Here is a 71103-nt window from a genome sequence, read left to right as displayed (position 1 = left end):
TCTGGGTTCCATCTCAAGCATGGAAGCTGAATGCAAGATACTGTGCCTTGGAGCGGGCCCCAGGACAGGCTAGCGAGCCTCCCTGGGCCTTAGATCCTTCCTCTGAAACTGTGTGTCACATACCAGACTCCTGCATGTGACATGAGGTGGCCTGTGTAAAGTATCCATGAGGGCGAGAGACACACGGCAGGAACCCCTGCATGCCAGTGCTCCCTTCTCCCACTCACCTCTGCTTGGCCAGCACCTGGTGGGTCATCTCCTCCAGGAAGTCCTTCATGATACTGCTTTGGGATGAAATTTTAAGCCATGAGGACCCTGACCTCTGACTCTGCCCCTCCAAGCCACAGATGGCATGATGACAGTCTCTGCCTCCAAAGGTCATGGGACTGGGGAGTCAGGACTTAACAGTGCAGCATAGGCCTCGTTGGAAGAAGGGGGATCCATGGCCAACCTCTTGAGTCTGGAAGGTTGTGCGGGAGGTTAGGGGGCTGCTGAGCATGCTGTGCAAAGGCCACAGCATCGCACAAGCAAGTGGGATTTGAAGACGGGCTAAGCTGTAACTAACAACATGGAAGAGAAAAGGATGGGGGAGAGAGTCTCGTTGTGCTTGGCCTTAAATGCTGGGCTGATGGGAATGGGGAGCACGGAGGATGGGGATGCTAGGGAGTGGAGCTCATGGGGTAGGAACGTCCAAGTTGGGGGACAAGGATGGGACACTCTACAGTAGGAGGATAGAGGATGTATACATTAGAGAGAGGGAAGACCAAGGGTGTGCATGCTACAGAGTGATGACCAAGGGTGTGTATACTAGAGAGTGCGGATCAAGGGTGTGTATACTAGAGTGAGGATCTAGGGTGTGTAAACTAGAGTGAGGATCTAGGGTGTGTATACTAGAGTGAGGATCTAGGGTGTGTATACTAGAGTGAGGATCAAGGGTGTGTATGTTAGAGAGTGAGGATCAAGGGTGTGTATACTAGAGTGGGGATCAAGGGTGTGTATGTTAGAGTGAGGATCAAGGGTGTGTATGTTAGAGAGTGAGGATCAAGGGTGTGTATGTTAGAGTGAGGATCAAGGGTGTGCATACTAGAGTGAGGATCAAGGGTGTGTATGTTAGAGAGTGAGGATCAAGGGTGTGTATACTAGAGTGAGGATCAAGGGTGTGTATACTAGAGTGAGGATCAAGGGTGTGTATGTTAGAGAGTGAGGATCAAGGGTGTGCATACTAGAGTGAGGATCTAGGGTGTGTATACTAGAGTGAGGATCAAGGGTGTGTATACTAGAATAAGGATCAAGGGTGTGTATGTTAGAGTGAGGATCAAGGGTGTGCATACTAGAGTGAGGATCAAGGGTGTGTATGTTAGAGAGTGAGGATCAAGGGTGTGCATACTAGAGTGAGGATCAAGGGTGTGTATACTAGAGTGAGGATCAAGGGTGTGTATACTAGAGAGTGAGGATCAAGGGTGTGCATTCTGGAGAGTAGGGATCGGAAGGTGAGTGTGACAATGTAAGACAGGAGAGTTGACGCTGGATGGGTGTGGACGGGCGTGGCTCCCAGGCCCTGGGAGCTGTGGGTGCTGGGCTCTCCTCCACCACTGCATCCTGGTAAGGCCGCCCCACCCTGGTCCTCCCCTCAGGGCTCTGGGAGACCTGGGAGGCAGTCTGTAGGTGGGAGGCCATCTGTAGGTGTGAGGCCGTCTGTAGGTGGGAGGCCGTCTGTAGGTGGGAGGCCGTCTGTAGGTGGGAGGCCGTCTGTAGGTGGGAGGCCGTCTGTAGGTGTGGTGGAAAGAGCCCCGTGGGGGGGGGGGAGCAGGCTGGGTGCCCATTGGGACGGGACTCCCACTGATCGTGGGTTTCAGCTCTATAATGTGCTTCTCATTCACGCTTCCACTCCCCCAGGACATCTGTTTGACATTTGCCTTGTGTGACTGAGAGAGCTCCGCGCTGGCTAAGGTCCTTTTGAACATCTTCGCCTTGAAGTAAGACGCACAAATGTTCAGGCAGTGGCGGGCGGTAGCCTGCTTTCTTCCAGCTCTCCCCACCCCCACTCTCCTTCCACCCGTGGTGCTGTGAAAAGATGGCTCCCTCCACACCCTGGGACCCAAATCAAGATCTCTGGGTCAATCCACAGCAGTCCGCTGGTTTCAGCTGGCGCTTTCCCGTGGGCACGCTGTGACATTAACTTCATATACATATATACAGTCCGTGTTCCTTTTCTTGGGGGTGTCTGTTGACAGGGCTTCCTTTGCCTTTCATTTTCATTTGACCCAATAGCGCCGCATCCACCCCACAGCCTTTCGGGAGGAGACAAATGCGTGTTAAGTCTCAAGGTGGCCAGATGGTGACGATGACTCGTGAAGCCCCATGAACAGAGTCATTGAGGTTGATGTAGGATGTCTTCCTTGACCATTCTCCACCTTAGTTTTTTGAGACAGGGTCTCTCACTGAACCCAGAGCTCACAGATTGTCTGAGCAAGTTTCACCAGGATCCTCCTGCCTCTGCCTCCCCAGAGCTGAGGCTACCGGACTTAAAGAGATGCTTTCCCTCCCTTGGCCACTAGGTGGTGCTAAGAATGTCCTTCCTGCTTCAGAGACTGAGATGCATCCCCACCCTCACCCACAAAACAGAATGCCTTTTGCTCTGATTATAAAGCCGGTGCTGGATGCACGATGAACAGTCAACACCCCACACACATACTATGAAATGAACTGGGCATCGGCCACGTGGTTGCCCCACGCAGATAAACACTGTCACTGTCTGGCACGAGAGTCTTTTGGACTTACCCAGGCATGTCAGGGGCGCACAAGTAAGTGTGTATGGGACTTTTGTCTAAAACACAGCACAGCTTCTACAGTCCATCACATGCCCGTGCTTTTACAGAGACAGATATGAGCCTAGGTTACCACCCCAGGATAGACCCATCCAATGCTCTGTAGTGGGTGTGGCCTGTCTTCCTGGGGTGGGGTAGACCTTGGTCGATCTTGCCCTTGCCTGCTATCAGCAGCAGGGTGTTGGGCACTTTTCATTCATCTGTATAAGGCAGTCCGAGGCTCCTTCATCGTGTTTGGTGTTCTCAAATAATGCTCCAAGATCTGTTCTCCCGAGTGTCACCGCTGGGCCCAAAGACATAAACGTGGTTGTTGATCACAATCACCAAGCGGGTATAGGGGAACTGACTTCGGCCACCAGCTGTAGAAGCCCCCACCCTCACCCCTTACTCCTTGGCTCACTATACAAACCTCTACAGAAAACCTTGCTGCCATGAAAGGGAATTGGGGCGAGCCATGCCCGCCTGCACCTGCGGGGGGGGGGGGGAGGCGTGCCCCCTGCTGGCAGATGCTGCCCACTGCAGCTCAAAGTAGACAAGGGCTTGCGTTTCTCGCTGGTTTCCTCATCTGTCAAATAAAAAGGAAGGTAGACACCCCGTTACCCCCCCCATTACAAGAGTGAATACTACTAAGGACTAGCAGTTTTTCTCACCAGGCTTGAAAGCTCAGATTCCAGGAGCTATCTGGAGGCACCCCCAGCCCCTCCAGAGACAATCCTTCCTCCTGGATGGTCACCCCCACCCTCAAAATGTACTCATTAAAGTCCCATTGTTTTTAGATAGGGTTTATTAAAAAGTCGGGAGATGGCTGGGCGTTGGTGGCACACGCCTTTAATCCCAGCACTTGGGAGGCAGAGGCAAGTGGATCTCTGTGAGTTCGAGGCCAGCCTGGTCTACAGAGTGAGTGCCAGGATAGGCTGCAAATATACACAAAGAAACCTGTGGGGGGAGGGGTGTTGGAGATGTGGTAACCTGAACTTCCCAGATTTGCAGACAGATTTGGGGGTTTGGGGAGATAATGAGAAATCCTTTGCAATGGTTTTTAAAAGGTGGGCTCACAACTTGGCTCTGCCTCCTAGATGATGGTACAGCCAAAGAAAGACCCTCTTCTGAGGGACAGTCCCAGGAAGAATGGAAAGGGTGATGTCCAAATCCCCCTTAATTAAGAGGAATAGGGGTCATTCTTTGGTTCAGTCTATCTGGAACAGCAACAGGTTACCCTGTGTGTGCTCCTGATTCTGCCACCATTCAGTGTGATCTTGGGTAGGTCATACAGCCACCGGGGTCACCCTCCTCCCTAAGGACTGGATTCCTTCAGCTCCCAAATGGCTGGGTTCATGCTGCCCCAGATCCAGATCCCTCCAACCAGGATCCCATCACCATGAAGAAATGGATAGATGGGATGGTTAAACAGGACCACCACCTCCTCCTTCCAAAAACTCCTCTAAGTCCTGGCTGGGTACCTAGCTCCAAAGGGATGGGCACTCTGATATGCAAATTAGCCATAATTCGGATAATGCCGTGACAATAGTTACTCTGAGTGTCTGTGCCAAGCTCAAGGTTAGCATTGGCCACAGGGGTAAGGACAGGAAAGACCCGTGGGTACCACCTGCTTCTACTGTACCACTCCAGACTAGGCATCTTCCCAAGTCTGTGGACTTGAGTGGCAGAAATGGGGTTGGAACATGAGTAACCCTGTGTGTGTCCACATCTGCCCGTCTCCTAATGCAGAGGAACTCAAAGTTAAGAGAACAGTACCAACGGCCTTCAGGAAGTAAGGGACAGAGCTGAGACTCCATCCCAAATCCATCTCACTAAAGCACATCTCCTGGAAGGACAGGGTGTGTGTGTGTGTGTGTGTGTGTGTGTGTGTGTGTGTGTGTGTGTGTGGTGTGTTGGGGGAGGAATACTTTGCTATTAATAATTCCTGAAACTTGGTGAGGTGGTATACACCTGTAATCCCAGCACTCAGAAAACTGAGGCAAAACATTCCAGACCAGCCTGGGTGACAGCATGAGTCAGGGCCAGTTAGGCAGCTAGACCCTCACTCAAAAAGCAAAGCAAACAAGGTAAAACTGGGAACTGGGGCGTAGCTCAGTGGTAGAGTGCTTGCCTAGCATACCCAAAGTCCTGGGTTGTATCCCCAGCACCCCTGCCTCCTGGGGGAGGGAGATCCACCGCTCCCTGAAGCAAGGGAGAACAGCTCAAAGAAAGGAGCCTCCTGGTGGCTCCAGCTCCTCCCACTTTCCAGGAAGAGCCATCACTGCTCCTCTCTGGCAGAGGCCAACTGAGGCTAATTTTAAGGTTTCCTAACACCAGTCCCTCCCAGCTCCCCAGCTCTAGCTTAAAAGGACAAGCACCCGAGCCAAGTCTACTTAGCCCCGCAGCTGGCAGATGCCCTTCTTCTCGGACTCGCCGGCGGCCCACGACTGCATTCTATTTCACATCTCGGGCATGACGGGCCCAGAGACTAACCAGCACCCACAGGGCGGGGCTGTTCAAGACAGCAGCCCTGTTATGAAATAGGGCGCCTCTCTCGGAATCCAGTTCTGCATCCTGTCAAAACGACGTGTGTCTTTCCTTTCCTTCCTCGAGAAGGTGAAATATAAGCCTGGAACAACACTGGATCCCTGTTCCCTCCTGGACAAAATTCAAAACTGGAATCTGATAAATCTGAAATCAGCGCTCATTTCTAATTGGACGTCACGGGCCTGGACGCGGTGCCAGGGCCGGTGGCATTTCACGTCGTATGTTATTGTTGGTGCCGACAGAAGACATGAATCTTTCGGAACATTCAAGAAATGAGTATTTCCATGATTCCGGCAACTGAATACCCACCTATTTTACTTATTACAAAGGAGGCCTCTGTCCCTCCCTTGACACGAAGCAACGACTGCAAAGGCAGACCCTGTGGGACCCTTCGCCCCTGTGCGTGCTGACCACGGACTGTCTCCTACTTCTTGACCTGAAAAGACTCCTACTCACCCACAAAAGCCAGCTTAGGCATGTGCACTCCGGGAATCCTACCCAGCTTCCAAGCCCTGCTTACCCAGAGCTGCTTCTAGGTGACCAGGAGTTAATGGGTTCCCCAACATTCCAGTGCATCTTTTAACTTCACCTGGTCCCTTTGTCACTTTCCCAAACCTCCTGAGACGGGGACAGTAACACCCCATTCCCTTCTAGGTTCTATGCCTAGTACCCAGGAGGGGCCCTGCGAACATTCTTGCTCTGTAAGTAATGACCATTTTTCTCATTAACATAAAGCAATGACTCGGGGCCAGGAATGTTGGCACGTGCCTGTAGTCACAGCATTTTGGAAGACTGTAGATCAGGAGTGAGTGGCAGGTCATGACTGGCTTCTCTCTCAGAGGATTCAGGTTCAATTCCCAGCACCCACAGGGTACTTAACAAGGATCTGCAACTCAAGTTCCAAAGGATATGACACCTCTTCCAGCCACCACAGGTACCATGCACACTTGTGGGCACACAAACATGCACGCAGCCAAAATACCTAGACACATAAAATAATAAAAATAACTTTAAAAATTGGATACAAATTATTTGGGCTGCGTAAAACACAAAATAATGTCTTTTTAAAAATATCATTTGCTTATTTTGTTAGTTTGTCTATTTTATTTCTTTTTGAGGAGGTGGCAGGTATGCCCTGACATCCATGTGGGGGTCAGAGGACTATTTTCAAGCGTCAGTACTCTCCTATCACCATGTGATTCCCAGGGATCAAACTCAGGCCATCTGTCATGGTGACAAGTGTCTCAACACACTGAGCCATCTTCACATTCCAAAACAATGTCTGTTTTGAAAAGCAAATAATGAATCAACTGGCAGACCTTCCACACACCCCTCTCCGGGGGACACCTTCCTGTGACTGGTGCCATTTTTATTATCACAATTGGAGAGGACAAAGCAAATGATCACTAAATGAGCACACACGTTTGCTTTAGTGAAACCCTTCTCCATAAAATATGAAATAAAATTATATCCTACAATTGAGTTATGGAGATAAATATCACTGGGCTGAATACATTCCTCTGTGTGTGTGTGTGTGTATGTGTGTGTGTGTGAGGGAGAGAGAGAGAGAGAGAGAGAGAGAGAGAGAGAGAGAGAGAGAGAGAGAGAGAGAGAGAGAGAGAGATGTCTCAGTCTGTAGTCCAGGTTTGCCTGGAACATACAATATAGCCCAGGCTGGCCTCAAACTCATGCCTCAACTTCCCATGACCATGTGCTGGAATTACAAGTATGCACCATCACACCTGGTTATATAGTCTTTATTAGTATGTACATTTTTCCTTCTGATTTTAACATTTGATTCAAGCACTCCTGCAGGGATGTGCTATGCCATGACTACTGGGCGAGAGGCTTGGGGGCTGCTAAACTTCCCATAAAGCCAAAGACCACCCATGAAACAGTCTCAGAGGACAACAGGCCAACCTTAAGAAATACGTTGTCGCTGGGTGGTGGTGGCGCACGCCTTTAATCCCAGCACTCGGGAGGCAGAGGCAGGCGGATCTCTGTGAGTTCGAGGCCGGGCTGGACCGATAGCCTCCAAAACAATACAGAGAGTCTCGTAAAAACCAAAAAAAAAAAAAAAAAAAAAAAAAAAGAAATACGTTGTCAAGGAAGAATCCAGAACACACAGTTTTAAAGTTTTCATCTGAGTTCCCGCAGTCCCTGGGGGACAGGCTGAACTAGCCAGGATGAATCACCCTTCAGACACCAACAAGACTGTGTAGGACAGAAGGTTGATTCCTACAGTGCGTACCTTCAGGAGAACACTCATGAACAGTCGCAACGGTTTCCTCCTCCTCTGTATCAAAGGAGAGAACAGACTCGTGTTTTGTTCATGTTTAGCTGCTCAGGCAGCCGGCAACACTTCATTATTCACACAAACGAGGAACTCCTATGATGCCATTGCTTGGGTCATGAGCATGAAGCAGAGTGGTCTGCACGAGTGTGTTTGTGTATGTTCACACGACCCCCACACGTGCAGCCCTGTGTCACCTAACGAGGGAGCGCTCTCTGAGAAGCACATCTTTAGGCAAGCTCCTTACCATATGAGCACTGTGGGGTGTGCTTGCACAGACCCAAACAGTGCATGTGGCCCTCCTGATACAACCCAGAGACAGCCAACAAGCGCAAGATGCAGCCGGCTGCCACCAGCATTGACAGCGTAAACATAATGGTTAATCTTGATTGTCAGTTTCATCGCAGGGTTTAAAATCACTATGGAGATAAACTTCTGAGGGCATTGTGGGGGGACTGTCTGGATTGAACTAGTTAAGGAGTTATCCACCCTAACTGCCCTGGCCCCATTCCATGGGCTGGAGTTTTCTACTGAATAAAATGATGAAAGTGAGCTGAACACGAGAGTTGGAGTTTGGGGCTTGGAAAGCTGTGGAATGTTCTAAACAGAACCTAATGCACCATTCTGGTGGGGATTTTGGAGACAAGAATGCTAAGGGGAACATGGACACAGAGGCCTGGTCAAGAGGCTTCAGAGGAGAGCAGAGACTACGGGGAACCGGACTGGAGGCCATTCTTGGGATAATCTGGCAAATAACTTGGATGCATGTTGCCTGCATCCTTCTAATTTGAATGGTGCCCAACACAGGAGTGATTAACTGATTTGCTTAGTGGAGGAAATAGGGTAGCATTCAGATTACAGCATGGCTACTGCTCACAGCCCTCACCCAGATCCACAGTGAGAGAGACCATGGACAAATGCCAAGGAACACTGCAAGCATGGAGTAGAGCTAGCCCAATAGAGAGGCTACGTGTGCTGCAGGCGGTAGATCTGGGGGTGAGGACTACCTTAGCCCTTACAGCCCAAAAGATTCCATCAGAAGCCCTAGATGCTGGACATGGAGCTGTAGCCTCAACGCAGCAATGGTGTCTCAGTTCCAGAGTGCTACTGTTATGAAGTTCACTTGCAAGTTCAGGTTTCCCATTGTGTGTTTGTTTTTCAAGATGGGGTTCTGCGTAACAGTTCTGGCTGTCCTGGAACTCGATTTGTAGACCAGGCTGGCCTCAAACTCACAGAGATCTGCCTGCCTCCCACGCACTGGGATTAAAGGTGTGCACCACTACTGCCCAGATATCCCAAATATTTTTGATCTATGATGGCAGACTTCCACAGATACGGATCAAGCCCGCAGATGCAAAGAGTCAAGTCTACTGCTTATTTCAAAGGCTTTTGGATTCAGTCTGCTCACATTTACTGAGGATATTTTTGCATATACAATTATTAAGTAAAATGGTTACATGCTGTCTTTTTTCAGACAGAGTCTCCCTATGTAGCCCAAAGAGACCTCAAACTCATGATCTTCCTTCCTGCCTCTGCTTCCCAAGTGCTAAGATTTCAGGCATCAAATACGGGAGGAAACATTCAAGACAGACCTCTAGTGTGAGGAGGGGTCCCAGCGAGCCTCCGTGTTGTCCTACTAGTCACCTGACAGCATTGCAATGGCCCACTTGTCAGTTCTGGTTAGGAACCACCACACACAGTAGCCTCTCAAGATGTTTGGCAAACTGTTGAACTGAGAACAATTTGGCAATTGTCCGGAGAGCCAATAAAAATGTTCATTATCTTTGCCCTGTTTTGGCCTCTGCTGGGGCTTTTTCTAAGGACCCTGGCTCCTAGGGAAAGTGGGAAGCCATAATCGACATGAATTCACCATGGAAATTGGAAAATGCTTTACAAATGTTTTCCAGAATCATGTGAGAGATGGACTGAACACGGTTCCTAAGGCCTCCCCTGGAGTGCTCAGTACACGTGGGAACCGCTGAAAGGCACCCACTGGACAGCCACCGGGGCACACAGAGAGGGGCAGGTTTCTCTTCACATCAGGTAGGAGACCACCTCCCGAAGGAAAATGGCTGTAATATAATGCTAACTGTAAAGAACAAAATTAAGAAAAAAGAAAAGAAAGAAAAAGAAAAAGAAGAGGAAGCCATGGAGGGAAGAACAGGATGGCATATTGGAGTCAGAGTAGGTTCACCTTTTTTTTTTTTTTCGAGACAGTCAGAGGTCTCTAGGCACTAGGTCTACATTTCCTACAAATGTCACGTGGGCTCAGGCACGGGATGTTCTGCACTTGTCATTTCAGCCAGCGACACACCAACCTGAAAACTTCAAAGTTTGGGAGCTGGAGGAAAGCTGGCGGTGGGACACCGCGTCTAGCTTCCTGCTGGGCTTCCTCTCCCCTCGCCCCTGCCCCTGGACTGTCCCAACAACTGAAGCAATTGAAGCTGCCATGAGAGAGGGAATTGCGCCCCATCCTACTCCCTGCAGCTACAGCTCAGAGGAGACTATGCTTCAGAACAAGGTATGGTTGCCGCTGGTGGGCTGGGGCAATGGCTCAGCAACTAAGAGGGCTGCTCCTCCAGAGGGCCTGAGTTTGGGTCCTAAAGCACATTTGGGCAGTTCAGGACCGCCTGTAACTCCAGCTCTAGGGGATCTGACGCCCTCTTCTGGCCTCTGCCGGCACTACACACACGGCAGACATTCACACAGAGGCATATACATAAATTTAAAAATTAAGTAAATAAGTACTAGTGTGGTGGCACACACCTGGATCCCAGCACTCTGAAATGGAGGCAGGAGGATTACATAGCAAGTTCCAGACCTGGTGGGAGTGCATAGCAAGACCAGCCCTAAGAACAAAGCAGGAGGCTGTAAAAGTGCTTGCTTTGCAAGCAAGAGGACCTGAGTTCAATCCCCTGAGGCCCACTTAAAAGCCTGTAATCTTCGTTTTGTTTTTTTGGTTTTTTTTTTTTTTTGAGTAGGTGGAGACAGACAGATCCCTGGGGCTTGCTGGCTAGTCAGTCTCGCCTACCGGGCAAGCTACAGTCCAATGAGAGACCCTGTGTCAAAAAGTGGACAGCAACTGAGAAGTCACTGCCAAGGTCATCCTCTGGCCTCCTTGTAAACACACATACACAAGCACACACGGAGCAAAGAGGGGGGAACCCAGGGCTGTTGGTAGAGCAAGATGTGTCTGTCTTTCCTGAAGTCCTGGGTTTGATCCCCAGCATATCAAAAGCTGGGCTTGATGGCCTATGTCTGTAAGCTCAGCCCTTGGACAGTGTAGACAGGGGAAATCAGAAACTCAAGGCCGGCCTTGGTATAAAGAGGATTGAAGGCCTGGAGACCCTTTGAAAAGAAAGGGAGGGAGGGAGGGAGGGAGGGAGGGAGGGAGGGAGGGAGGGAGGGAGGGGAAGAACACATTTCAAGTGGTGGCACATCCTATACTCTCAGAAGGCTGAGGCAGGGGAATCTTGAGTCTAAAAGGCCAGCTTGGAGTACCATAACAAGGCCCTGCCTCAAAATAACAGCAAACAAAAAAATCGGGAAAGAAGGTTTTAAGGTCAGACCAGCATACCATAGGGTGTCAACAGCAGGACTGTAGATTTTGGCTGTGGCTTATTCATCCTTTTTTTTTTTTCAGGATGAATAAAGATGTTTTTTTCCTAATAAGGATGGAGCAAGTTGTATTTTAAGAAGTAGAGGAGGAAGGAAACAGAAAGGGGCACAGCAGCGATTACACAATTAAAAAGTTACAGGATTAAAAAATACCTTTCCATCAAGCAAAGCGAGGCTTTCTCCTGACCACCCTACAAGGAAGCAGCAGAGATGTTCCTCATCTGGGGTTAGAAAAAGGGAAGGACTAAACTCTGGGGCTGCTAATGTTCCCAAAGTACAGTGTAGACACAAGCCTCATCTCAGAGCTCTGAGCATGAAAGCCAGGCTCCCTTCTTTGAGTGGAGACCACTTCATCACGAGGGACTTGTGGGATGGGTCTGTCCTGGACTAGAGGAAGGGCTTCTCTTGGGTCCAGAGTCATCACTGCTCCCCGCTCACTGGTACCTTGAAGACTTCCAGTTCAAGCAGAGCTGACCAGAGGTCCTCTGTTGAATGTGGAACTGGGCCATGGAGAGTCTGGGGAAACACCCACTCACCCTGTGGCTGGGGTACCAGAAGATTGGTCCCTGGGGAAAAAGGGGAAAGATGTGGGGTGTAATGGAGGCTAGAGGCATGGCAGCCTGAGCTGGGCAAAGGCCAGATGTGTTCCCGCCCCACATCCAGAGGGTGCTGCTACTGTGTTGCGCTCTCCTTTTGTTAATGGTGCTACTACAGCCAAAGAATACAAGCTTCAGTTAGCAACATTGGCTGTTCTCGCAGGGGACCTAGGTTCAGTTCCCAGCACCCACATGGCAGCTCACAACCACATGTAACTCCGGTTCCCAGGGAACCGATGCCTCCTTCTAGCCTTGATGGGCAATGCATGCGTGTGGTATATAAAAACTCATACAGGGCCAGGTGTTGGTGGCCCACGCCTTTAATCCCAGCACTCGGGAGGCAGAGGCAGGCGGATCACTGTGAGTTCGAGGCCAGCCTGGGCTACAGAGTGAGTTCCAGGACAGCCTCTAAAGCCACAGAGAAACCCTGTCTCGAAAAACCAAAAAAAAAAAACAAAAACAAAAACAAAAACAAAACAAAACAAAACTCATACAGACACACATACTTACACATAAAAATAAACAGATAAGCAAATATTTTAAATAAAAAAAAGAATATAAGTTAATGATGTGCAAATACATGGGTGCACCTCCTCATATCAACTGTGTGTGTCTATCTGTCTGTCTCTCTCTGCTCCTCTCCGGTGTGTGTGTGTGTGTGTGTGTGTGTGTGTGTGTGTGTACATGCCTTTCAACAGAGTCTCACTCCACACCCCAGGCTCAACTCACAGCAATCCTCTTGCCTCTGTGTCTCATGGCCACTGCAACCACGATTCTGTTTCTTCTAAGACTTATTTTTATTTTGTATCTATGAGTGTTTGCCTGGGTGTATATATTATGTGCATGCAGTACCCATGGAGGCCAAAAGAGGGTGTTGGATCCCCTACAATTGGAACTAGTCATGATTGTGATGTGGATGCTGGGAATGAAACCTGGGTCCTCTGGAAGAGCCACTGGTGCTCATAACCATCTCTGCAGCCCACAACCACGAATCTTAATGCAACAAGCAGCATCCAGGCAGATGAGTGAAATCCGGCAACTGCTCCCTTAATGGACGAAGCAAGGTTGTTTCTGCCAACACTATTCAGAGTCGCTGTGGTCATGGAAGACTCATGAGTGTAGTGAGTAATGGGGGAAGTGTACCATTAACGAAAAGCAGTGAGGACCAGAAAACAAACGTAATGTGTACTCCACAATCTCTATGTAAAACATAAAATTTTACTAAACAACATAAATGAAGACACAGCTGGAGGCCATAAAGAGGCCAAGTGTATCACTGGCCATGGTTCTCCACCCTGTCTGCAATTAGGGGGAAAGGGAAACTCTCTGTCCCCAACTTTGGATTTGACCATATGACCTGTTTCACCCAGTATAAAGTAGGCAGGAGTTCTGAGCCCCAGTCATAGACTTCTGCTTGGCTTTTTGCCTCCTCTATCATTAAAGGATCCAGTATCAAATCGAAATGCAAGGAACAGACCTGAGCCTCAACCTCACTGCAGAGTCAACCCCAGCCGGATCCACCTACAGCCTGGAGCAGAGCTACTCAGTGATGCTGTGATGGGCCTCCTTGATGATGATGCTGGGTTTGGAATCCCCTAGGAGACACACCTCTAGGCATGCTCATGAGGATATTTCCAGAAGTTCTACAGAGGAGGGGAGAACCACCCTGAGTGTGTGCAGCACCAACTCCTGGATTGAAGATGAGAATGAAGATAAAGAGAGAAAAGGAGGAGGCCAGCCAAGCACCAGCATGGCCTCTCTTTGGTTCCTTACTGCAGATTCCATGTGACCAGCTGCTTCAAGTGCCTCCTGCAGTGTCTTCCCCGCCATCATGAATTGGTCCCTCAAGCCATGAGCCAAACAAAACTCTTCCTTCCTTAACTTTCTCTTGCCAGGTGTTTGGTCGCAACTATAGGAAAACCAACCAATACATATACCCAGCCAGTCTGCAGCTGGTATACAAATTTGTGAGCTGTGACACACAGATGCATATTGAACCACTAAGGTTGGGGCTAGTTTGTTACACAGCAAGAGCTAACTGGAAACAATCCTAGGTAGAGACACTCAGGGCACTCCCTACAAATCACTGTTGTAGGAATTTAGCAGAATCACTGTATGGGGTAGATATTAGAATGAACAGCTGTTTTTTAGAAGCACTTGGACCTTGAGGAATCCTTGTGGAAAGCAATGATTGTTTTACTGAAGGAGCATTGTAGAGCCATCCCATGACTTTGATCACAAACGCCTCTGGCACACCTGAGGCTCTTGTATTACTGTGTATTAGAAATGACACATAATAAAAGGACTAGAGTCCTGGGCATGTGGTGATCTCCTTCAGTAAGACATGCAAATATGCCTTTGTATGACTGTTGGGGGTTCAGGCCATCAGAGAGGCTGGGCCTACCTGCTGCCACATAGGCCTTAAAACTTCATCTTGGGAGTGCCTTCTTTCTTCAACCAACCCACACTACATGGTGCATCCCGACAAATTACCCAATAAAGAAGTGTAACTCAAATAAAAACAACAATAGATATTTAATCCTCCGACATTAAAGGAAAATAAATTGTAAAGCAAATTTAGCCACTGAAAGAAACCTTTGGAGGAAGAGAAGGTCTAACCTCAATAATTATTAAGAAGTATCCAGGGGCTGGACAGATGGCTCAATGGTTAAGGGTACTGGCTACTTTTGCAGAGGACCCAGCTTTGATTTCCAGCACCTACATGGTCACAACCATCTGCAACTCCAGTTCCAGGGGATCTGGTGCCTGCTTCTGGCCTCTGTGGACAGATAACATGTGCAAATAAAACACTTTTGACATGTAAAAGCAAATAAATAAAGCAAAAGACTTTACTGAAACTTCAGGAAAGTCACACACCATGGTACTGGAGAAAGAAGAGCCAAACAAAATCAACCACAAGAGAAAGCAGACAGATGGAAAGACAGGGCTGGGGGTGTGGCCCAGAGGCAAAGCACTTGCCTAGTACAAATAGGTCTTGGATTCCATGCCCAAAGGAGGATGAATAAAAGGAGGGAGAAAGGGAGAGAAGGAGAGAGGGAGAGAGGGAGAGAGGGAGGGAGGGAGGGAGGGAGGGAGGGAGGGAGGGAGGGAGGGAGGGAGGGAGGGAGGGAGGGAGGGAGGGATTGAGTTTCTTTCCCTGTCAGGTATAGTAGCCCATGACCAGTGGGAAGGATTAGGAATTCAAAGAGTGTTGGTGTAGGGTGAGCCGGTAGAGGGCTCACCCAGCGTATATGAAGCCCTGTGTTAAACCTCCAGCCCCCACAAAAGCCAGCATGGCAGTACATGCCTGTGATCCCAGGACTTAACAGAGGCAAGAGGATCTGGATGGAGATCAAAGTTATCCTGAGCTACATAAGGCATTCGAAGACATCCTGGGCTACACAGTAAGACCATGACTCAAAATCAGACTGACAAATTTGGGTGTACTCCTAGCACTTGAGCAGCTAACGCAGGAGGATTTCCTGGGAGTTGGAAGCCAGCCCGCAATATCTAGTGTGTTCTAGGCCAAAGTGAAGCCTTATCTCAAAAACAACAAAAAGGGCAGAAAGGGGGTGGGGGATGTCATAACAGAGAGTATAGTACACCTCAGCTCTGTGGTGAGGGTGAGCAACTGTGACTGGAGCCGGAGCCACCATGCAGTACCACCGGTATCAGCTGGGCATGTGGCGCTGAGCCACGCTCTATAATCACATGGCATCCCATGGCACATTCTGGGCTGCCCCAGGGGCAGCCTCTTTTCTGCAGACCCAGTACACAGATGTGGAAACCGAGGCAGGTCAAGAAGTGGCTATGGAGATGCATGTACCGTTCGTGTCCTCACACCAGCTGCTGTCTGGGTTCCTGTCACCATCATCTGAACTGCTGTTGCTGAGATTGTTGGTTCCCTTGCCGGGAGCCCCCGAGGGCAGGGGCTGCCATGGCTCCTCTCTGCCTCCTTCAGCCCCAGCAAAAGGTGAGAGATGTTGGATGAGGGTCGGTGATGCTGAAGAAGCAAGACAATAGGAAGCAGGAACAGGAAGAAATTGAAGGGGGAATGAGAAGGTGAGGATGCTGGGTAGGGGCCTCGGAATGATCTGGAATGGAGGCAGGGAAGGGCTGCACTGAGGAAACAGTGCTGGTCCCACGGGAATGATGTTCGCACACTGCCAGGAGCAAATCCTTACGAGGAGCTGGGCCCAGGCGTCAGGTCAGGCTCACTATCTGTCGCCTGAGTGCATCCTGAGACCCAGAATCTTTGATCCTGCAGGCCTCCTGTAACCCCTGGAGTCAGAGTAGGCCCCGTGCTGGAAGTTCCATCCTGGGCCACTTGTCCGATATCCTAACAGACATCTTACAGCTAGTCAACTTTCAGGGTTGTTCCCATGGGCATGTCCCTGCTGACCTGGGTCCCAGTCTCTTCTCACCCTCATGCCCTGAGTTGAAGGATTGCATGTTCGATTCCTTAGATAAGCCCTACCCCTCTCCCCTAAGCAATCTTCCCCTTCTTCCAGAGCTCTGGATGGTTGAGGAGCAATCTGTGCTGAGCTTGACCCTGCCTTGCAGTGACAAGTTACCATCAGAGTCCGATAGGGTGTGCCTGGTACCAAGCCCTTCATCATGCCTCCTCCGGAATATCCCTACTTTCCCTAATTTATCCATTGTCACCCACACTGAACAGGGAGAGTCCTCCGGCAAGGCCAAGACATCCAGCACGTGATTTGCTTTTGTTTGTTTTGTTTCCTTCAAGAATCAGGCTATGTTCATGTAGCTTTGGCTTCTCACATGCTCTTTCCTGGGTCTAGAAAAAGAAGCCTCCCTGCAATATTCCCCAAATAAAAAATATGGACTGCTAGCAACATCATGTTCTGCCACATCACATTCAATTCATTTGAGGACTCCACTCATCCCTCCCTCTCCAGGGGAAATAACAGGGGGGGGGGTTGCTTTTAGGCTTCCAAGAGCTCTGTAATTTGCCCTAGAGGGAACAAAGGGGCTTGAGTTATCAACTCTGTTTTATACTCGAAGCAAACATATCTCCGAGAGATTAAACGGCTTGCCTGTGTCACTGGGCTAGAGGGGCTTGGAAAACACAGCCAAACTGCCCACTCTGTCTCTAGACACCCAGCTCTCTGTCCTGCCTGCAAAAGCACTTTTACTGCTGTCTGTCGACAGCCGCATAATTCGGACCAAATGCAGACCAACCCCTCAGGACTGAGAAAATAGAGACAGCCTCTACGATTTAACCGAATAGGTTCGAAATGATTGAAAATCACTGGTGTCCACTGAGGATCCAAACAAAAAAGAAAAACAGCCCAGGAGCAATCATCCTGGAAATAGATGCTTCTAGAGAAAATGAGTGTGAAGGGACATAGCCCACCAGATCTCTTGATCTCTGCTCTGAAAACTGGTACTCCTTCTAAAAGAGGATCCGTGCTGTCCTCCTGGATCAGGAGGACCGCAACATCCTTGTAGCCAATCCGCCCTTGATTGAAAAAAAAAAAAAAGACACCCACTCTGTGTGGTCAGCTGCCTGGTAGTCACTCCCATCCCTGGAGGATGCTGGTCAGTATCCAAATGACCCCTCTACTTGGAAGCCCCTCAGCTCTGCAGGGCCTGGAGAGTGTTGCTGATGTGGGAACACTTTTCCCTTAAGCTGGATGAGACAGCAGGCAGCGGGAAGTCAGGAGTGCCAGCGGTACTCCCTCAGAGTTGGCTTTGATTTCTAAAAAGACTGGGTTATCTGGGCAGGCTGGTGGCCTTCAGAGTAGACAAACTGTGCTATAAGGGAAGCAGGCCTTAACTGGCATAAAAATAATAAATAAATAAACATTATGGCAAGGCCCAAGATGTATCCAAGGTTTCTTTTCCACCGAGAGTGAGAAATGATGGAGGGAAACAAAGGATTGCTGTCCAGTCAGAGGAGGTAGTTTTGCAATATCTCTGCTCTCTGCCCTTGAGCTCTGCATCAAGCTAATGGACTAAACAAACTAAATAGCTCAGCTGGTGGAGTGTTTGCCCTGATATGCAGGAAGCCCTGGGTTTAATCTCCAGCGCAGCATAAGTCAAGTGTAATGATGACTGCCTATAAACCCAGAATTCAGGAAGTAGAGGCTGGAGGATTGGGAGTTCAAGGTTCATCCTTAACTGAAGATCAAGTTCAAGGCCAGCCTAAGCAACATGAGCTCCTATCTCAAAAAAATAAGTAGGGAAGGACCAGAACTTGACCCCAATCACAGGTCAAGGACAAAAGGAGGCCTAGATGCATTACACACTGGCTAGCTCTGTGACAGTGTTAGCAATGTAACAGTGTGACAGCATTGTTCAGAAGAGGCCCATGAAGACTCCACTGAACTGTCTGTGATCCACACAAGCTGGGGTGAGCAGTATTGATTCATAAAACTGGAAAAGACACCTGGGAAACCCAGCAGCTGGTGGGTTATGTCCACAAAGATGTTGGTTCCATTGACAGCAAAGGCTATTGAGGACAAGTTGTGGTTCCCAAGACTCAAGGGCTAAAACCTAGAATACTTATATATTTGGTAGTAGGACCTTTAAGAAAGTAAACATACTTCTTTTTATTATTCATTATTATTGTTGTATTGTTATTATTATTATTTTGGTTTTGGAGACAGGGTTTCTCTGACTGCCCTCGAACTTGCTCTGGAGAGCTGGCTGGTCTAGAACTCAAAGATTCATCTGCCTCTGCCTCTCAAGTGCTGGGATTAAAGGCGTACCTCACCACACCCAGCTGACGTTTCATTTTATATTTGCAATGTTGGTGATAAAACCCAGGACTTTAGACATGCTATAGGCAAATGTTCTGCCACTGAGCTACATTCACAGACCTTGGTGTTTAGAAACAGGGTCTCATTATGTAGCTCAGACTTGCCTTCATCTCTCTGTAGCTGTGAACTCATGATCCTCATCCTTCTGCACGCTAGGATTACAGCTGTGTCACTGCACCCTGATGGGACTGCTTTCCTTAAAATATAACAAAGAGAGCCAGGCGGTGGTCGTGCACTCAGGAGGCAGAGGCAGAGGCATCTCAGTGAGGAGGCGGAGAGAGGTGCAGAGGTGGGGGGGGGGGAGCGGGTCCAGAAAGTCAGTGGCTGTGTTGTCTGCATCTGGCACAACTTCCGACACATACTAGGCAACATCTTAATATTTGTCGACTGTATGGAGGTTGCTTTCATACAGTGTTAGACTATGTGCTTAGGACTATTTTTAATGTGCTGATATATTTACCTTGATTAATGATCTGTGTTTGCAAAACCCCAGGTAATTTTCATGTGTTGCTGGCAATTATAGTGTTAGACCTTAACCACCCTATAGGAACCACAAAATGGTCATAATTCTCCCAAGTAGGAGGCTGAAGCTCGAAGGTCATACTGCTTTCTTGACCCCAAGCAGGCATTCTAGCCAGGTACCCTGGCTGGTCGTTGCTAAGGGAAGCAGTCCATAGTACAGGAGTCTGATGGCATGTGGGGTCTGATGGCTGGTCCTCCTTGACTGAAGTCACCTTCCTTCCTGCACAGTGTGACAACAAGGCCAACCTTGGGGCTGGAGTTGCAGCTCAGAGTCAAAGCTCCTTCTAGCATGCACAATGTCCTGGATCCCATCTCCAGCACTGAGAACAATGCCAACCTCACAGAAGTGTATGCTGATTAAACACAACAAAGATGATAAGGCACGCTCAAGACACCACGAGACACAACGGCATGACGTCATCCAAGAAGCTAGTACACAAAACAGAGTGCATGTCCACCATGCCTCATCAGACAGCAGAGGGGAATTCTACATGGACCTGTTTGGGGAAATTGTCCTAAAATCTCAACTGCCAAACCCCCAAATAAATGTAACCTACTTTTCATAGCATCCTTGAGCACAGCAGAAAACATTTCCTATATTTTTAATTTTTTATTTTATTTTTCCTATATAGGGTCTCACTTTATAGTTCATGTTGGCTTGAAAAACTCAACAGTGTAGCCGGGCATTGGTGGCGCACACCTTTAATCCCAGCACTCGGGAAGCAGAGGCAGGCAGATCTCTGTGAGTTCGAGGCCAGCTTGATCTATAGAGCAAGTTCCAGGACAGCCTCCAAAGCCACAGAGAAACCCTGTCTCAAAAAACTCACAGTGTAGCCCAGGCTGATCTTCAGTTCTTATGTGATCTTCCCTGCTCAGCTTTCCTAGTGCTGGGATTACAGGTGTGAGCCACACATGCAACCTATTCTATTTGTGGTTTGTTTTGTTCGTTTGAATCTACAGAAGTAGGCTGGGTGCGTTAGATTAGATCTCTAACTCCAGCGCTTGAGAAGCTGAGGCAGGAAGACTGAGTTTAAGGCCAGCCTGGGCTATATAGTGAGATCCTGTCTTCCCCTCTCCCCTCCAAAAAAGCTACCCAGGCAACATCATCCACACACAATGCTAAGGTATGAAGACCTGAGCTGTCTCCAGAACTTTAAATACAATTTCAAAATGGCTTTCTCTGCTCACCTTTGTACCTGAGGTCAATTACTCCATGGAGGAACTGAGACAAAGGCCAGGTTACATAAAGAATGAAGAGATAGCTGGGTGGTGATGGTGCACACTTTTAATGCCAGCACTTGGGAGGCAGAGGCAGGCAGGTCTCTCTGGGAGTTCAAGGCTAGCCTGGTCTACAGAGGGAATTCCAGCACAGGTTCCAAAGCTACAAAGAAACTCTGTCTCAAAAAATAAAAGGATGAAGACAGCCTCCTCCTCCTCCTGTTTCAGCCCTGAGAATCACTCATGTATTCAGTCAACACCCTGCATCACCCAAGCTCTTCACAGGCTCCACCTGTGACAGGAACCATGCAGGCCGGGATTATGTTTAGGACAAGTGTGGGGAAATCACCACCCACGTGATGTGCGGTCACGCCCACTTCAGTAGAAAGTGATTCTGGTGGCTTCAGATTTAAATATGTATTCCTCAAACACAAAACAATGCTTAGCATGCCTTTTCCCTAATGGCCCAGCCGTCTGGCCTTGGAGATGTCTTTAGATGAAAGGGCCAGCTGGGATTCCAGCTTCACAGGGTACTGAGTCTTCCTGGCAGAGGGGCGTGTGCCTGAAAGACACATTGGGCCTCCCTGTTCTTGAAGCAGTGTGGTTTTCTTTTTCTGGTCCCATAGTGAGCACTTAGAGGAATTTCAAAGGAGGCTTCTCTATACCCCATCTGGAAGGAAACACCCTCTCTTGGCCCAATGAAGTGATGTCGATGATTTGTGTGGAAAAGGGTTAGAGGGGCACTGTGAGTGTCAGGTCCGTGCTACCCCAGGCTATCCACTTGGTGGCATAAGCCTCTGAGCCACATGGCACCTCAGGCCCAGGGGAGAATGCTCTGCCTATGTGTCACTTGCTACCAGGCCAACAGGGATCTGTTTCCACTGTGTTGAGTGTGGCCTGACAGTGACACTACCTTTTTTTTTTTTTTAAGTTTTTTTGAGACAGGGTTTCTCTGTATTGTTTTGGAGGCTATCCTGGAACTTGCTCTATAGACCAGGCTGGCCTCGAACTCACAGAGATCCACCTGCCTCTGCCTCCCAAGTGCTGGGACTATAGGTGTGCGCCACCAACACCCAGCTAGTGACACTACCTTTAGTCACAACTGCAACCTTGAAATTGGACAACACAGGGCTTTTTTTTTAATCGTTTTAAAATATTTCCATCCCAGCCTTCCAGAAGAGAAAAAATTAAACCAAGTTCCCACATACCAGTTCCGCGTCTGGGAGCAAGCCTCCGGCAGCCATGGCCTTTGCTGGGGTCAGCCATGGGTAAGACAACAGCACTGCCCTATGTTATACTGCTGGCAAACCAGTGAGGAAGTGACACGGATGCTCTGAGTGGAGAGAGGCCAAAACTACCCCAGCAATCACAGCTTCTATAAGTCAGCTTCTGGTGTCCTGGGAGCACGAGGAGGTGGTGGGCAGGGCGCAGCTAATGCCATTAGACCTGACTGCTAGACATGGTCAGCAGATGCCAAGGACCTCAAATGAGGGAAACAGAAGTTCCAAGGAAGGGGAGAGTGGGCCAGGGACTCCTAGGACTGTCCCTCACTGAAGCATACTTGCGAACAGATGGAGGTGTCAGGAATCCAAAACTTATGGGTCCACTTCCGGATGCTATAATAAGCTATAATTCACCCCCACTGGTTCTATGGACCACTCGAACTGCAAAGATGAAACTCTTTTATTTTCCCCAGATTTACAACCAAGCCATGAGAAGCAGAGGGCTTCCACTTGGTCACATGACTCTAGGGACAGACACTAGGGTAACGCTTCCCCTCCTCCTTTCCAAACAACCAGATCCACTTCCGCCAGAACGTTCAAGGGTCTCTGCGCTAGCTGCTCAAGGTTTGTTTGGGTTTTACTACCGGAAAAGCTTCAAGGTCATTTCACAAAACTTTGAAATCAAACCGAAACCCACGCAGGGCAAATGCTCCTCTTAGCTCTAAATCCGGGGCCCTGGGGAGAATGAGAGTGTTTGCATCTCACGGGTGCTTCTAAATCCTCTCTGTCCTTGGGTCACGCATAGGCTCCTAAACCAACAACAATTAGAACAAGGGGGCTCTCCATAATCTGCTTAATCGAGCGTTGATCAGCCGGCCAGAGGGTGGTATCAAAGCCAGGGATGCTAACAATGTGTCAGACGCTCAGCTGGGTCCCTTCCTTTATCACTAGCCTCTCCTCAGACCCATTTTGCAGGTGGGGAAGGTGGCTGACAGACAGACAGACATCTTAACCTGCTGTGGGATCCCTTCTGATAGAAACTTGGACGGGGTAGTTTTTAAAATCCAGTGACCACTATTTGGAGAAAGATCTCCCTGTCACTCCTAACTCCTGGCCCTCAACAGCCACCATGTAATGAAGTGGAACGAGAATCTGTCCACTTCTAGCTCACGTACATATATACATACATACATACATGCATGCATACATACATACATATGACATTCTAGCAGGTCACGGAGGCTCAGGCCTCCAGTCCCAGCACTCAACAGGCGAAAGTGGGGCTGCCACAGTTTAAGGCCATCCTGTCCCCAGAAAAGCCTCTGGGTTCAGAGTTCAAATGTCAGTAAAACACATGTGACCCAAGAGTTATAATTAAAATACATGCTCCCTGAAAACTGCTTGGTCTCCTGGAGTTTTCAACGCCCACCCCAACCCCGCCCAATTAGCTACAAAGAATAGCTACACATTCTCAGGAAAAGGATAAAAATCTTTACACCCCCTATTTCTCCCCCTCTCCCTATACTCATTTACCTCTCACCCCTCAACTCCTTCCACCAGGGCCCTCCATGGCCAAAGTGACAGGGATACCTGGAAAACATTACACTATCCCTCATCTTGAGTGATGAAGAAGTATGTGGGACATAGCTGAGGTGCGGGGTGGCCCAAGCCTCCAAATTCCTACCTGCAGTGGTGGTGCAAACCTTTAATCCCAGCACTCGGGAGGCAGAGGCAGGCCAATCTCTGTGAGTTCGAGACCAGCCTGGTCTACAAGAGCTAGCTAGTTCCAGGACAGCCTCCAAAGCCACAGAGAAACCCTACCTCAAAAAACCAAAGTCATCGGGCACGGTGGCATACATTTTTAACCCCAGCAGTATACGCAGGCAGATTGTCTGTAACTTATAGGATAGCCTGGTCTACATAAAGAGTTCCAAGATGTCCAGAGCTACAAAGTAAGACCCTGTCTCCAGTAAACAAAGGGGGGAGGGGTAAGTGTGCCTAGACGTGTGTGAAAGGGCTGGCAGTAGAAAGTGCTAGAGTGTTATCAGGGGAATACTTGCTATTATTGTTCTTTACTGGACTATTTGGCACAGTACATTAATTCTTACGTGCCCCTGAGGTAGCTACATTCATCCCTACAGTCACTTATTATTGGTGAACTTCTGCTCAGGTTAAATCACCAGCCAAAAGAACAGCTTAGGTCGTCAAGGCATCTTGATTTATCAAAACTCAAGGACCCAGAGCTTTGCAGGCCACAGTCCCCTTGGTAACCACTGATGTCAGCTCTATGCTTCCATGTGCTCACTCTGAAATAGGCAGGATGCAGGGGCGTGAGATGAAAACCACTCAGACAAGTCACTGTGCCCACACCTTGCCCACATGTAGGCAAGACTTTCCAACCGTGTGACTCAGAATCCCACTGAAGAAAATCACCAGGTCCCGTACTTGCTGCCCTGTGACCCCACCTGGCCCTGCCTGACACGGCAGCCAGCTATAACAGAGGTTTGATCCCCACAGCTCAAGGGCATGCAGAAGGGAGGGTAGACTATAATTAGGCCAACCTTACTGCCATTTCCCTCTTCACTCCAGACATTTATCTCACTTATTTCCTTCGAGCTGGGCAAGTGCTACAGCATTTCACAAGGAACTTCAGACACTGGGGGAGAGGGGCAGGGTCTCTCACCACCTTGGGTCTGCCCTAAGCCAAGCCAGGGATAGCTGCCTCCAGGTTCTTCACGCACAGGCCTCCTCCTCTTACTGGTGACTTCTCACCAGGTGTTCTTAACGTGAGGACTGACCCTCTCAATTCCCCTCCCCCTATCACTTGTCATATCTCTTTCCAGACCAGAAAAAAATGAAAAGGTTCTTTAAAAGATTCCCGTTTATAGCAAGCTGGAGGACAGGTCAGATGCAAGGACATATGGGAGTTGGTTGTAAAAAAAAAAAAAAAAGAAAGAAAGAAAGAAAGAAAGAAAGAAAGAAAGAAAGAAAGCAAGCAGCAGTCAGGATGGAATGATGCCGTCCTCCGTTAGGATGTGTCCAGTGGATGCCTCTGCAGGCTCATCTCTGTCCAACCACACAGAAGACCCCATCACCCAACGTAACTGTTACCAAGTGGGGTGTATGGCAGCCGATGCCCTGTCACCCTGGAAGTCTAGCATCTAAAGTGAAGGTAAATTAAAAGCCATTTGAGACTCATCTAGAATTGGCTGGCTTCTTTGAATGCTTCTCACAAAGACTGTGGCTATCGGAAATATTTCCAGTGGCGGACAAGATTCACTTGGGTAAAAACCATGTGCCCTTGATTTCTTATGCGCTGTACGATGGAAAACTATGCAAGCCTTCAGAAACTCTTCACTTGAATAATGCTGATATTATGCCCCAGCTCACAGACTTCTTGGAAGATGAAATTAGTCCCGAAATATGAGTTCTGACCTATTATAAAAGCCATGCTAAAATTATTATTATTATTATTATTATTATTATTATTATTATTATGCATCCACACAGTGCATTTTGTTATGCCAGATGCCACTCCGAAATTGCAGCCTGGAAACAGTTGCAACCTGTGCCTATTGTGCAGCTATGGAGGCCAGTATCAGACAGCTCCAACTGATGGAGTCCAGGTATGAACGACAGAGATCTTCCCCTGTAGGTAGATCTGTCCTTCAACCCCTTGTCCTGTTCCCTTTGCATAAAGCACTTACTTAAGGGTGTTTACTTAAAACGCAGTGCTGGGAGTTGGTAGCATGCCTATGATCCGATTCCAGCAGAGGAGGTGAAGGGATGTGTGTCTGGAGCCCAAGGCCAGCCTGAGATCCCAAACTAAAGAAAAATAACTATACTGGAGGTCACTACATATTTTGTGTCATTTCCCTCTGTGTCGCATCAGCTTTAAATCCTACAAACTGAGAAAAGTTGTTCCTGTAAATCACTGTTTTCTTCCTCCACTGTTTCTAGCCACAGTGTCCAGCCCTTAATAGATCTTGCTCCAAATATCCAAAATGGCAAAGGGGGAGATCCAGCCCCCCAAGCTCTGTAGCTAAGGAGTGGGGCTTTGGCTTCCTGCTAGATAAACACACTTAAGGTAGGACCAATTAGGAGATTAACATATTAAAGCCATCTTGTCACAGATGGCAGGCAGAGCGAACTCCCTGTTCCAGGGAGAATGTAAATTTCAAACAACTCGGTAGATCGGGAGTGCTCCTTCCTGAGGGATAGATAATGTTGTGGACTGTTATTACCCACTGAACCACCTCCAAGGGACTCCTCTGGCAGAGAGTTCTACAAAGCCGGTAGACACAGAGACAGGCCTTGTAGAACCTCCCAACCTTCACCGAGACTAGCTAGAAAACTCAAAAGACCTGTGGGGTGGGTGGTTAGTAAGTTCCCTGCCACGCTCCAGCGCACAACTCCCGAAGGCACTCTAGTACAGATGCAGGCACCAAGTCTGTGTCGCAGAAACAAACATTCTAGGCTCACAGGGAGGGAGGGACGGCCAGAAAGAGAGCACCAACACCCACCCAGCTGCCGTTTTAGCGAAGGAATTCGATTCGTGGTTGGCCTTAGGTCTGGGGGGGGGGGCGGGTGAGCGAAGACCCCGCGTGAGGGGCCGGGAGAGGGCTCTGAGGAAGTTTCAGGGAAGGAAAAAATGATGGAAGCGGTGAAGCTTTAGAAACCCCCGAGCTCGCCTCTCCGCAACTCTTCCCGAAGATACCCAACGCGACCAACTCCGACCCTCCCACCCCCACTTCGCTGCGCCTTAAATTGTTTTCCCACGTTGCAACTAAACAGATTTCCTTGCTAGGCCTCAACGGATGGCACTAGGGTACGAAATACAACATGGCCGGTCTACATCGCCATCACTTTATTGTATTGTCACCGTTAACTTAACTATAAATACTACGGTGGGGAACTCGACTCACGCAGGCAGCCCAGGACGGCGGGGCTGAGGTTCTCCCACGCCCATCCCCGGCGGTTCTGGGCCTGTACAATATTTACAGCTAGCTCCTCGTTGCTTTCTCGACCCCCTCCCGCAAGGCAGGGAGTGTGCAAGTAGCATCATCTGTCTGTGCAAGTCCTTGCGGCAGGCAAGCGCCCCGGCCGGCCCGCGGCCGTCAGCTGTCGGAGTCCAAATCGCTTTTACCTTCCTCTTCCCTCTTCTCGGGCGAGGCTTTCGAGGACGCCTTGTTCCACTTCTCGGCGTTTTCTGACTCCTCCGAAGAGGACCGCTTCTGTCGTCTCCATTTGGCTCGGCGGTTCTTAAACCAGACCTGTTGCGCAAGGGAGCAACAAAACGGTGGTGACCAAAATGCCACTGTCCACCAACGCCAGGGCATCCGGGTGGCCCCGCGTGGCCAGAGGGCAGCCTGGCCGTGGAATCTCAGCCTGGTCGCGTGAAATTGCCAGCAATCGATGCTCCCAGGGCCAACAAAAGGAGGGGGAACACCCGCAGTGCTTCCGCATTTCCTCTCCACTTCCTGGGCCTAAAGCTCCTGCCAGCAGCCTCCAGGCCGCGGCCTCTGGGATGCTCTTAGAGTGGCCGCAGCCCCACGGAGGACCGAGCAAACCCCCGCGTGCAGGGCAAAACCGCTAGCCGCTCCCATCCCCCACTGGGCCTACCTCCACCTTCTCCTCCCGGAGGTGCACCTTCCGGGCCAGCTGCTCCCGAGTGCCCACGTCTGGGTACTTCGTCTCCTGGAAGAGGTTCTCCAGAGCTTCGAGCTGCTCGTCGGTGAAGATGGTGCGGTGCCGCCGCTTCCGCCGACAGTGCAGCTGGTTGAGCAGCTGCAGCTCAGTGCGCGACAGCGTGCCCACGTTCATGTAGGGCAACATCTGGTGCGGCACCGGGGACACCAGCACCGAGCCGGGGCCCTCGTAGCCTGTGACAGAGGGAAGGACGCTGGTCAGTCATGCTCCCTTCGCACCGGACGCCAACCCGCTCCCTGACCTCAATCCCTTAAAATTAGAAAAGGTCTTGCAACCGGCGCTAGGTCTTTGGGGGAGCGCAGAAACCAGGGATGCTCGGACGTAGAAGGAGCGTCCTCCCACACACATCCAAAGCCAGTTCAGGCACTTTAGAGTCGTAGTCTCCCGGCGCCCTCACTTAATTTCCGAGCCCGCGCGTGGAATCTCCATGAGACTCCATCCAGGTGGCTCAGTTTAACTCTAACCCAAAGTCTGTAGCAGACATGTGCAAAGTACCTTACCCGGTGACCAAAAAAACAGTAATAAGTAAACGGTAGAGAGGGGAAAGCTTGCAAAGGGAGAAAGTTGGTGCCAGGTGAATAAAGCAAGCAGCACCGCGCGTCCATGCCCGGCAGCCACCGACTGCCACTGTGGGGAAGGCCCACACGCGATCGCGACCCTACCTGGGGGCGTCGGGACGCAGGAGCACTGCTGGGCGCCCAGTGGTGGCACAGCCCCGCAGCAGGCCGGGCCCACGGGCGCCGCCTGCACGTGGAGCTGCCCGTAGAAGTAGCTGTTGTAGCCTAGGCGGGAGCCGCCAACCGTGGTCGGCAGGCCCGCGCCTCCAGGAGCCACAGGACGCGGGTAGAAGGCGCCGTAGTCCGAGGAGGTGCCACCGCCCGCGCCATAGAGCGGATCCCCATGCAGAGCCGGGAAGACCACCGGAGCCGCGGCGCTCGGCGCCACCGGGAGCACCGCGTCCTTGCAGCGCGGCCGGGTGGCCAGGATGTTGTCGATGCTGAACATGCTGGCGGGCATCCCCGAGCCCCGCGCCGGGACCGGGGGGCGGCGGGGACGCGCCGAAGAAGGAGAAGTCTCCAAGTGGTGTTGTTTGGGGTGGGGGTTGGGGGTTGTCCCACTCTCTCCTGCCGCGGACGAGCAAACCGAAAGAGAGCGCGGGCGAGCGCGCAACTTGCGCCCCTCCCCGCCCCCTGCGTCCGCGCTCCCTCCTCCCGTCTTCTCCTCCCCTAGCTGCCGCCTAGCTGAACTCAACCCGCGGGTAGGACACAGCTTCGACCGGCTCAACCTCTTGTTGGTTTTATACTGAGTCGACGTCATCCTGGATTTAGTTCCTGGTAATATGCAGATGACAAACAGAACCAGATTTGGTCCTTTGCTTTTCCTTTGGGTGGTGTGGAATGGGGGGGCGCTTGCAGGGGAGGGGGAAAGCGATGCCAAGAGGAGGGGGGCTACAGAGCCTGAAAAAGAGATTGTGGATTGAGAATTAATGAAATTAACCTAATCTTTTCCATTCGGCAGCCCCGGCGCGGCCCCGGCCTAGCTGGGCGGGCAGCCTAATTGCCCAGGTTAATCTTATTAATACTATTGTCCCGCCGCCGTTAACAGCTCCACCAGCGACCTCTGTGCCCCGACCCTTTTCTCTCTATTATGGGGTGCGATTTCCTCTGCTTGTAGCTCAAATTCATTGTAGCCAATTTTACTTTAGGACTACTTTTTACTCTCTTTCGAAATTTGTTTGCCTTTAGGAAATGAGGGTGTCTGTGTCCTTCCTTAAGACTGAAATTCCACCGCCCGTCTCGCCGCCAACCCCACACCCCCCGTGAACTCTCTGCCTAACATCCCTTGCTCTTTTCCGTCTCATCAAAATCTTTCGTTTTTGCGAAAGCCAAATTTTCTCAGAGCAAAAACGACGAAAGAAGAAACGCGTCGGTCTCCGTAAAAGTTGTCTCTCTTTTTTTTTTTCTCCCCTCTCCCCCAGTCACTCTGGGTCTAAAAACTACCCTGATCCTCCCTAGCTCCTAACACATCAGTTGAAGACCACATTCAACCACTATTTAAAATTCGCTGCCGAAAGGAGCTCTCTGAAGCGATGTTTCCAGAGGTTTCCCGCGTGGGTGCCGGTAGGTTCTGTACCTTTTTGATTATTATTCTGGAAAACGGGGTGTGTTCCCCAAAATGGTTTGGGAGCTTTAATTCAGACGGATTCTACGGGGACTGACAGTCTCCTTCCTCAGCACACTAAGTAGCATTTCCCCTCTTCAAACAGCTAGCTCTCGGAAAGGCCTCTAGTCCTTCCAGGCCCACGCTGGCCTCCGTGGGACCCCAGCGGCCTGGACGAAAGTCGGACCACTGCGGGTGGCAGATATGATATGCGGGATTCTCCGAGAGGCACCGCCAGGCCTCGGGAGGCGCAGACAGACAGATCTGGGCGCAGGAAGCTGGGCGACCTTCAGGAAGGTAGGCGACCATCGGCACAGAACGAAAGCAGAGGCCCGAAGCCGCGTGTTGCGGGTGCCTGCCCCGGAATTGCTGAGTCGTCCATCGACGCGGCTTCGCGTGGGAGCCACTCTCCAACTCTCCAGCCAAGGCCGGAGTGGAGGACCGCCTGCAGGGTCTACCCATTTTGTGGAGATTTCTCTCCCTCTGTCACTGATAAGCCAGGGATGGCTTCAAAGCTGTCTAAAATCGAACAATAAATGCTAAGTGCCCCCCCTGGCACTGGTAGAGACCACCGCCCCCCCCCCCCCGTCTTGTAAATTGTTTTTCCTGAGTTAGAGAACCTTAGCGGTAAATTTGGTCCAGCCTGGACGCAGAACTCAGGCTGTGCGTGGGAGCAGCCACCCAGAGCTAGGAGAGTGCGCTTCGCCTCCTAGGCCTCCGCGCGTGGACCTCGGTGCCCTTCAGCCCACACGCGCATGGCCTGGGACACTTGGCTCTTTGCTTACTTTTGCAAACTGGAGGTGGTGGTAGGGAGTTACAGGACTAGATAGAAGCCGGCTTCAATGGTGGGGGTTTGTTTTTGTTTTTAAGAGAAACAATAAAGTCTCTCAGGAGTGTGACTCTCCTTCGGAAAGGCCAAGCCTACCTAGAAAAGTAAACTTTCCACTTACAGTGACTTTACAGTCACCAGGTTCCAGGACGCACAGGCTGCTCGCTCATCAGCCTTCCCACGTTCCATTCTAAAGTGGGATAAAACTGATGGGCAAGAACGCGAGGCTGCAGTTTCTGCGGTGACTTCGCTGCTTTGTGTTGGTGATTGCGAGGGGGTAAGGCGCGTGCGCGGGCGGCCCTCTAAGGACCTTCACAGGGGTGCCAGGCAGAGACAGGGGGGGCATAGAACACCTGGGGTAGATTCCTGGACCCCTGCAATTTCTGAAAGGCGACTCAGACCCAGACCTGACAGGTATCCATCCACCGATCTGAAAGAACCGCGGAGAGTTTTGAAAAGATTAAGGCAACCCACACCCACCCCTTTGATTCGACTCCAGCTTACTACTTAATGATCAATTTAGCCAGGCATGGATTTCCCTGCGACGCTTGATTCCCTGCAGCTGTGTCAGGGACCCTAGAGGAAAAAGCGCTCCACCTGGATCCAGGGTGTCAGAGCTCAAGACCTAACATTGCCACCTTGCAAACAATCCCTTCTTCGGAGACCTCAGGATTTTAAATATTCTAACCAAATCCAACGTTAATTAAATCCCTTAAAACCTTAGTATTTAATGAGGTTTGCTTCTGTTCTTTTCTTTGGGACAAAGGAGTATGCTGGACCCACCCCTGCCCAAAGCCAAAAGCGGAGCCTGTTCGAGATAAAGAAGTCCCTTAGCTCTTTGCTTGAAGACAGGACTTTCCCAGAAGGGAACAACACCACTGTCCGGGCTTAACCGCCGCGCTCCGGGAGAGCTCACCCGTGGCGTAGCCTCCCTGGTACAATTGTCCCCTCCGCCCAAGGTTGTTCTACTTTGTCCGCGGGGAGGCAGACTGTGAAGGCAGTCAGGGGCCGGGCTCCCTTGCTGTGCTTCCTCTGCAGAAACCATAAAGTGTCCCCAACGCACTAGAAACAATCTTGCCCTGAGTAGCCGGGCGCAATTGAAATAACAAATGCAAGGCACACAAATTGTCCCCCTCCAGTTGCTAAGCGATTGTTTGTCGCCCCGCATGCCCGGCTCAGCATGGGAGGACTACAGCGTCCGGAGACAGCCAGCGAGGCTTCGGTGAGAAATAAGTAAACACGTTGTTGATTTTCTCTATTATCACCCAAACACGATTTCACACAAAGCAATCACCACGCAGAAGTCTATGAAAATGTGTCGGTTGAGGAATCACTCGCCCCGGTAATAGCCCTCATTTTAAAGATATTAAAGACTGGATCAGTGGATTCCACATGCATAAGGTGTATTTGCTGTTAGGCATCTGTCAAAGACCGCTCTTGCGCCACCGTCATTCCGAATTGATTCAGAGCGTAGATTAAATTGCTTTTCTGATTTAAAACATAGAGCTCAAGTTTGGAGTGCGCATCTGGATATCTTCTGAGAGGGCTGTCTCCCCACTATCCTTACACCCCATCGTAGTTTTTCTTTTCCCTGCCCGGGAAAAACGGGCTCCTAGGCCCCATCTTCGGAATATGATGATGATGATGATGATGATGATGATGATGGTTAAATGTATTTTGAGACAGGTTTTTGCTATGTTGTCCTGACTGTCCTAGAACTCACTTTGTAGACCAGGCTGGCCTCAGGGATCCTCCTGTCTCTGCCTCTGGAGTGCATGGGTCACCAACGACCTGCCGGGATTTATTTCTTAACGCTCAATTTCTTGCCTATACATGGGGCAATTTATAATTGGACATTTTGGATAGGGTTTTTAGGTACATGGTTTAGGTAGTAGCTCCTGAGTTATGTGAAAATGCTGATGCATCCTTTTCAGAGTTTTTCAAGGAGGGCACAAGAATAAAGGTAAGAAAATCCCAGAGGCCAACGGAGACCTCCTTCGGTTTCACCAAGCAAATTGGTTTTGCTGTTTGCGTTTGGTTTAAAAAAAGTGTCTCAAAACCAGTTCCCTGTTTCTACTACTCCTTGGAAGATGTCTCAGGGAGCCCCAAGCGATCTTCTTCCCGAGATTGGGACCGTGCAGTTGAGCAAGAAGCTGGGAACCACACTACTGCAGGGCACCACCAGCAAAATGTGGGGTCTGCGGCTTGCGCGATCCTAAGATATTTACTGACTGATTTTTGTTAGAAGCGTTGCAAGTTCAAAATAAAAGTGGCCACTAATCAAAGTGTTAGGAAAGCGCCACTTAATCCTGGGAGAGAAAGGGGTGTCCTCCCAAAATGACGTGTTTCCCAAAGGCCTCGGAAAGAGAAAATAGCATGGGCTTCCCGGGTTGCAGAAATCGGCTTTCAGCTGAGTTATTTACAAAGTTTGTTTCAAAGTGACTGCGCCTTGGCTTTTGTAAATCACAGAATGCAAATGAGGATAATTTGTTCCCAAAGAAACTTTCTCTTGAAATGATTAGCAAAGTCAGTCATTTGAAAATGAGAGCAGCCCCTAGCTAACCCATATCAGCTTCTAACGTTTTCATTCATGTAAACCTCATTAATGAAGATCTTTTATTTAAACGTCAAGGGGATTTGAAATTTAGAGTAAATTATGAAGCTTGTATGTCTAGCCAAGTCATGGGTCAGATGCGTTTGTGAAAAACTGCTAAAAGAGCATATGGTTTTGAATTCTTCTACAATGACTAGTGTTTAAATAAATTGCTTGTACTGCTTAACTTCATGTGTAATTTTGACAGAAATTGGCCTATAGCCTTTTGATATGTAAACATTGCAGCCTTTTATGCGGTATAAAAAAGACACTTGCCTTTTCGGATCAGCTCAGTCAGTCACCCTGTAATTCAGAAAGCTGGCACCTACCATTACGTTCTTGCTGGATTTCAACTTTCAACTGGCAGCCTTGGGGAGGAAAAAAAAATTAAAGAAAAGAAAGAAAGATATTTCAAAAGTAATGTCCATTTGGGATTAAAAGCTGCAGATGAGGTGAGAACACGCCACTTACTATCTGAAAGATGTGGAGAAACCATAGTTATTAAAGAACATTTCTGTCACTCTTCTTTAAGCCAGCCCATCAGAGGGGACACTTAAGCAGGGCTCGGGAATGACTGGTGTGTTATTAAATGCTTGTCTTAGGGCACAGCCAGTCAGTCCAACACAAAAATGGGTGTTAAAAAAATCTAGGTATCATTTCAGGACCTTACCAGCTAAATGGCTCCAATGTCACAGAACCTATTAAAATACAGAAATCAATCTGGGAAGAGAGTCCTCCAAGGCACTAATCTCAGGATGCAAAATGACACATCTGAGGGTGGAGGCTGCTAGTGGAAGCTTCGAATTCCCCTCAGGATACAGGGCAGAGCTCTTTCTGTGACTACTCCGGGGTTTTGAACCACAAGTCTACATGAACCTATTTGTTTCTAATGTATCTCTCCCTCGGAACTGAAGTCTGGAATGTGGATTCCGCTATAGCCAGGAAGAGGGAGACAGAGCAGCTCCCATAGAGCCTGCGAGGGAACTAAGGGCTCTCTGCTCTTGGTCTTGCTTGCATTTTTCTATGTAGTAGGCTTGTTCGGGGTAGCGCTGGCCTTCGGTAGAATTTCAGAAGAAGTGGGGAAGCAGAGAAGTTCAGAGGCCAGGAAGAGCGGTTTCTTTGTGCAAAGGGGGCTGCTCTAGGAAACTGAGACCCCTCTCTAAAAAGACCTTGCTGGCACGAATCTAATTAAGAAAAACTGCTTGGCCAGGGAAGATGGGGGCGGCTCCTTTACCGTTCCCAGGCGTTGCATTCCAATCCAACAACCCAGAAAGCAAAGGACACATTTTAGGACATAAAAAGAAGTTCAAGGCTGTTTTTGTTCTTTGGGCTTTCTGACCATTCTGCATTCCACTCTGTCTAACCTGTCCATCTACTTTCAAACGAATGAAAGTTAAAAAAAACAAAACAAAATAAACAAAACTTTTTTTCTTCTTTTAGCTGTCATTGAAAAGTTCTCAGAAAAACTATTGATTTGCTCATAGAATAGTTCTATAACTTTCAGCTGCTCAACTTGGAGAGAGTTAGCTCCTAAAATTTGTTTGGGATCAGTTAACTGGGAAAAGTTTGTATTTTAGGTAAGAGAAAAGACATCTAATATATTTGAAGTGTACCTTGTGAGGTTACCCCCCGCGCCCCTCTATGTCTCTCCAGGGTTTCTCTGTGTAACCGCCTAGCTGTCCTGGAACCAGCTCTGTAGACCAGGCTGACCTCGAACTCCCAGAGATCTGCCTGCCTCTGCCTCCCTAGTGCTGGGAATAAAGGCATGTACCGACCACCACCTGGCTGACTTTTTATTATTATTATTATTTTAAAGAATGCTGTAAAATAAAACTGAAAACAGTAAGTTTTGCGTGTTTGGGTGACTTGCATGTCTAGAGATGCAGAGTCAGTGAAGGCCTGGATAGCATTGCTGGTGTGTTCACTTTTTCAAAACTAGACATGTTGAAATGGCCACTTCCTTCGACAGTCATTATCTTGCTATTTCCTTTGAAGTAAGGTTTCACCTAGCCAAGGCAGGTCTCAAACTCACTACCTAGCAGAACAGAAGAACTCAAGTGTCTCACCCTCTTGCGTTCACCTCCCAATTGTTTAATTTGTGTGTTGCCATGCTGGCTTTAGGCTGAGCTGGGATGTACCCCAGGGCTGCTTTTGTGCTAGGCCGACAGAGGGCCCACTAAGCTACAACCTCCTCATCTTCCCATCCTGAGATTTAGTTTACACCAAACAATACTGTTGATACTTTTTCAACATCAAAATGAGGAAACCAAAAAGCTGAGTGTGTTCTCACCAGGGACTTTGGGCCACGATCTGCAATAGAGTCTAAACTTCCTTTGGCGGGAGTTTCAAAGGGCCACTGATGGACCTGTGGATGCCTGTCTACTTCCTAGAGAAGCTGAGCATTCAGGAGTAGGACATTTCAGAGGCCATAGGTCCCGTCACAGCCTCCATCCTACCATCACAGGCTTAGGCTGAGCCTCAGCCTAGCCTTGCTGGACTGTTTTCCAGTCTGTCTGGAGAATTCTGGCCACTTTCCCTCACCTGTGTCTGATGAGTAAGATTAAAAAAAAAAAACCTGACAACTCATTTGTTTGATTCTTAGGCAGAGAACCAACAACTTTAGAATCTCTCTCTCTCTCTCTCTCTCTCTCTCTCTCTCTCTCTGTCTGTCTCTGTCTCTCTCTCTCTGTCTGTCTCGCTCTCTCGCTCTCTCTCTCCCTCTCTCCTTACTGCTTCTTTTGTAGAGTCCTACAATGGTTTTTCTGGCCAGTCTATCTGAGCATGAGTTCCTTTTAGGAATTTGCTTGCTTTCTTGTTGGGCAGGGCCATGGCATTTGCTCATCTCCAGGAGGGTCAAGGATGAAGTTTTAAATGGTGCTCTTCCCCTGGCCATGAATTTAGATTCACTTTGTGTAAGATTCTTTTGGCAAGACAGAGGTGCATAGGTTTGAAGTCACTGAGTCTGACTCCCATGTCATGGGGTTGCAGGTAACTTATGACTCAGGCAAGAGAGTTCATCATTGAAGCCTGGAGGCACTCCACATATGGCACAAGCCAAAGCTGGGACAGTTCATTTAAAAAGAACCACTCTGTCTACAAGACACCAGGAAGGGCTGTCTTTTAAACAGGGTCTCCAAAGAACACTTTATTCCTCAGGGAGCTTTGTAGGTGCAGTTGTTTCCAGCTCTGCCTGGTAGGTCCATATAGTATGTGCAAGTGAAATAGTGACGTCAAGACACATTCGTGCCCAGCCAATGGCAGTGCTGTCTCTGAAACCTTAGAACTCGGGACACACTGGTATCTGAAGCCTCTCCAGTCAGCTCCAAGAAGAGAACATACGTTTTTGATCATTCTATCCACATTCTGATTTAAGCCATGGCCATTCTTTTTTTATTTTATTTCTTTTTCTTTTTCCTTCTTTCCAAAACCCTCAGAAAGCAGCTTTCCAAGTTAAACTAGGGTGATCAAGTGAATGTTTGGCTTGAAATAATTTGTAGAAATCACTGGTTCGCTGCTCAAATGCTTCCATCAAGTAGAGGGGCAGCAGAAATGAGCCGCTGTTCAAAGTGCCCTCCTTGGCAGACGCACTGGGCACTTCCGATGAAAAATGGATATTGAATACGTGTGGCGAATGGGTACCACTTCGTATTTCAGGGAAACTCTTTATTGAAGATTTCTCGCTTGCAAAGCTGGAGTCACTGTGAAATCTCACTCCTCCCATCTCTGTCGGGGCTGACCCTGTCTCCTACCCTCATAACAAATTGCCTTTTAAGTGGTTCGGGCTCTGAAAGAGACCCAGGGTCCACATACTGAAGCACCAAGCAGCAACTGCTAGCTAGCATTGTGGTTAAGCTTGAGACCATGTCTAAATCAGTGCACACGACCCATCCAGTTCTACAAAATGGAATGCGTGGACTTGGCTCTGAGTCCCTATGATCTGGCCCGAAAGGGCTGGAAATGGAAAGGGCCATTCTGCAGATAACTCCACACTCTCGGGAAGTGGGCCGGTTACTTTCTCCTGCTGCAGAAGTCATCATGACAAAGGGATTGTCCCTTGCCAGCAGTTGTCCAACTGAAATCCTGATTGGAACTCATTTCTCTTTAGCTCCCAAAGTCAATCTTTTGCCCTCAAAGCACACAAAGTTGTTGTTGCTCTTGTTTAATTTTTTTTTTACATGTATGCTTTGCCCACACATGTATGTGTACTGCATTCATGCTCGGTACCCACAGAGGCCAGAGAGGGCATTAGATCCCCTGGATCTAGAATTATAGACAACTGTGAGCCCGTCCTCGTGGGTTCTGGGAACAGAACCTGGGTTCTCTGCAGGAGTAGCAGATGCTCTTAACTGCTAAGCCATCTCTCCAGCTCTGTCTCTACCCCACACTCACGTCTATAAAACACCCAAATGCCCATTCTGCAATACAGCAAGCAAGACCTGGTACCTAGTAACCTCTTACCACCCACCCCCACACACCCAGTTAGGACTGTGACCTCGTATATGAAGGCATTTGCTCTGTGCTACCCTGCCTCTGGACCCTTCCAGGCTCTGTTCTCTCCAGCTCAGCCTCCTCCTATGAGGGGGAAGGTGTGGTCCTTGTCATCCACACCTCAGCAGATCTAGGGGTAATTAGTTGTCAAGGCTTTTCCGTGATCCAAGACAAGGCATTTGAGAGAACCTCCAGAAGAAGGCCTATGAAGTTGGGCACCACTGTACATACGTTTAATCACAGCACTTGGGAGGCAGAGTCATGTGGATTTCTATGAGTTTTTAAGGGCAGCCTGATCTACATAGTGAGTTCCAGGCCAACCAGGGGATACATGATGAGACTCCGTTCCACACTAGTTGGACATGAAATGGAATTGTAACTTAGCCCCACGTGTGCTAAGTTACTCTTGGCCTAAGAAAGAGATGATTTTAGCTGGGTAATGGTGGCAGTTGGATCTCTGAATTCAAGACTAGCCTGGTCTACATTTACACACACACACACACACACACACACACACACACACACACCTCCTCATTGCTTCTAGATCCCTTCCCAACTCCAGGGCAAAGACCATTAGCAGGGAAGTTTTATTGAGGCAGAGTGGGTGTTCTCTTGAAGTAGATGAAGATCCCCAGGGCTGGTCACTGAGAATCAGAGCACAGAAGTGATTGCCCTGCAGGGAGGGCTGTGTATGCTCTCTCTTCAGCCCTGCCTACACGAGCTGGCCACCTGTCACCTGTGGACCCATAGTCCTGGGGAGAGCCCTGAAGAAGGAAATCTCAGGGACCTGTGTCCTGCTGAGCTGTGACACCATTCAAGGCTTCCTTTACCCCATCTAGGACACAGGGGAACCCAGGAAAACAGACTGCAGATCTCTTCATGGCTCAGATAGCTGCTAGTCCATTAAAGTCACCTGGGCGTTGAGAGACAGCAGGTCCTCATCTGGTAGGGCAACCCAAGGAGCAGAAATGGCCTGTGTTGTTCTGGTGCCCCCGGTAGCCTTCTGGCCACTAAGCAGCTAACTGAAAGGTTGAGTCTAGGAGGCTTCCTCTGACCTGGGCCAGTTAGAAAGAGAAAAATTCTTCAAGACCTTAACAGGGACACCTCTTGAGAGTGACAGCTCCTGCACCTGTATGGGACCCATGCTGAGACCATGGTGACCACAGTCCTCTCCTCCAAATGGACAGAGCAAGTCAGGGAGAGATCATGATTTGGTCCAAGCAGAAGAACCACCCTGGTGGTAGATCTGGTAGTTTGTCTAGTGAGGACCAGAACAGCCTAGAGCTGTGCCAGACTTTTTGATCTGCACTGAGGGGCAGCCAGGGCTAATCACCTGAGCTGTGTCCTTGGGGGCTGTCTGTCTGGACTTAGCTCCCAGACAGACTTCCCCTTTGGATGCTTCCCAGCTCCACGAGCTAGAGCTCACCAGGTCTCACTTTTCCTTCTGTGAGATACGATGTGTGACCCACTGCTGGGGACGTAGCAGGCCACCGATGCCAGCCACCTATGCACGCTAACTATGCTAAATACCTTAAATGGCTGCTGCAGATTTTTGTTCATTAGTTTATATAGGGCCTTCCTATGGATCTCGGGCTGGCCCAGAGTTCATGACCCTCCTTCTCGGCACACGCCACAGTTTAGTTGACTTCGGTAGATATGTGTTGTGTGTATATGTTGGGGGGGGTGTGTATGTGCACACACAGGTGGAGGCCAGAGGACAACCTCCACTATTATCCTCAGGTGTCCTCTGTCCCTCTTGTTTTATGAGACAAAGTATCTCATTGCCTGGAACCTGCCTTGTGGGACAGGCTGAACAACCAGACAGCTCCAGGGACCTGCGCATCTCCACCAGCAGAGCTGCCTGTATAGCAAGTTACATGGAGTCTTGAGATAGAGCTCATGCCTGCAAGACAGCACGCTACCAACACAACTGTCTCCCCGCCCTGCTGCAGTAGTTTTCACAAGCATAAAATGTGTAACAGTTACAGATTTTCACCATGAAGGCACCCAGGTCTCCTGCAGACAGTTTTTTGTTTGTTTGTTTTATTTTTTGGGTTTTTTGTTTTTGTTTGGTTTATTGAGTCAGGGTCTCGTGCACTGCAGGCTCTCCTCAAACTGACTGTACTCAAGGATGCATTTGAGCTCATCATGCTCCTGTATCACCTCCCAAGTGCTGGGATTACAGGTGTGTGTGCTACCATACCTGGTTGTGTTGGTTTTGTTTATTTTATTTACTTTGGTTTTTCGAGACGGGCTTTCTCTGTAGCTTTGGAGCCTGTCCTGGAACTCAACTCACTCTGTAGACCAGTTTGGTCTCAAATTCAACAGAGATCCACCTGTCTTAGTCTCCTGAGAGCTGGGATTAAAGGTGTGCGCCACCACCACCCAGTTCCGTTTTGTTTATTTTGAAGCAGAGTTTCACTCTGTAGCACTGGCTGGCTTAGAACGCACAGAGATCCACCTGCCTCTGCCTCTGCCTCTGCCTCTGCCTCTGCCTCTGCCTCTGCCTCTGCCTCTGCCTCTGCCTCTGCCTCTGCCTCTGCCTCTGCCTCTGCCTCTGCCTCTGCCTCCCAAGTGCTGGGGTAAAGGATGGGCTACCTTTTTGTTCGCTTTTAGGCACACGGGGAACTCTATATAGCTCGGCTGGGTCTTGAACTCACAGCCATCCTCCTGCTTCAGCCTCCCAAATGCTGGGATATAGACTTGCTCTCTTTCGACTGGAAATACTTCAACAAGAGATCGAGGACATAGCCAAGTGGTGGTGTCGGAAGTGGATCTCTATGAGTTGGAGGCCAGCCTGGTCTACAGAGTGAGTGTCAGGGCTGCCAGGACTGTTACTCAGAGAAACCCTGTCTCGAAAAGCAAAAAGCGAACAAACAAACAAGTAAAACAAAAAACAAAAGAAGGAAAAGGAAAGAAATGGAGGACCTGGGTACTCAGGTTGCCTGGACTGTCTGCAAGACAAAGGCCCAGATCCCATCTCCAATTTCCAAGAAAAAGGCCTCTTCCCAGGGGGATGGCCTTCTCTCCAGCATTTGACAGACTGAGGGAGGGTCACTGCATGGGGTGGGCCTGGAGCTTGGGAGTGACTCCTTTATGGAAGGGACTAGGGAACTCAGAGTCCAGAATCCAGTGATCACTGGGGTCTTAGAGTTGGAAGCCAGGACTCTGACACTTTTTGCCCCATCTTCTGACAGTCTGGGGATTGTGCCCTTCCAAAGGCATTCTAGCTTGGCTCTGGTCTAGACCAAGGTAGCTGGAAGTGTCCTGTCTAATAGCCGAGGAACCAAGGAAGGTGGGTGGAGTCCTCTGGGAAACCTGGGCCCCCTCCCGAGGCAGAGGTCAATCCTCAGCCTGCCCTTACCTCAGTCCTAATTGCAGAGCTCCTAATCGTGCTCCCATCCCCCACTGGCAATTCTGCCCCAAGCCTGTTTTGGTGCAGCCCATGTTATTCTTAGACTAGAGAGCTAAGGATTAGGGTTCAACCATACACACACGCACACAGTTTAACACAATTTCACAGATACTAGGTGTGGTATGCCTACCTGTAATCCCCAGACTTGGAAGGTTGAGGCAGGAGGATATCTTGATGAAGTCCAGTCTGGGTTACATAAGGAGACTGTCTCAAAGGACAAAGGAAAAGAAACAAGCCAACTGCATTAGGATATAAGGGAATTGTTTATCTAGGATATAAGGGAATTGTTTATCCGTCAACTGAGTCACAGTACCGGGTATAGAACACAAGACCTCGTGCACTATAGCAAGTATTCCATCCACCCATCCATCCCTAGCTTATCTGGTTATGTGCCATAACCCAGAAAGATCTCCGAGACCTGTGGTTGAGGGGCAGCTCCACTCTGGAGTGGGACTCTGAGCACATGCCGGTGTGTGAGCGTGCTTCTCTAGGCGTGTGCTCCCATTTCCGTGATGTCTGGGCAAGCAGCCTCAAGCTGGCATTTGGCGGGGGGCATCTTGAGCGGCGCCTGGCTCATGGTAGGTGCTCTGTGTCTTATATGAGAAATGGAACAAGAGGAAGGAAAGGTCTGGAAGGCCTCCAGGTGTACCGGGGTCACAGTACTGTCCAGGGTTTACTAGGTGGGCTGGCACTAGGACTAGCCTTTAGAAGGGTCTCCAATGCTTTACCTCTATTCAAAACTACTTGCGTTTCACTTGTGAAATGAAATTAAGTATGCATCTGCACTTAAAACACATCTCCAAAGTTGAGATGCCTTCCTTTCTCAACACAGTCGGAGTGAGAGGAAAACAGCGCCAGGGTCGAACAAATAACTTGGGCGGAGAGGCTCACCTGCCTGGTCCTCATTTCCTCAGCTCACACCTCATCATTGGCAAACAGGTCCTTGGAAATGAGTCCCACTTGCTAATGGCTCACTCCCCTGGGTTCCCAGACAGCAGCTGGACCGTGTGGAGGAGGGGCTTCCCCACTGGACACATTAGGGGTTTAAAGGCTTAAGGCTGGATCGGGTTGCAAACCTGGCCGGAGGAGGCAAGTGGCAATTTCTTATCTTTGCAGTGGGGACTCTGGTCTCAGCTTCGTGGCACTCACAGTTCTAGTGAGATACACAGGGTGTCCACGAGCGTAGCTGGGCCTGGGCTTCTCTGGCCTACCAACGCCTGCCGCGCTGTGGGCGCCCAGCAGATGGTCAAGAAACTCGCGAGCACTCATTCATACGGAGTTGAAATAATAACCAAGACATTTCTTCTGTTGTTTCGTGTTGCTGGTTTGTTCGCAGTGAAGTCAGGCTGCCATGGAACGCTTTTATTTTTTAATTAAAATGTTTGTATTAGTGTTAATTTTGGGCGAGCATGTGTGTGCGGGTGAGAAGGCCAGCTCTGTGGAGTAAGTTCTCTTCCTCCTTCTTGAGGTGGGTTCTGGGAATCGAACTTAGGTCACCAGGTTTGCGCGATGACTGCCTTTACCTGTTGAACCACCTCCTCGTTCGCGGCTGGGAGCTCCTGGGCTTCCTGCCTCAGCTTCCTTTTATTTGAAAGAACAGGGGACTGAAGTCCAGCATCACACTTGGGCAAGCGCCCTGCCACTGAGCTACAGCCTCTGCCCACAGTGCTCCTGCAAAGCTGACCTTTTGAGTTCACATTCACAGTGCGTTCACATGATTATCGGTTTTTTTCCCCCTTCTGAGTGCCAGGCACCGTGCTGCCTTCTGGGAAAGTAGTGGGCAATGGGGAGCAATTCCTGCCCTCATGGAGCATACCCTCAAGAATGTTTTCAGCAATGAAAAGCCATTGTTAGGGGGTATGTATGGTGACTCATACCTGGAGTCCTAGACTCAGATCCAAAGTCAACCACACAATAAGACCTTTTCTAGCAATAACGAAAAGCTATTGTTACTAAAACAGGTAAGACAAACCATCTCAGCCACAGGGAAGTATACAAGGACAATCTGGGAGTTCAGGGTTAGCCTGAGCTACACAGCAAGTTTCTGATCAGCCGGGACTATATAAGACCTTGTCTTAGGCCAAACTGAAACAGAAAAACTAATGCTTAGGCTGCGTGTGGTGAACAGGACAGAAAATCCCCACTACTGATTTCTTGTTTCTAAATTATTTTTTGTTTATTTTTATTTAGTGTGCATTGGTGCTTTGCTTGCATGTGTGTCCATGTGAGGGTGTTGGGTCCCCTAGAACTGGAGTTACAGACAGTTGTGAGCTTCCATGTGCATGATGGGAATTGAACTGGGGCCTCTGGAAGAGCAGCCAGTGCTCTTAACCACTGAGCCATCTCCCCAGCCCCTCTAAATTCCTTTTTAAGATTTACTCATTTTATTTTATATATGAGTGTTTTGCCTGCATGTATGTATGTGTATCACATGTGTGTTTAATGTCAAAGAAAGTGAGAAGAGGGTATAGGAACCCCTGGACCTGGAGTTACAGATGGTTGTGAAATCTCATGCAGGTGCCGGGAGTCAAAGCCAGGTCCTCTGGAATAGCAAGTGCTCTTAACCACTGAACCATCTCTCCAGCCCTGTGTGTATGTGTGTTTACATGCAGAGCACAGAGTGTGAAAATCTGAGTCTCATGTAGCACAGGATGGCCTCTAGCTTGTTATGTAGCTAAGGATGAACACTGATCCTCCTGTCTCCACTCCATTTTATTGTGATTGATTTTTGGGTGTGTGTGATGGTGGTGGGGGGGGTGTCTCACTATATAGTCCAGGTTAGCCTTGTAGTCCAGGCTAGCTCCACACCTCTAGAGTGCTGAGATTACAGGATGCACCACATGCCCAGTTTAAGTGGTGTGGAAGATCAAATTCAGACATTTAACCACACCAGGCAAGGATTCTAGTAACAGGCCTACATCCTAGCACCTCCGTTTTCAACATATCATACGTTTGTTCTGAGGGCCCCAATTCTAACTGAGGATACATTTGACCTCTCCAAACTAAGATCTCCATGTCGTTCTTGCACCAAAAGTCTGGCTCTTAGTGACAAATGGGAGAGATAAGCCAAAAAAAAAAAAGTGCTAGCAAAAAACAGATACCATGTATGGCATGATCTCTGTGCTGGCCCCATCTAATCCTTAGGACAACCCCAGGCCAAAGTATTACTGTAGCTCTCCAGGGCACCCTATGACAGGGAGGGGGCCTTAGGAAATGACCCAAGGGCACACAGCCAACAAGGGCAAAGCCAAACTTTGAACAGTTGGCTTCAGGGTGAACTGCTGGGGTCCACTGACCTCACACATTTCTTTTTCCAAGACAGGAGTCATGGAAGGCCACTCACAAACTTCTGGATGGGCACCCCTAGAGCTAAGAAATGGAGTGGAAGGCCTGGTGTGGGACAGTTAAGAATCGTCCCCATGCTTCTGTGCTGATGCCACCTGGCTGTAAGTCACAGGGAAGGTCTTGCTGCCTCCACAGCAGGCACACATAGGCTAGCTGGCTGCACCAGCCCTAGTGACCACAGCAAGGTGATGCCTTGAAAGGAATCCCTCAGCCAGCACACTGCTGGGCCTCCACAGCAGGATGCAAGGGCCCCAGTGTGGGAGTCCCAGGAGGTCCCTGGAGTCACCCACCTCTGTGGGTCAATGCAGAAAACCAGAGCTGGGGATGGCTGGGATTTTCCTAAACCCCAGGTGGTAGAACTGGACCTCTCCTCCTAGGCTCTGCCCCTCAGCCTGGGCTGGCCCTTAGGTTTCACAGCCCACAGCCTACAGTGTCATTGCACCAGTGGTGGTGGTGTTCTGTGGCTGAACACGTGCAAACATGTGCAGATGCTAAGGTATGCTTGTGGTGGATAGTATAAAGAGAGGGGTGGGGGCAACGCTGGAGAGCCGGCCCGGCTCACTGCTTCAAAGCACCTGCTGTTCTTGAGACAGCCCGGCACCCATGTGGTGGCTCCCAAACATCTGCAACTCCAGTTCCGGAGGATCTGATGCCCTCTTCTGACCTCTGTGAGCTCTGCATTCCTGTGGGACATATACCTGCTTGCAGGCAAAGCACTCATATAGATAAAATAGCCTACGTTTTAAAGGAAAATTGGGAGGGAGAGGAAAAAGGAAGAAAATAATGAAGAAGGGAGGGAGAGGAGAAGGGAGGGGGGAGGGAGGGAGGGGCAGGGTAAAAAGAGTTGGGGATGCTGGAAACAGGGTGGAGAGTTGGGGTACCTGATGGTGACATGATCAACAAGCCTGGGGATGCCTGAGGCTGGCAGAAACTGGGGAGGAGCCTGGAATAGACACCCCAGCCTTAGAAGGAGCCAGCCCTGAGCTCGGTGATGGGATCACACTCTTAACCTCAGCACTTGAAGACACAGGCAGACAGATCCCAAGTTGGAGGCAACCAAGACTACATATTAAGTTCCAGGCCAGCCTGGGCGACAGAGCAAGGCGCTGTCTCAAAAACAAAGAAGTCAATGAAAAGAAAGGACCTAACCTTGAAGGCACCTTGACTTTGAACTTGAGGTCTCTGGAACTATCAGACAACAGATTCTTGTCGTTTACTCCAACCAGAGGCAAGTGCGGTGGCACTGGGGATGTGGAGGCAGGAGAATCAGGAACTCAAGGCCAACCTGAAGTCACTCTGGAAGCCCTACAAACACTTCATAGTGTGACAATATCTCCAAACAAAACACTAACTAAACAATAGTAACAAAATATCAGCGAAACACTAACCAAATAGTAATAATAACAAAATATTACCCAAAGTAAAAAAAGTCATCAAGATATAATTAATAGTGAAAATCATTATTTTTGCTTCTTTGTTTTTGTCCTCATTGGTTGGCTCTATGTGCTTTTATTTGTTTTGTTTGAGACATGACCTTGCTAGGTAGTGACCTTGAACTCCTGCCTCAGTCTCTTGAGTACTGGGATTACAAATGTGCCCTGCCTGCTTTCTCCATGCTTCTAGGCAGAGAAATGCTCTACCATCCAGGTCATGTTTGCCTCTGACAGCACACCTGAATTTGTACCAGCTGCATTTCAAGTCCTCAGTAGCCACCCTTAGTAGCCACCACAAAGGACATCACATCACTGGATAGCGAATCACACACCACAGCTGTGGGGTTGAGTCTCAGGCCCACCATTTACCAGTTCTGATCACCGGAGGTCAACCACTGGGCTGCTCATGCAAACGTTTCTTGAGCCACCGGCTAGGCTCTGCCACGGAATTCGTCTCTTAGGGCTGTTTGGAAGAACGATTAAAGGTAGTAAGCTGTGTAAAGTGCTTTATGGGATCTCTGTTTATTCACCGGTCATTCATCCACTGCAGAAGGAATGCTGGCTACTCTCCAAGTGGAGCCCTTGGCAGCTGCTAGGATGACTGTGCTCAGATCAGTATAGACTAGGACGAGTTCAGACAGCAGAGGGCCAACGATGCAGGAATGGTGGTGAGCCACCATGTGGTTGCTGGGAATTGAACTCAGGACCTCTGGAAGAACAGTCAGTGCTCTTAACCCCTGAGCCATCTCTCCAGCCTCTTCGGGACTGTGATGGGTCCTAGCTCAAAGGTGGGCTATTCTTCGAGTGCCAAGGGCCATGGTTATCCACCTTCTCCCTTCTCGTTGCAGGCATTTGCAGGATGGATAGCCCTATCAGGAGGGAATGGCAAAGCTTGGGAAAGCCCAGCATGAAGAACCGGCAAGTGAGCTAGGCTGGAAACTGGAGGTGTGGGGGGCCAGAAATGGGGTATAGGAGTAAACACAATAGCAGGATGGGGGCTGCCAGGAAAACAGGACAGAGCCTAGGATGAGGTGTGTGTGTGGGGGGGGATGTACAACAGACCAAGGGGCCAGGCAGGTAGAAAACCTTCTCAGGTGCACTGGCATTGAGCAGGCTCTGGCACACAGAAGGGTAAAGGGGACACGGGGCTCGGTGATGGAGTGCTTGCCTACCATAAGCAAGCTCCGGGTTCTACCCCAGTACGTTAATGTGTTAACTAATTGGATGGAAAGAGGAAGCAGGTGGCAGTCACGAGAAGTGCTTATGCATAGCTGACACATCAGAAAGGGCTCTAGAGCATCTGGGGGGCTGGGTCAGACTGGAGCCCAGGCTGGCTTTGAGGGATGTGGGGTGTGGCTGGAGACAGAAGGCAGAGTCCAGAAGAGGCTCCCTGTTCCTAAGAGGGTGAAGAGGTCCTCGAGCTGGGAGAGGCTGCCCTTAGTGGAAGATGCTAAGGGTTGGTTGGAGAAAAGTGGTCCCAGTACCCTGCCCTGAACCTGCTCTAGGTCTTAGCTGGGGAAAGGAAGAACCAGAATAAGCTGTGTCTTTACTCTTTTCCTGTCCTCCCCTCCTGTCCCATCCCGTCCTCTTCTTTCCCAGCCTCCTCTCTCCTTTCTTTTGAGATTAGTCTCCTTTTGTAGGCCAAGATTGGCCCGGATCTCACCCTGCAGCCCAGTATACCTGGAACACTTCATTCCCGTGCCTTGGCCTGCTGAGTGCGGTGGCAATTATAGGAGCAGCGCCTGACCCAGCTCTGTCTTCCAGAGACCAGATTCCTGGAAGCCAGCCCTGTAAGGTAAGCTAGAGAAGAACAGGGTGTGGCTCTCAGGCTAAATTTCCCAGATAAGACTCTACTCTCGGACAATGGAGTTAGCAGAGGAGGAGGACCACCTCTGTGAAAGATCTGGGGAGGGAGACTTACCCATTTCCTCTGACAAATCTAGATCATTCCATTCTAGTCTCCAGCCTTTTGTGCCTGTTGACCCCTCCAACTAAAAGCTGAATGTCTGCTTTTGTACAAGGACATCTTTTCTGTAAGCGGTTCTCACTTGGGAGGTAGGAGAGTCACAAGTTCAAGGTCAGCATCTTGGAAATAACTGACTTAGCCCAACTGGAGCTACATGAGACCCTGTCCAAAAACAAGAACAAGGCCCTGGAAAAATAGCTCCACGGTTAGTAGCGCTTCCTGAAAGCCCAGCTCTAGGGGATCTAATACACTCTTCTGGCCTCCTCAGGCACCCTCACTCATATCCACGGACCCAGGCAGACACACACAAGTGCACACACACACTTTAGAAAATAAAATAAATGTTTAAAAGACATGTATACATACATATATGAAAGAAACCAAGAGACTACAAATTATTGCAATTAATGAGAGTTCACTAAAGTATATTTTAGATAAAACACCAATTATAAAAAAATCAATTTTTATGCATCAGTAACAAGCAGATGGAAATGTAATTTCCAAGGTGACACCATTTATAATAGCAAAAGAAGATAAAAGGCACCTGGGGATAATTATGTTTTTTAAACACTGAAGACTTTTGTGAAGCAAATTATATGTTAGAGTAAAACTATTCAATGCTGGCAACCCCACACATCTGTCTCTAAATCGAGCCGCAGACATAAAGCAATTTCAATCAAAATCCCAACTGGGATTTTTAAGAAGGCTGGACAAGTTGACCTTAAAAATTATGTAAAGAAACAAAGGCCCAAGAATGTCCAGGACATTCCTGAAGAGGCATGAAGTGTGGCAATGTGCCCAGAAGGTCTGGACTCTGCTGTAGAGCTGTTTGCATCTCTGTGAGGACCTCTGGGCGTGGGGAAGTGACCATTGATGCAGAATCCCAAGCCGGGAACAAACCCAGAGACACCGGGGAACCCAAAGCCTTCCAGGCTGCAGGAGGAGGGAGGGGCTGGGTCTATAGGTGGTGCTCTGGCCTCTGCTTTATCTACAGAGGAAATGAACTTGGGGCCTTGTCTCCATTCTTATCCCGTCTAAACCCCAGATAAGGAAATATGTAAATGGAAGGGTCAGCTTTAGTGTTTTAAAGAGAGGATTTGTGTAGCCTCAATAAGTAAGTGTTTTCTAAATAAGGCCATCCTGCGGAAGATAAGATTGGCAAAGACAATTAGGATAAGATTAAGAACTGGCCAGGTGTGGTGGAGGGGCAGGCAGAAGGCTGAGGCAGGAGGTTTGTAAGTTCAGGCCAGCCTGGGCTAGAATCTTCAAATATCAGAAGAGTAGCAAAATTAAGAACTCTTGTTCTCTGGGTGTGCAGCTCCATGTTGGGGCGTTTTCCCAGAATGTTCAAGAACGGGGCTCAATCCCCAGCAGAAAGAGAGGAAGGGAAGGAAGGATGGGGGGGGGGGAGGGAGGAACAGAGGGAGAGAGAGAGGAAGGGAGGAAGGAAGGAAGGAAGAAAGAAAGAAAGGAAGGAAGGAAGGACAAGGCATAGAGAATTTGCCTTCCCTGGCACGTACAAGGCCCTGCAATATTCTGACAGGGAAGGGAAGGAGACAGGTACAGAAAGAGAAAGAGGCCAGTCCCAGGAGCTTTGAGATTTAGGTCAGGGCAGCGAGGAACCATCAGTAGCACTTCAGGATGAAGAGGAGAGCAGAACCTGAGAAAGTATGGGTGGACACTTGAGATAAGCAAAATTGTTTTGTTACTAAAGTTCCAATTTGGGGCCTTGGAGATGACTCAGTGGGTAAATGTCTTTGCCTCCAGGCCTAAAGACCTGAGATCCAGCCTCAGACCCACATGGTGGAAGGAAAGGACAAATTCCCCAAAGTTGTTCCCTGGCCTCCATAGCCAGGCTGTAGCAGCGATGCATGCACACACACAAGTAAATAAAATGTGACATAAAAATTCTCCTAATTTTGCCGCTGTCATCTAGATAAAATTAAAGGGATTAACATTAAATGCTGAAAGGTTTGCTGCACAAAGGCAGATTTTATCAGTGGTGGGCTGGGCTCTGGGACAGCATTACTTATTCTGCATCCATAATTTGGTCCCGGTTTGAGATTAGGAACCTGAACTGACTCCCAGCTGTCAGCCTACAGGCGGATGGCAGCCCCAGGAACAGGTCTGGACCTCTGGGGCTGGCTACCATTGGGTGTCTCAACTCTCACCAGGGTGTCACAAGACCACCGAGTTACTGAGGGGAGGTGGTCACTGCCGGTCACATTCTGCCCCCTCCTTCCTTGAGGTCCCCGCTGAGACTTTAATTCCTTCCTCTCACTAGCTAGTCTTCTCTGCTGGGTCTCTTCTCCCTAATTTTCTCCTTTGCACCTTTTACATTTAGCTGGCAACTGACAGGTGACATTGAGTTCCAAACCTCAAATGGATGCCAATGAATGTTTCACAGAGCACATGGCTACCATAGCTACTACACATGGGAGGAATCCCTTTGGAATCCTAGTCGACACTCACAAGAGAAGTCAACATCAATGAAGTGAACCATCATAATGATTTAACTACCATTTAATCTTGTGGCAGGGGCCAATGCATCCCTTTCACATCTGTGGTACTCAGACAGATGAGGCTCCGAGTTCAAATTCAGTGTAGGCTTATAATCTTAGTTCCTCCAGAGACCGAGGCCTGCTTGGGCTACCAGAGGAACTGAAGTTCAGCCTCTAGTGTGAACCTGTCTCAAAATTGAGAAAAAGTAGATGGGCTGTTGCTTGGTTGGTAGCGTTTTTTGCCAAACATGCGTGAGGCCCTGGAGAGGTGGAGGTTGGAGGGTCCGAAGTTTGAAGTCATCCTTGGCTCCAGGTCAAAGTAACGAGGTGTTGGGTTGAATGAGTGTCTTCATCTCACTTTGCTGGGCGGGGCAAGGCCAGGCCTGACTTACCACAGTAGAGACTATGGCAATGACACCCTGACACTGTCTGAGGAGACCGTAGTTGGGAGGTTTGCCTTGGGTCACAGAGGCAGCCAGTGCAGAGACCCTGAGACTCCACCTCCATGCTGTTGCCTCCCAACCCTGTGGGAGCTTCTTTTAGCAGTCTCCTGGGTGTGTGGGGGCGGGTAGTGTCAGGAGGATGGGCCATGACTTATTGCAAAGAGAGAACAAACCCCTCAGATTGTCCTTGATCTCCACATGTATACTATGACTGGCACATATGTATGCCTGTGCACATGCCTGTATGCACACACCACACACACACAAACCAACCAACCAACCAATCAATGTAAAATTCCCTTGGCCAAAATCAGTGGGGTTCTTTTTGCTGTTTTTGTTTTGTTTTTCTGAGTCAGGGTCTCTTATAGCCAGACTGGCTTCAAGCTCCTATGTCTTCTAGCCAAGGATGACCTAGAACTTCTGCCTCCTGAGTGCTGGGATTACTGGCATGCACCACAGTACCCAGTCGATAAGGTGCTGGGGCTCGAACTCATGACCTCGTGCATCCTAAGCAAGCACTGTACCGACTGAGCTCTAGCCCCATCCCAAGTGGGATTCCTTAAAGGAACAGTCTTAGAAGCTTGGACTAAGACAGAATCTCTTGGCTGGGACTTCTGACAGCAAAGCAGGTGGAACAAACAACGAGGAACAGGGTCCCGGGCAGAAGATGTGTCAGGAGCAGGTGAGGCCAGCTTCCCTTCCAGGGTTGATCTGATGAAGCACCACGAACTAGGTGGGTTAAAGCATCAGAGATGGATTCTATTCTGGTTGCAGAGGTGGAGACTCTGAAACCTTGCAGGATGGAACACTTGCTCTCCCCGAGACTCATGGGAAATTCCTCTCTCACCTCTTCCAGGCTTCTGATAGTGATGGGCAGGCTTGACTTTCCTTGGTTCCCACCACCATATGGCCCACCCTGTGGGCTCCTTTGTTTCTTTCCTTCTTATGAGGCCACTCCGCCCCAATCTGATTCTGTCTTGATAACAATACCTTCGAACACTTACTCCAAACGAGGAGGTCACATTCTGAGCTTCCAAGGGGACATGCATTTTCTGGCTGCTCTACACTCCCCTCCAGATGGTGAGGCTGGAGTTCCGGGGGCTCTGGGGAAAAGATGGTAGGAGACAAGGTAAGTGGAATGCAGGTAGAAGCTAAAGGTTCCAGGCCTCCCTCGCTGGCCCCTGGAGGATCATTAGCACGCTGGCAACGCCACGGTGGGCTGTCCACCCATCACACTTCTCTTTGCTGGGCCCAATGTCCCAGTGTTCTAGACTCACGCCAACACCCCCAGCCTCTGCCTACCCTCTCAGCCCTGAGCTCTCATAGCTTACAGCTTATCCCGATCTTCATACGTACCTCTGTCTTTGTTGGCTGGGAGCATCTCGGGGCAGGACTCATTTCTCAGGCATTTCTGCATCCCCTGAAACTTGCAAGAGTTTGACACGCAGTAGATGGGGACAAAGATACCAGAGGCCCCATAAGATCAGACTCGGGGTCAGTGTCCATGAATGAGTCTCTCATAGCCGCTCTCCAAGGAGGTGTTTTCTCGGCTGCCCTTCTGAGGATGGTGTTGCTGGACTGTCCTCTGACATTCCGAGTTCTGTTTTGTGTGTTCGTTGTTGGAGTTTTGAGAAAAGGTCTCCGGTATCCAAGGCTGGCATTGCAGTCCCCATGTAGCCAAGAATGACTTTAAGCTTCTGATCCTCCTGCCTCCCATCCCTGAGTACCGGTGTCACAGGCATGTGCCACCATGCCAGGGTTTATGCGAATGTGGGAATCAAGCCTACAGCTTCATGCCTGCTGGGCAAACACTCTGCCAAGTGTGCCACATCCCCAGGTCCCTCTCTGATGTTCTGCTGTTCAAAATAAGTTGCTGTCTGTCTGCAGCTAAAAGAAGCATGTTCTGCCTCAAACTCAGCATGCCCCTGCGTCCAGGCTCTAAGTCCCATCTTCCTGCAGCCCCACATCACCTGCTGCACACCCAAGTCACTCTCCTTGCAGCTCTCTTCTCTGACGACAGGTCCGCCGTTTACAAGACAAGGCGTGGTCATAAAACCAACTGTCCGCAGCCATTTAGGTCTAGGCATGGTTAATGCCAAAGCTGGCTTCCAAATTGATAGTTAATGAGGGGAAAGGAAGAGGGATGTGTTAACATATGCAGGTAATAAACAGGCCATTAAAGTTGGGCAGTAAACAGCTTGCCAAGCACCAGTTATGAATTTAGTTTTTAAAGAGGAAAAAAAAATAAGCCAACAGGATTTTGTCTCCTTTGGTAACTGGTCCAAAAGTTAGTACAAAGAAGTAAGAGATTACCTTGAAGGCAGGAAGTATTCTGGAGGGGACACCCAGGTTTGTGTGTGTGCAGGGATTTGGATGAGGCTGCTAGTGGTGGACTCCCAGGCATAGGACTTGGGGCCTCAGCTGGTCCTTGTGTCCTTGTGTCCTTATGCCTTGTAGGCCAGGAGTGGTATCAGCAGTCCAGCATTGCTCCTGGATCCGTCACTGGCTACAGCTATGATCTGAAATACGTAACTTGATTTTCATGTCCTCTTACCCAAAATATCGAAGTAGAGGGCCTGGGGGGATACATTCTGTCAGTGTTTGCTTTGTAAGCAGGAGTTCAACTCCCAGAACCCACATAAATGCTAGGCATGGAGTTGGAGAGATGGCTCAGCAATTAAGAATAATGTTCCAAAGAACAGAGTTCAGTTCCCAGCACCCAGACAGGTGGTTCAGTGTCTAACTCCCCCTCTGGGGGTCTGATATCCTTTTATGGCTTCCATGGGCACCTGCATGTATACACAAACACATACACAAAATAAAATCAATATATATATTTTAAACGCCAGGCATGATAGTATGCACTTAAAAATCCCAGTGCTGGAAAGGCAAATACAGGAGGCTCCTTAGACTTCCTTGACTAGGCAGCCTAGACGAATTAGTGAGGTTCAAGCCAGTGAGATTCTCTCTTAAAGGAGGTAGATTGCATCCCTGAGGATAACACCTAAGTTTTTCCAGTCTCCGTACACTTATGCACACCTGTATATGCACACCCACACATGTACCTGAGTGCGCGCGCACACACATTTTACATTTAAAAGATAGAGATTCTATGTGTCTGCCCGGCCTTGGCTGAGTTAAATCTGTGTCCCCTGAATGCTGCTTTGTGTATAAGGTCACCCTGCAGTAGAGCATCCTTCACCCACTATACAGCCATCTTTAAGGGAAGAAGACAGGAGACACACAGACAAGGCTATATGTAACAGCGGAGGCCTGGGTCAGAGTGCTGTACAGGTGGAAGCAGGGACGTCTTGGCTTGCCAGCTCACCTAGCCAAAACCTGGATAAGTCCAGGCTAAGTGAGAGAAGCTGTCTCAAAAAACAAAACAAAACCCCAACAGCATCAACAATCCCAGCAGAAGAAAGAAAGGAAGGAAGGGAGGAGAAACACACCGGAGAAATGACACCTAGAACTTACACTCTCTAGCTTACACAAGCCTGCACGCATGCACACATCTAACACACATGCACATACACACATGCACGTGCCCACAGAAAAAGTCGGGAGAGGCGGCTGGGTGAAGATGGAGGCAGAGGCAGGAGCCACAGCTGTGGCCATGAACCAGAAGCACACATGTGTATAACTAGAGAGCCGCCCGGATGATGAGAAGGGAAGGAAGGGGCTAAGGGCCGGTTCTGACAAGGCCACCACCTGCTTTCTGTGGGAAGGGTGTGTTCAAAAGTGGCAAACAACCACTGATGCATGGGGCTGCCGATACCCTCCTTTCAGGTGCCATCACTGTGGGAAATCATTTTCTCTATGGTTCTTTGTTACAATGCACTAAGAGACTAATGCAGCCTAAAGCCAATTCAAAAGTGTTTGGGATTGGGCGGTGGTGGTGGCACATGCCTCTAATCCCAGCAGAGGCAGAGGCAGGCAGATCTCTGTGAGTTTGAGAACAGACTGGTCTACAAGAGCTAAATCCAGGACAGCCTCCAAAGCCACAGAGAAACCCTGCCTCAACCCCCCCAAAAATGTTTGGGGCTGGAGTGTGGTTCAGCACTGAGGCTCTGTATCCCATTTCCCAGCATCTAAAGAAAACAAAAATCGCTGGCATTGGTGGCGCACATCTTTAATCCCAGCACTTGAGAGGCAGAGGCAGGCAGATCTCTGTGAGTTCGAGGCCAGCCTGATGTACAGAGCTAGTTCCAGGACAGGCTCCAAAGCCACAGAGAAACTCTGTCTCAAAACAAAACAAAAACAAAAACAAACAAACAAACAAAAACCCAAAAAAACAAACAAAAAACCCAAAAACAACAACAATAAAAAACCAAAACCAAATGAAACAACAATATTGGAAGGTTCTCCCCAGACTCAGAACTCTGGGGTCATAATCTGTCTGGGGACCCCAGAATGTAGCAGGTCAAGGCTGAGGGCCTGTAGAGTGAAGTGCTCCAAAGCAGCGTGGACATTAAAATATGGAGGGCTTAGAACCCAAGGGGCATGTTTTCCTAAACGAACACCCCACTTCTGGTCCTGATGTACGTGGCTGAACATGGAATTCAACTGGCTAGAGTCACAGCTGTCATTTCCTCAGAGCCAGGGCTAAAATGTCTGGGCTTCCTGCACCTGCTCAGAGAAGGAAGGCAGTAGTCCTGGGAGTCAGGCTGAGGGACGCACTGACAGCATCAAGACACTAGGGCTCGTCAGGGTGTCCGTCCACTCACAGAGAGCACACAGGGGCTACATGAGCCTCCGTTTCCTGAGAGCCACCTTTGCTTGCGAGCACATATGTATATAGGTATATGTAGAGGCCAGAGCTTGACAGCGGGTTTTCTCCTCTATCACTCCTCACCTTATTCTTTGAGGCAGGATCTCTGTGATTCAGCAGGACTGGCTGGCCAGTGAGCCCGGGAACCGTTCTTCCTCCACCCAGCCATCTCCGGGGTAGCTGGTGCATGCTGGCTGCTGTGTCTGCGTTTTTGTGTGGATGCTGGAAATATCAATACAGGTCCTTGTGTTTGCGTGCAAATCACTTTATAACTGTGTCATCCCTCCCTCATCAGCTCATTCACCATTTTTGCCTAGAGATCGTCAGGACTGTCCCACACTTGGCCTTCGCAGAGCACTTTCACACGCACAAGTCTCCAGAGTCCAGGGAGGGCCCTGTGGGATTGTCACTCCCTGTACTGGTAAAAGATGTGAGCTTCTAGGAGGACATATGAGTTACTTTTCTCCATGCTTTGATAATACACCCGAATAATGAGGAGACTTAGGAAGGATTCTTTTGGCTCAAGATTCGAGAAAGTGCGATCCATCATGGGAAAGCATAGCGGTCACGGCGGCTTACAGCTGTGACAGCAAGAGCACGAGGCAGTTGCCCATGTCACAAGGTCAGCCGTGAAGCAGAGGACTTGGACAAAGACGTCGAGGCTGCCTAGAACCCACAGGCCTTTATTCCCCACCCCTGTCCCTGCAGCTTCTTCCTCTGCCTAGGTCCCATGTCCTGAAAGCTTACAGGCAGTGCCACCAGCCAGCCGGGGACCGGGAGTTCAAACACAGGAGACACCAGACACCAGTGCATGTCACATTCAAACCACAGAGGGTCATTCACTACATTCAGACACATCCTACAGAAGGCAGGTGGCAGGCCTGGGCAGGACCGACTCTCAGCCCCTTCCTTCCCTGAGGGTCCTCCTGAGAGCTCTCTGTTAATTGTTCTACTCACTGTAAACCCAGCCCCCCCTGTGAGGCAAGGCTCAGGAGTCACTCTGTGTGGGGAGCTCCCCTCCATGAAGACTGGAGTGACTTCCCTCTGCACCTCACCATATTCCCCGGGGCTGCAGGGGAGGCAGGATGCATCAGCAACATCCTGGGAGGAAATGGATGATGGGAGAAGGGATCGGTACCATCCACAGGAGAATTAGCCACTCTAAAGGAGGGTAGCCAGGACCCGGCGGCTGTGCCTGCTGCCCCAGCAGTTGGAGGGTGTGAATCATCAACATGTATCTGAATAAAAATGAAACGAAGAGGGCATGGCCGCTCCTAGGTATGGTGGAGGAGAGCTTATTGCAGATGTAAGGGAGAGCATCGCCAGAGGCAGGGACATCTCGGAAAGTCCAGAGTGAACATGAACTGAGCTGGGCCAAGAGGGGAGAAGGGGAGGGGAAGAGAGAGGGGAGGAGGAGGAACAAGGGGCAGCAACCAGGAGGTCAAAGGTACTAAAGAGGTGGGTAACCAGTATGTCTGGATTATACAGGGCAGAGCCTCTGGGAGAAGGGCAGCCCAGCCCCAAGGCTGAGTATGCCAGCCATATCCTGTAACAGGTAGGGACTGAGGGACCCTGGGAGAACCTAGAGGCCAGGGAGCGTGTCCTTTGTCCTGGGTTTGACACTTCCCTCTCCAGTCTCCACTGGGTAAATTCAGTAAGCAGTAGTGACTGAGGAGCCGGAAGATGCCCTTTATACAGATCGGACAGGAAGTGGTGATGACCGGAAATGCGACCCAGAGGGTGAGAGGAGCTTGCTCACAGGAGTGAAGCAGAGAGGTCTAGGCTTGCCTCCACACAGGTGCCTGTCTGGGGTTTAGAACCTGAAACCTCAGGGCTGTGGCGGCCTCAGGGGTGGAGCTCAGGCCTAGCTTGAGAGAGGTCCTGGGTTCCATCCTAAGTGCTAGGTGGAGGAGGTGATGACAACCAGACAGCCAGGCAGCTGATGGCCGACCTCAGACACACTCTCTCAGGTCTCTGGGAGGTTTGTACTCTTGTCTTATCCAGTTTGCCTGGGTGACCTTGGGATAGTCGCTTCCACTTTCTGCACAAGAATAAACAGAGGTATGCTTTCCTGCCCAAGGGCGCTGTGATGTCACAGCCCTAAGAGCCACCTGGTTCATTCACTCCCAGGGAGTGGCTTTGGGAAGGGAGCATAGGATGGTTCATCTGGGCTGTGCATGTTCCCATGCTCTTCATGTATCATGGAGCAAGCCACAACAGCTTTGCTCCGACCTTGCAGAGCAGGGTGGACGATCTCCACCTCTGGGGTTGACCTATGGACTAAATAAGTAGTTCACACCAACTAATTATCACTTTGCTTACGGGCAATATGCAACCAAATACACTGGGTGCCATCACTGGTGGGGATTGAATTGTATTCTCTAAGAGAGATGGGCCTTCACCCAGAGTTTCTTAGAATGTCCCAGTGTTTGGAAGTGGAGCCTTTTTGTTGTTTATTTGGGATGGGATCTTACTCTCTAGCTCAGGCCAGCCTACAACTCACGTTGATCCTCCTGCCTTCGTGTCTAGAATGCTGGGATTACAGTCATGTACTACACTTGGCTGATGGAGCCTTTACGCTGATAATCGGAATTAAAACAAAGCCATGAAGGTGAGCATTAATCCAACATGACTGTTTCTTGCTCTCTCTCTGCTAGGGGTCTGTTCTTCAACATGCTGGCCTTTGTCCCCTAATCCATTAGCAACACTGGGGGCCAGAGACCCTCAGTTGAATCTCTCTCAGCTCACTGCCCTCAGCTGGTCACTTATTTCCAAATGCATTGGTATTCAATGGCTAGCTTTATGTGGGGGAACAATTTAGAGAAATTAGGAATGGCCACCCACGCTCTAGAGCTCCACATGGGTATTGGATGGATAGATGGATGGATGGATGATGGATAGATGGATGATGGATAGATGGATGGATGGATGGATGGATGGATGGATGGATGGATGGATGGACAGACAAACAGTACCTTGGTCTGGCTGTATATTACCTATTCACTGAAGTCCACTTTCCTTGGATTTTCCTGCGAACACTGGCCAAACCACTATGCACCTTTCCCACGGATGACTTTTGACAAGTCTTTTTGGCTTCTGGCTGGCCTTTCCCCGTTTGCTGTTTGCAGAGAAGAGTGACAGTGTGGAACTCACCCACACTAGTTCTGCAGGCTGAGACACTTGGCTTCAACACACTCAACATCCACCCCGAGGATCTGCTGTCCCGATTAAACCAGAAAAACAGAAGTCTCCAAGAGGGTTTATGTAATGCCTGGCGCACAGTCCACACCGCAAGAATGTCAGTTTCCTCCCATCTCTCTTAGGCACTTGTCCTTTCTGTCACTCCACATCCCAAGCATTGACTCTGAGAGTGGCAGCCACTAAGTGGAAAGATGGCTTCAAGACTCTGCTTTTGTGTCCCAGGGCTGGGGATCTGACCTCCAGCCTCACCCATGCTGTGCCTGGACTGCATGGCCAGCCCAACGATGAGTTTTCTCTGCTGTGAGACATTCTGAAGATAACACAGGACAACCCAAGTCCTTGCTGGGGCTTTGTTTGTTTGGGGAATAGGGAGGACAGGACTTTACTATGTAGCTCTGGCTGGCCTCAAAAGCACAATGATCTTGTTGCTTTTGTCTCCTGGGTCCTGGTAAGGCTTATGTTGAAATCAGTTTCAGCACAGCTAATGAAAGGTGAAATTAGTCATTTGGAAAACAGATGGCTCTTAGGCACTCATCATGGGTGTTGAGCTGCCTAGCTGACTAGGTAAAAACTGAAACATGGCCTCCTGGTTATATAACATGCCTGTTAATATGCTTTAAAGTGTGTATGTGGCCGGGAGGTGGTGGCGCACGCCTTTAATCCCAGCACTCGGGAGGCAGAGGCAGGCGGATCTCTGTGAGTTCGAGGCCAGGCTGGATCGACAGCCTCCAAAACAATACAGAGAAACCCTGTCTCATAAAACCAAAAAAAAAAAAAAAAAAAAGTGTGTGTATGTGGGGGGGAACAGGCCCAGTGGTTAAGAGCACTTTCTGCTCTTGCAGAGAACCTGCACTTGGTTCCCTGCACCCATACGAAAGCTCACCACCATCTGTAAACCAGGAGATCCAACACCCTCTTCTGGTCTCTTCAGGTATTAGCACACACATGCTGCATGTATATATATGCAGGCAAAACACTCATACACATACAAAAAATTTGTGAAAAAGGAAAAGAAAATCTGCCACCTCTCCCAGAAGACCAGAAATAACCTCACACCCTTCAGTGGGACTTGAATTGCAAGAGCCAGGCAGGGGTTGGGGTTAGGGGAGTGGGGGGAAGGGTGTTATCATCTGTAATCCCAGCATCAAGAGGCAGAAGCAAGGTAAACAGGGATTCAAGGCCAACCTGTACTACAGAGTAAGTTGTCCCAGGATGTCATGGGTTGTCTGAGACCCTACATCAAAAATCTAAAAATGTTAAAAAGGAAAAGAAAGACGGGAAGGAAGGAAGGAGGGAAGGAAGGAAGGAGGGAAGGAAGGAGGAAAGGAAGGAAGGAGGGAAGGAAGGAGGGAAGGAAGGAGGGAAGGAAGGAGGGAAGGAAGGATTGAGGGACTGATTGACCGATGGATCGATTCATCGATTGAGTTTGGAATGTGCCTGCTTATTCCTAAGTAGAATTTCCACATTAAAGTCAGGCTGAGGCGGGGCAGAAGACAGTGAGTGCCAGGGAGAGAAGACCACTACAGCACTTAGCTGTGGGCTTCACCTCACATCTCCTCTGACGAAACGCTGGAGGAGAAATGGAACTCATACGCACTGGTTGGAAAAATGCTTCCACCTATTGCCTGTGGATGAAACACTTTATTTATAGACACGAGAGGAAATTTGGCTTCCTTGCTCTGTAATAAGACAGGGGCAGGGAATGGGGCCAGGTAGCTGCCGGCTTCAGAACTCTTAGTGTTCCACAGAGCAGGAATGTGAGACCACTTTACATATAATCACAGAGGGGTTTTCCCCTTTCTATTCTTAAACACTTCAAAAATGTAGAAGTCTTTGAAGGACGTACTTCCCCGTGAATGTTGGGGACAGCAGGCCCCTGCTTGGTTAGGTGATGAGCCAGGGGCTCAGCCAGATCTCACTGTTCTGCAAGCTTTAATCACTATCTGGGGAGATAAGGAGGAGGACTCCACCCCACTGGAAGATTCTGGAAGCACTGCAGAAGGCAGTGTGATGTTCCCCAGGCGTTCTCTGGGTTAGAGGGGAGCAGGAATTTGGGTCATGGTGGAGAATCTAATTACTACACAGCCTGTGAGCTCTTCACAGCAGGGAGGTCAAGGGAAGCCAGGGACAATTGCTGTACGTGGAGTCATCATGTAAAGCTTGTTCCAAGGTGGAAACAGGACTTGGGCCGCAGTTTCAGTTCAGGAGACGGGCAGAGGAGCCTGATGTGCCAGTGAGTGCGAATGTACACTACTCCACATTTTATAAAACTCTCTAAACCACCCGTTTTCTCCTCGTCCTTTTTCTGTTGTTGTTTGTCAGCAAGTATTGCGTATGTACTTACTGTGTGCGAGGCCTGATTCACAGGGGACCCATCTCTGGGAAGATAGAAGCTAAGAGCACACAGTGGTCCTGCCTCCCCACAAGGGCCACTTGCCAATGAGTGTACGGCTTCCACTCCATCCCGGTCCACCCTGTTCCCTGTGGCCCCACCTGGTGCCCGCAGTGTGGCCTGCTAGGGACAAGCACATGCAGCCCATTCTCCATGAAGAAGCCAGAGGGATTAGTTCCAAAGGCATCCAGGTCACGCCAGGACAAGTAAGTCAGAGCCAATGCCAGTGAGGACTTGGGAAGAAGAGAAGAGGGACCCCTAGAACTCCCTCCTCTCCCCCCTTTTACTCAGTCCAGTGGGGGATTGGGAGAGCCTATGGGCATTGGTGTGGTCTATAACCCAGGACAGGTACAAGTCTTCAGTTAATTCTCCCTGGAAATTCCTCACAGACATACCTAGGGGCTGTGCCTCAACCATGCCCTACATCTTAATCTAACAAGTTGACAATATGAAACTGACCTCCATAGGTGTCCATCCTGGGCCAGGGCTGGGATGCAGAAACAGTGGATGTTAGAAAAACTGCAAACTGAAGCAGAGATGTGGGTGACACTCCTGGGGTGTTTCCAGTGAGGAGGCTGTAAGAGCGGCAGCACATCCAACACATTGACAGAGGAAGGCGAGGACGAAGGGGCTGAGATCTGGGAGCTGAAGAGACAGAACTCTGAGCACCAGGGCTCAGGCTTATACAAGCTGATTCTCAATGCCACAGTGGCATCTCCGGGTGTATATCAGGCACAAGACCAGTGCTCGGAGCTGTGTCACAGTTGTCGCTGACCGGAAACGACAGAGGGTCCATCTACCAGAGTGTGGGAAAGTACATTGTGGTGCATACATGTGATTTCATATTACACGGAGGTAGAAGAGGACCAACTACTGATCTGTACAACATAGATGAATCTCCCATATATGATGATGACCAATTACATTCTGAACGTGGTTGAATACCCTCTGCATGGAATTCTGGGTATTCTCTTGCATGTCTACTTATGTATAGCCCCCTGTATAGGATGGAGAAAGCAATCGGAACATGGTTGTCCAACGGGCTGGAGATACTGACTCAGAGCTTGAGGAAACCCCTGGGGCTACTGAAAAATGTCCCTTATCTTCCTTATATTGGAGGTTTGGGGAACAGTAAGCCAGTATCTGTCACTTTGTATGCAGGCCACTGGGTATAGGCCACTAGGAATCGCCTCTGGAAACTTAACCTTGAAACTTGTTTTGAAGAACAAGCCAAGAGCCAGAACATCAAGTCCAAGTGTGAACCGGGCACAGAGGCACTCGCCTTCCCTTCCGGGTATTGCGCCCAGTGGCCTGGCACATGGAGGACCTCAGCAAGTTGCTGCTGGGGTAATGATGGGAAGGACAGTACCATATTTCAAGACTTTCATGGAAAGAAACGGAAAATGAAGACAGACAACACATTCAGGTTAATAAACCACAAATATCCATTTATCTATCCAATTTGGGGACAGGAACGGAGCGCTAGGAAGCCCTGATTACAATGCCAGCTCTTGTTTTGGCTGACAAATTAATCTGCCCAGGGTTTGGGATGTGAGGAGGCCCGCTGGGTTCCTCCTCCCAGCCTCCAGCCTCCTTGGGCCCCTGCAAACTAGTGGAATAGATGGCGGCTGCCTGATTTTCATGTAGATTACTGAGAGCAGAATGTAAATTGATGTAAATCAGGGAAAGCGATCAGGAGCCACGGCACCTCATTCTCCATCCTAGGGCCTCTCCTGCGCACACCGTGGCCAGTGGCACACTGGGTGCCCTTCCCATCTGAGCCGGGCAGCTGTTGGGGGCTGGGGTAGAGAAAACCAAGGGGGTTGTGGTGTGGGCTCTGTGGAGCCATGGACGAAATAGCATTTCCCAGGAAAAGATATCTGTGACAGCCTCCAGCAGGTAGCTCCCCATGAACCAGCGGTTCCACACATCCAGGCTCTAATCAACACATCAAGCCAGCAAGAAGATGTTGGCTATGGCTTTTATCAAAGCAATATATGCTTATTGCCAGAAGACTGGAAAACTCAGATAAGCAAACGGGAAAAAAAATCAAGCCCAACTCCATCAGCCATACACGATTAGTTGAAATTTGCATATGTCCAATTCAGACCTTTTGTAATATGTGGGTGGATGTTATATCTAAGTGTAAAAATGTATGCTTTAATGGTTTGCGTGGATGTGCACACACACATGTGTTTGCAGGACCATGTATATCTGTGTGAAGGCCAGATGTTGGCTCTCTCCCTTATTTCTTGACACAGGTTCTCCCATTGCCCTAGAGCTCTCTGTTAGGGCTAGGCTGTCTGTCTGGCCAGTGAACGATATGACTGTTTTAGCCCTGCCCCGCCCTCGGTACTGGGGTCGTGGATGCACATTGCTGCACCCGAGTTTTACATGGGTGCTGGGGATCAAACTTGGCCCCCATCATGTGCGGCAAGTACTTTACTGAGTGAGTCACCTCTCCCGTCCTGGTTTGTCATTCAAAAATAATTTCTTTTAGATTTATTTGCTTTATGTGCATGAATGGATATGTGTGTCTATATGGATATCTGTGAACCATGTGCATGCCTGGTGCCCATGGAGGCCAAAAGGTACTTGATCTCCCAAAACAGGAGTTATAGATAGTTGGGAGTCACCATGGCCACCATGTAGATGTTGGGAATCAGACCCAGGTCCTTTGGAAAAGGACCCAGGGCTCCTATCCACTGAGCCATCCCTATAGCTCATCTGTTTGTCATTTTAAATTGTTATAGTCTTTCAGCTCCAGGTAGTAAGGGAGTCAAACCCAGGGCTCCACCATGCTAGACACTAGACAAGCACTCTCCCATTGAGCTGTGTCCTAGATCCTAATAAATTTAAAAGCTAAATGGGGACAAATGAGACTTATCCGAAGGCAGTTTTCCTGTGAAGGCTCTCACTTGTTCAAGGGGCAGCGCTTGAATTTATATCCATGATTTTGTGTTCTGCCTTGGCTATCTAATTGCTGCCTTCACAAAACCAGATTCCATGCCTGCACTGAACCAGGGCTACATGCCTTAAAAAGATGTGACCCAGCTCCTATAAAGGAAATAGGGCCATTGTAGACAGAGTCAAGGTAGGATAAGGTCCTGCTGGATTAGGGCAGGCTATAATCTACTGGTTGGCAACTCTACCAAACAGAAGTTTGTATAGTACAGGCTTGTTGACAGTCATGGCCAGAGATTAAGACAGTGCTTCTGTCAATCAAGGGTTATTTGCAGCCACCAAAAAAGCCACAACAAGGCGAGGAAGACAGCTTCAGGGTCTTCAGAGAGCTGTGGTGCCTTGATTTTAGGAGTCTGGTCATCAAAGTAAGTAGAAAACAAGTTTTGTTTTGGGGAGGCCTAAGCAGTTTGTGGTATTTTGTTAAAGTAGCCCCATGGCAGTAGTAATATAGTCAGTAGCCCCCAAGGCAAGTCAAACATGGGAATTCCCGGGGAAGCTGAGGATGACCAAGGTCCCAGATCAACCAAAGGGAGCATGTTGGTGGCAGAGTCCTGGCCCACACCGGAGGCCACCTTCCCATTAGCACACATGCCACAAGCAGGGCTAGACTAACAAGAAATGGCTGTTCTTGTTACCTGGACTTCTTCTTTTTCTCTATGACCCAAAGGGAGGGTGTTCTGTTTGTGAGCACGCTGGGATCTTATGGGTCCTCAGGACACTCTTTTTATCTATCTCCCACAGGAGCTCAGAAGCACATAGATATGTGACAACAACCCCATTTTACAATAGGAAGGTCAAATAGCTCATGGGGTGGGGGCGGGAGACACACTACAATGACAGTGTGGCCCTTGCTACCGAGCCTGACTGAGCTCAATATCCCAAACCCACATAGTGAAGGGAGAGGGCTGACTCCCACAAGTTGACAGCCAGGCTGTCTGTGTCTCTCTCACTATGTCTGGCCCAGTGAATGCACACTGGATACTCAGAAAAACCTCCAGTTAAAAAGAAATAACTTCAGATTGAATGAAACACTAAGGAGGAGCAGGGGTGAGGGGGAAGCTCCTGTATGCCAGCGGGGAGGTGGGGACACAGCTGCTGTGAATAGTCTCCCAGCCCCCTCCCTCCCCTCCTTTCAGTGCCTCTCTCCCTCCCCTTTTCCTCCTTCCCTCCCTCCACTCAGACTCTTTCCTGACAAGGTCTGTTTATGTGACTTAGGTTGTCTTCAGACCTTCAATACTCCTGCCTCAACTGTTATCCGCTGGGGTCACAGGTGTGCCCTACTACCCCTGGCTGTATTACTCCTTTCTATGATGTGTCCAGGTCTGGCGCATCCAGAGAGACAGAACAGGGCAGGAGGAGTGAGTGTAGGGGGAATGGACGATTGCTTAGAGTGCACAGGGCCTTCTTCAGGGATGAAGTCAGTGGTTTCTGCAGGTTGCATAACACCATGGGCATGTGGACCATAAATGACAGACTCTTACATGTATTTACCACAATACAACCTTTCTAAATCCTCGGGGCTTTCGCCCATGCTACCTTCTTCCTCACTGTCCCAGGCAAAAAACGTCCATGCAAACTACCTACACATGCCATTCTCCACACAGTCTGACCTCTGCTCTTTAGTGTGGTTCCTGCTACCAAGGCATCCTCAGTCTGTCCTACTAGGTCACCTTCCTGCTCCCAGGCATTATCACAATGTGTGTGCTTCATGCCGAAAGCACACACACACACACACACACACACACACACACACACACACACACACACTCCTTAGTGATATTGCAAACTTTTAGACTGACACAACACTAACCTTAAGCAAGCTATCATCTCCCGGAGTGGGAGAGCAGGGCGGAGCTAGGCAATTATTCATCCGCACTGGGTGGCAGTCAACCTGGCTCATCCAGGGGACAGGTTTCCTTGCCCAGGAGGACATTCAATGCAAATGAAGCATTCAAGAGAGCCAAGAGGTAATTGGTACATGTCTTCAGCGGTAGCCCACCTTCCTCCCATCAATGTTCCTTTCTTGAGAAAGGTAAAATTAAGGCTTCAAAACAGTACACCTTTTAGTAGTTACCAGATAGATGGCTGGGAATCAAGGTGTCAGAACTGTTGATAGGTTGGCAGGTTGAACTTGAGCTTGGACTGTTATTTATCACAGCTTCAATCAGGCTGCTTTGTAGCCACAGCTCAGAGACAATAGCAGTTAACACGGGGGAAAGCATATGAGGGTGATGGTGCCTGGGGATCCTTGACACCAGTTGACTCCAACACAATCGGGCTCAGCTGGGCACAGGACAACCAGGTCCCACGCTTGGTTCTGATGCTTCTCCAGTTGGTTACCTCTGAGGTTTGCTTTTCTTCCACACACAAGAGGACTAACCATTCCTGTTAGAATTTTCAGGGCAGCCGTAGAGAGAAGAAAGGAGGAAAGAGAGGCTTCGTTCGATCTTAGGCAGGGGACCATGTTTATTCACAGCGAGGGACCTTTTTCTCACCCACATGTGTGGATGGCCAAAATGCCTAAGGAAGGTGAGATGCAGCCCCCTTATAGGAATGGAAATGACTTCTATAGTCTGCAAGGGAAACTGGGAAATGTAGTCCTTCGGCAGGAAATGATTATCCCTAACATTTAGAGGATATTTTTAAAACGCAGAACATGGTGTTATAGATGCTCTCTGCTTGAGAAGGGTCTTTGTCAGAGGAGCTAGTGCTGGGTCCATTGAGGAAGGTGTCCTCTGGTCACATTGCAGGAGGATGGTTTCAACTTGATCGGCTGCGACGGATCAGGTGGTTGCTGTCCTGTATTCCTGAAGAGATTTGGAAAATAATTACTAGGGGGCTGTAAGCACAAGATTTGCTTACAGAGCAGAACTGAGAGGTTTTCCTGGAAGGTTGAGGGTTAGGGAGGAACAGAGGCAGGAGAAACAGAGTGGGTCAGGGAGAGGAAGTGGGTGTGGTGTTGATTTAGGGAGACAGTGACTGTTCCCCTTGCCAGGGTTATTGCAGAAGTGAGCTAGCAGAAGTAGCAGGGAGTGACAGAGACCCAAAGGAAGGCATCAGGGGAAAGTAGAGCACTAATATAGACTTGTATCTTTACTGGGGTGAAAGGGATGAAGGTCCTTTTTGGCCAATTTTTTCCCCCACAGCATCTAAAACGTCTTTTTTTTGTAAATATATCAGGAACCAACGGGGCTGTTGTAAGAACCCTTAGGAGAGCTGGCATATTTTGTTTGGGTATGGGGGAAGTTCGGTAAGTAGAGTATTTAAAAGACAGGATGAAAACATTAATAACCAGCTCAGGGGGAGGGCCTCGGAATAAGGTTCCGTGGTGGCCTGTTTGCCTGTCACCTTGCCATGTCCCCATAGTAAGCACTGGCCCTGGTGTGTCTTTGGAGTCCCTGGATTCAGTGAAGCAGGTGACCCTCCTCATGGCTAGACATCATTCCAGCCGCTGAGATTCTCAGGAGAAAGGAGGAAAAAGGAAGGAGGTTGGCCCTTGTTCCTCTCTGTTTCCCCTGGGTCACCATTCCTCACCCTCAACCAGCCTCGGGCCAGGGTTCACTATCGCCTACCCTTCATCACACCCTCAGACTTGGACTAAATTGCACTTGCTTTTTGGGTCTCCAGACAGATAGTGTAACGTGGGCCTTCTTAGCCTGAATAACCACTGGGGCCGTTCCTCATTGCTTCTCGACGTGTCTTCCTTGTTTGCCTGTGTCTTACTGACTCTGTTCCTCTGTGCTTCCCCTGGAGGCTGCAGGGCTGCCCGAGGGAAAACATGATATCCGGGAGCCCGGCTTCTTCCTCAGGCGGCTACGGCTGCTCACTCAGCCTGTTTTCCACACAGCACACAGAGCGGCAGAACCGGGTTTTACTGGTTAATGACAAACGGGGTGCACTGCCTGTGTTTCTTGCCCAGTTCCTTGGGAATCCGGGTCTTTCATGTCAAAGGGCTTTGGTGGGGCTTCCAAGGGCCGGGGGAGGTGGGGACTTCCTGGGATTGTAAGCTAAACTTTATGTACGTTTGCATATTCATATGCTTTTCTAGGAAGGGGACCCCAAGTCTTCCAGCTATCCCAAAGGACTCCTGGGGTCCCCTGGAGGGAAGGAAGGAGCATGGTGCCTCAGACACACAGGAGCATCCTGAGTTGCTTGCTGAAGACATTCTCTGCTTAGATTCTGTGTTCCCCACCTGCTCCCATGGGCTGATGTCACTGAAGCTGGGTCTCTGAATGACAAGTTCCCAGCAGCAAGGTGCCCAGGCTGTGACCAGAGGCAGCAGCTGAACAGTTCATCCTGAGATGCATGGTGAGTGTGAAACACTAGATTTCAAAGACTCGGGACTAGAAAAACGTGGTTTATCACTTTAACAATTGTTACGTCTATCCTTGACTGCAATAACTATTTTGTATGTATTGGGTTAAACAAAATGTTTTAATTCATCTATTTCTTTGTACCTTTTTGTGGGGGGGGCTTGTTTTGGTTTTTGTATTTTAAGAAATATTTATTAAATATTTTGCCGGGCATGGGGGCTCACAGCTTTAACCCCAGAACTCCAGAGGCAAAGTCCTGTGGATCTCTGTGAGCTCAAACTGGTCTATAGTAAGCTCCAGGTCAGTGGGTGTAACATAAAGAGACCCTGTCTGAAACACAGAACAGAACAAAGCAAAACTTTTTTTTAGGATTTATGAAGTATTCATGGCAATGGGTTTATATATGAACATTTATGTGGGTGTGAGGATGTATAGAGTATAGAAAAACAAGGAGAAGCTTGTGAGAAGGTAGAAAGGAGTTTTGAAGGGAGAGGTAGTAAAATACATGCCTTTTGTTCTTTTTTGCTGTTTGAGACATGGTCTTGTGTAGCCAGAATAGCCTTGAGCTCACTATTTAGTTCAGGCTGTCCCTGGATACTTGATCCTCCTGCCTCCACCTTCCTAATGCTGAGATTTCAGGTTTGAGATGAACTTGGCCATTTTGTTAGCTGACTCGGGTTTCTTTTTTGTAAAATGAAGACATCATCACCCAGATGAATCAGACCACACTCATGAGGTGCCTAAGCTGTGTGCCGCATACAGCAGGCGTTGAATAGGTAGTACTCCCTAACCTTCATCTTCTCTGGTTATTCTAGTGTCTGAATCCCCAGAGACACTGTGTTTCAGACCAAGGGTTGTGGCACAGGCCTTTGACTCTGGTGTTTGGGAGGCAGAGGCAGGTTTCTTGTTAGTTCAAGGCTAGCCTGGTCTACATGGTGAGTTCTAGGCAAACCAAGCTACATAGTGAGATGCTGTCTAGAGCAATCCTAAGAGCGGGGAGGGCTGTTTCAGAATGAGCATTCTCTTTTTGACTAGATTGTGTCAGAGTGACCAAGGGTGGAGGCTGGGTGCCCACTCTCCCTCATCACCACAGGGTCTGGCAGCAGTCCTGGGTGGACATTCTGCGTGCGCTTTTCAGGGACAGATTTTATGCCCCATTCAGATTCTGATCAAAAGTTGAAAAGCAAAAATGACTGATGGGAAGCAGCTCCCACAGCACCAAGACCCAGGGAGGCCTACGGCAGGCAGTAAACTGTGGGATTCATTTGGTAGCCTGGAAACATCAGAACTGCACTTTGAGTCAGCGGCCTCCCCTCCGCTCCTCTCCGGGTCCTGTGTTTGGGCCTTGGTTGTAATCTATTTTAGGCTCACAGTCCCATACGACATTTCTGGGTTTGCTTTGCTGTCATGACGGTGTGCAGAAGGCTAAACACTCCCCCTGTGTGGGACGGAGCATCTCTCAAGTCTAGTTGTCCAGTAGAAAGGTCTGGAGAATGATTTATGGGCGCTGTGAAGTTGGTGTACATGAAACAAGGGGTGGGTTAATAGGCCAACCCCCACCAGAGAAAGAGCTTCTGTTCTGGAAGCCGTGGCCCACACATACTTTGGATGAGTGGGTTCGGTGGCTCACTGCGGAGGAGCCTCATGGAAGGTTTGAGGGCTCATCAGCTTTTCCAGATGTTGGGAGAAAGGTCATCTGTGTTGATGGGAGAAAGGTCATCTGTGTTGAGGTGGGGTCCCTGCCAACACTGTGGCGGGAAGCCTGGCTTCGGGTCCCAACGCTGCCTCTTGCTACCTGGTCTCTCTTTCCTCGTGGATAAAGTGGGGAATCTGTCCTAGTTAGAGTTACTATTGCTTGTACCAAAATCAAGCTAGGGAGAGAAGGGCTTATTCAGCTTATACTTCCATATCATAGTCTTTCATTGAAGGAAGTCAGGACAGAACTCAAACAGGGCAGAGCAGTGGAACAGGGAGCTGAGGCAGAGGCCATGGAGGGATGCTGCTCACTTGTTTGCTCTTCATGGCTTGATCAGCCTGTTTTCTTATAGACCCCAGGGCCATCAGCCCAGGGAGGGCCCCACCTACAATGGGCTGGGCCATCAGCCCAGGGAGGGCCCCGCCCACAATGGGATGGACCCTTCCCCATTGATCACTAATTAAGAAAATGCCCTACAGCCAGATCATGTGGAGGCATTTTCTAAAAGTCGAGGTTCCTTCCTTTCAGTTGACTCTAGCTTGCGTCAACTTGACTTAAAACTAGTCACACGGGATCATAGCACATCGTGCCCAGTTTATGGTCAGCTTCAAGCGGACAACAGGTAAGAAAGTGTGCCCAGAGTAGAATGAAGGAGAAAACCACAGTGAGATGATTGCCCCCTCTTTCCTTTCTTTATTTCGAAGCAGAGCCTAGTGTAGCCAAGGCTGGCCTCAGAAAAAGTGCAGCTGAGGGTAACTTTGAACTTCTGGTCTTCTGCCTTCTCCTTGTCCAGCTCTAGGATTAGCAGCGTCTGCTACCATACCTGGTTATGTGGTAGTGAGGCCTGAACCCAGGGCATCATGCATACTTGGGGGTATTTTGCTAAATGAGCTACAATCCCAGCTCTAGGAAGAAGTTTTCAAGTTCCTTGACTGAGAAAATTACCAAAAAATTAAAAACAATATAAAAAAACCCTTCTGAATTCAAAATGGTGGCCAGGCAGGCTCATGTTGCTCCCAAAGCAAACAGTGTTAGGAGGTGAAACTCCAGGGAAATAACGGGGTCTTGAGGGCTTGGCATTTATCAAAGAATTGACCCACTGAGGATTTATAACTTGATGGCCGTGATGGGAGGTTCTGGAATCTTTAAGAGGTGGGACCTAGGGGGAGGTGGTGGCCCGCTGAAGGCTGGTCAGGAAACTCCCTCCTGTTTCAGAGCCTATGCTCTGTGTCTTTCTACTTCCTGATTGCTGTGAGGTAGGCAGCCACCACGAGC

The 71103-nt window shown here is 49.3% G+C and overlaps 1 protein-coding gene and 1 long non-coding RNA gene across 2 annotated transcripts; one reads left to right on the top strand and one right to left on the bottom strand.

Moving 5' to 3' along the window:
• Nucleotides 1–26461: 26461 nt before the first annotated feature.
• Nucleotides 26462–28641, bottom strand: Gsc (goosecoid homeobox). Its single transcript, XM_005068361.4, has 3 exons — nucleotides 27981–28641; nucleotides 27232–27491; nucleotides 26462–26882 (listed from the first exon to the last, which is right to left on the bottom strand). Exons 1-3 carry the CDS (start codon nucleotides 28633–28635, stop codon nucleotides 26727–26729), a joined length of 1071 nt encoding a protein of 356 aa, XP_005068418.2. The 5' UTR covers nucleotides 28636–28641; the 3' UTR covers nucleotides 26462–26726.
• Nucleotides 28642–28719: 78 nt separating this feature from the next.
• LOC110340612 lies at nucleotides 28720–30377 on the top strand. Its single transcript, XR_002382409.2, has 2 exons — nucleotides 28720–29438; nucleotides 29585–30377. It is a non-coding gene; the product is annotated as an uncharacterized LOC110340612 (long non-coding RNA).
• Nucleotides 30378–71103: the final 40726 nt, after the last annotated feature.

The sequence above is a fragment of the Mesocricetus auratus genome, unplaced genomic scaffold, assembly GCF_017639785.1.
Source record: "Mesocricetus auratus isolate SY011 unplaced genomic scaffold, BCM_Maur_2.0 Super-Scaffold_15014, whole genome shotgun sequence".
Classification (NCBI taxonomy): Eukaryota; Metazoa; Chordata; class Mammalia; order Rodentia; family Cricetidae; genus Mesocricetus; species Mesocricetus auratus.
The sequence above is the reverse complement of the archived record's forward strand: the minus strand, read 5'-3'. Positions and strand labels throughout refer to the sequence as shown.

Bases quoted from the DNA above. Each gene is read 5' to 3' on its own strand.
- Gsc (XM_005068361.4), bottom strand. From the start codon at position 28,635: ATGACGTCGACTCAGTATAAAACCAACAAGAGGTTGAGCCGGTCGAAG. The intron at 27,492-27,980 runs GTAGGGTCGCGA...CCTCTGTCACAG, and splicing joins CTGCGTCCCGACGCCCCCAG to GCTACGAGGGCCCCGGCTCG. The intron at 26,883-27,231 runs GTAGGCCCAGTG...CTTGCGCAACAG, and splicing joins TCCGGGAGGAGAAGGTGGAG to GTCTGGTTTAAGAACCGCCG.